General features: G+C 43.1%; 4 protein-coding genes across 4 annotated transcripts; 2 read left to right on the top strand and 2 right to left on the bottom strand.

Moving 5' to 3' along the window:
• Nucleotides 1-3,967: 3,967 nt before the first annotated feature.
• Nucleotides 3,968-17,957, top strand: LOC311248441 (L-threonine ammonia-lyase-like; the record flags this gene model as incomplete). Its single annotated transcript, XM_084339318.1, has 7 exons — nt 3,968-4,056; nt 6,944-7,121; nt 12,038-12,219; nt 12,556-12,686; nt 14,816-14,964; nt 16,143-16,232; nt 17,716-17,957. Exons 2-7 carry the CDS (start codon nt 6,944-6,946, stop codon nt 17,955-17,957), a joined length of 972 nt encoding a protein of 323 aa, XP_084195444.1. The 5' UTR covers nt 3,968-4,056.
• A 2,316-nt stretch (nt 17,958-20,273) lies between these two features.
• On the bottom strand, nt 20,274-33,109 carry LOC311248443 (dehydrogenase/reductase SDR family member 11-like). The gene is made up of 7 exons (XM_084339320.1): nt 32,976-33,109; nt 25,437-25,646; nt 24,724-24,818; nt 23,041-23,170; nt 21,158-21,250; nt 20,991-21,056; nt 20,274-20,470 (listed from the first exon to the last, which is right to left on the bottom strand). Exons 1-7 carry the CDS (start codon nt 33,105-33,107, stop codon nt 20,429-20,431), a joined length of 768 nt encoding a protein of 255 aa, XP_084195446.1. The 5' UTR covers nt 33,108-33,109; the 3' UTR covers nt 20,274-20,428.
• Nucleotides 33,110-41,649: 8,540 nt separating this feature from the next.
• On the bottom strand, nt 41,650-45,925 carry tprkb (Tp53rk binding protein). Its single transcript, XM_084339315.1, has 4 exons — nt 45,674-45,925; nt 44,696-44,818; nt 44,068-44,244; nt 41,650-42,674 (listed from the first exon to the last, which is right to left on the bottom strand). Exons 1-4 carry the CDS (start codon nt 45,812-45,814, stop codon nt 42,588-42,590), a joined length of 528 nt encoding a protein of 175 aa, XP_084195441.1. The 5' UTR covers nt 45,815-45,925; the 3' UTR covers nt 41,650-42,587.
• Nucleotides 45,926-46,932: 1,007 nt separating this feature from the next.
• On the top strand, nt 46,933-50,828 carry alg10 (ALG10 alpha-1,2-mannosyltransferase). Its single transcript, XM_084339319.1, has 3 exons — nt 46,933-47,262; nt 48,615-48,812; nt 49,668-50,828. Exons 1-3 carry the CDS (start codon nt 47,092-47,094, stop codon nt 50,742-50,744), a joined length of 1,446 nt encoding a protein of 481 aa, XP_084195445.1. The 5' UTR covers nt 46,933-47,091; the 3' UTR covers nt 50,745-50,828.
• The last annotated feature ends 21,261 nt before the right edge of the window (nt 50,829-72,089 follow it).

Here is a 72,089-nt window from a genome sequence, read left to right as displayed (position 1 = left end):
AGCAATAGGTGGCGATGTACAAACATGAAGGCCATTTTCAACCAATGAGAAGACATTTATTTTCAGTGAGAAACAAACAAAGTGCAATAAAAAAAAAGGATACATTCACTGTGTTCTGCCTCATTTATTGATGAGACGAAACCAACTAGCTAGCTACCATAGCATAGTACAGCTAGTTGAATGGATAAACGTTATTTAACATTGCAGAATGGGTACAATACAATACGGCTCAATACAAACAGTTGTTAAGGGGCCCAGGGGGTGCAGAGTCATCAACACAATGTACCACCAAGAGCGGAGTTTAGTCTCACAAAAAGCGAGAGACTAAAGGTAACGCTGTTGTTGTTAGCTTACATGCTAACGTGATGGGATCTGCCATAGCAATGCGGCTAGGCTAGCTACCATAGCATAGTACAGCTAGTTGAATGGATAAACGTTATTTAACATTGCAGAATGGGTACAAGACAATACGGTTCAATACTGCTTTGCACTATATAGTATATTGTAATTAGTATATTGTATAGTATATTGTATGGTAACTCAGTTACTTCTAATTTTTTAACAACTAGTCCTATTAAGAATCCTGCATTGAACATTGTACATACACATACTGAACACTTGTGTCTACGTATGTGACTTCTATTTTATACTTGCTATACTTATTTTATTTTATACTTATCCTTTTGTCTAGCACAGTCTCTGAAGCGTAACAGAAAGAAGCATTTTGTATAAAAGTATTCTGTACTTCTGTATGACAACTAATAAAGAAACTTGAATACAAACAGTTGTTTACGGGGCCCAGGGGGTGCAGACTATTGTAGTTTGGTCAAATCAAGCTAATTTACATCATGCTCCAAAAAATTTCTGCTGAGCGGGCTGTGGAGCGGGGAGCGCTTGATGCGCAAATGAAGGTGAGCGGTGAGCGAGCGGAGAGCGACTTGGGGGGGGGGGCAACATGAGCGAATGAGAGCGGAACCAGACGTCTAGAGCGAAGAGCGGATTTCTCGAGTAATTAGGGCTGACCCCTATTAGTCGAATAGTCGACTAGTCGGTCGAAAGGAGCCGTAGTCGACTGCCAACCTCTTAGAAGCGTGGCTAACGCTAATGGCACGCACACCAGAGGCCAACTGCCTAAGAAAACAGGCACAGAGGCACTGAAAGAGGATTTCACCCATCTAATGAACACACTAGACTAGACAAATATCAAGATGTATCCATCAGTGGACCAATTGCATGCGTTTGCAGAGGACAAGAAGCCTTCAGTCGACTCCTTCAGACATTAAGCACCCCCCACAGCCCAAATGGAATGATACAAAAATATATTATACTTTTTTATTTTTTTTATAGTCGACTAATAGTCGACTAATGGCAAGTTTTGGCCAATCATAGTCGACTATCCAAATCCTTAGTCGGGGACAGCCCTAGTAGTAATATATTTTCACTGTAGAAGTATAGGGTCTTAGCACAGTAGAAGTATAGTATCTTTTTACAGTAGAAGTACAGTATAGTATCTGTTTACAGTAGAAGTACAGTATAGTATCTGTTTACAGTAGAAGTGCAGTATAGTATATTTTTACAGTAGAAGTACAGTATAGTATCTGTTTACAGTAGAAGTACAGTATAGTATCGGTTTACAGTAGAAGTACAGTATCTGTTTACAGTAGAAGTACACTATAGTATCTGTTTACAGTAAAAGTACAGTATGGTATCTGTTTACTAACCAAGCTAACCTGAACCAAGCTAACCTGAACCAAGCTAAACTTACCTGAAATAGTCACTGCAGTCACACAGGAGGGCCTTGTGGGCATTCAACTCAGTGCTGTTGACTTTAATAACCACATCACAGAACCTTCCCTCCAGAGGCCGCTCATTAAGGATTGTAGAGGACATTGTTTCCTTTTCCATGTGGGGATTTTAAATTGTATCTACAGAATATATTCAAGCTTACAAACAAGTAGCCGGAACCAACAAGTGATATCTTCACTTGTCTTGTGAGATCTGAGAACTTCTGAGAGAATTGTTGAATATATATACTGTACACAAATGTTCTAGAATGTTCTATTATGACATCATACTGTGACATCACAAATGTTCTAGAATGTTCTATTATGACATCATACTGTGACATCACAAATGTTCTAGAATGTTTGATTATGACATCATACTGTGACATCACAAATGTTCTAGAATGTTTGATTATGACATCATACTGTGACATCACAAATGTTCTAGAATGTTTGATTCATACTGTGACATCACAAATGTTCTAGAATGTTTGATTATGACATCATACTGTGACATCACAAATGTTCTAGAATGTTTGATTATGACATCATACTGTGACATCACAAATGTTCTAGAATGTTTGATTATCATACTGACATCACAAATGTTCTAGAATGTTTGATTATGACATCATACTGTGACATCACAAATGTTCTAGAATGTTTGATTATCATACTGTGACATCACAAATGTTCTAGAATGTTTGATTATGACATCATACTGTGACATCACAAATGTTCTAGAATGTTTGATTATGATATCATACTGTGACATCACAAATGTTCTAGAATGTTTGATTATGACATCATACTGTGACATCACAAATGTTCTAGAATGTTTGATTATGACATCATACTGTGACATCACACATGTTCTAGAATGTTTGATTATGACATCATACTGTGACATCACAAATGTTCTAGAATGTTTGATTATGATATCATACAAAAAAAACTACATAAAACAATGATATAAATTATAATAAAATATGTAAGTAAAATGTATAGAAATAAAGAAAAATAAGACAATGAAATAAAGATAATAATTAATTTAAAAGCTATTTTAAAAAGGTAAGTTTTGAGCAGTGCCAACCGAGTCTGCTGTCCTAACAGACTTGGGGTCTGTAGGGTAAGCACTTATTCCCTCCCCCCTGAACATTTATGGAGATGTATGGGCCTTTTAAGTCAGTAATAAAAGTGTCTTTCAAGGTTAAGTGAGCTCCTGCACTGATTATTATAGTTCAATATTCAATATTTGATCACCAAAACCCTCCAAAAAGCATAAAAAGGTGGCCCCCCCGCCCCGAAAAGGGCCCTTAAAAATCGGGCTTGTGCGCTACGCGCGCTCAGTTAAAACACACACAGGTATAGTGCCCTTTTCAGCCTTTGAGCACCTGCCCCTCTAAAGTCCTGTGCACGTCCCTGCGTGTGAACGTTGACATGAAAAGAAAAAAGGTAAAAAATAAATAAAAAATAAATAAAAATTATTATTATTATTATTTTTTTTTTTTTTTTTTCTCACTTGATTCGATACTCGGTAGTACCGACGTGTTTCGGTTCGGTACCTCAAAAGTACCGAATTCGGTACCCATCCCTAATTATCGCGATAGCGCCCCTAAGAGGATCTGGCCGGTATTGCACTTTCTCGAATTCAAAGAGTAGGGTACATCTGCAGTGCCGCTCCGCGACCTTGAATAGGTTATTAAAATGGAATAAAAGCAAAAACAACTTGCCACGGATATATCCGTGCTTCTGTCCACAACGGGTGGAATCGAAACACGGAGATCTCCGTGGTCGGGCGCCATTGTGTTAAGTGAGCGTGTGTTATTGGATTGATTTATTGATTGATTGAACATTTTATTAATGTCCACCTTGTTTCAAACTGGTTATGCTTAGACCCCCTTTCGAAGTCGGCCTCTTTCGAAGTGGGTTATGCTTAGAGTGTGGAATCAGGGCTGGTGGTCTATCGCCCTGCTCTAAAGACAAACTCTAAGCATAACCGACTTCGAAAGGGGCCCTAAGCATAACCAGTTCGAAACAAGGCGGACATTAATAAAATGTTCAATCAATCAATAAATCAATCCAATAACACACGCTCACTTAAAACATCGCAGGTTCGTGGCTGCCACAGGCTTGCCCCTTGAGAGGATTCTCCGGCGCTGCAGCTGGACCCTATTGCAACTTGACCAGTTGCGACATCACGGGGCCGTCATCTGCACTCTGCACCTAAAACTAAACTAAAACACATTCTGGGACAATCCTCACAAATAAGGTTAGTGCGAAATTAATAATTAAAACGATCTGAAACATGCCTGTTTTATTTATTTAACAGTCCATATAGAAAATGTAGTTAGTTAGCAACATACTTTTAGTGGACTTTTCTGTCATTTGACTGCCGACGTCTGGACTGGTCTAAGGTCCAGCTGTAGCATATTATTATACCAGCAGCATGTAAACATTAAGATATATTTAGAATATTTAGATATCACGGAAGCGTATTGCTGTACACCAGAAACAGAAACATCTGTTCACGTTATAACATGTTTTAACATAAAACATTTCACGTTATAACGTGATAACTTCTTGTTTTTAACATAAAACGTTTGATTGATTGATTTATTGATTGAAAAGTTTATTAACAGATTGCAGAATGGGTAGCCTACAGTACAGTACGGCTCAATACATACAATTGTTAAGGGGATGCAGACCAGAGAAAGACTTTCGTCTTGTTTACATCAGGGTCCCCCATTTTCAATTCATAGTGATGAGACTGTGGTTTTACGCACGGTTTACGCACATTTCGTACGTTTTAGGGAGATGCGCCCTGTTACGCACGGTGTCAGTGTATCTATCCGCCTCTCTCTCACAGCGTACCACCGAGTACCAATTTCCTACTTGTCTCGCGCCAGTTTACTACATTTCCCACAATTGTTTCGCGCTGTTTACATTTCTGTCATGGCGTCATCATCCGAGGATGAAGAAGAAGAGATGCTCTGTTTAATGGCTCTGCGGGGGCGAAAGCAGAGAAGGTGGTATAATGTGAGGCCACTGATTGAAAAAAGGGACGAGGAAGGGGAGTGATTGATTGATTGATTGATTGATTGAAAACTTTATTAACAGATTGCAGAATGGGTACAGACTCAGTACAGTACAGCTCAATACATACAATTGTTAAGGGGATGTTCAGCCTGTTGGTGGGGGACACGTGAAGTCTCGATACAGAAAAACATTTGCTCCTCGTTAGGATGAGTGTGGTGTGTGGGGCAATGACCTGAGAGACCAACTTATCACGTTATAACGTGAAACGTTTTAATTATGTTAAAACAAGAAGTTATCACGTTATACTGATTTTTTCTTCTGTTTCTGGTGTGCATTGCTACTACTCTTATCAAATCCTAAAGACGAAACAAGATGGTGTGTTCACATCAACTGAAAACACAGACTGTCTCTAATATAGATCCATAACGTTGTTATACATGAGTACAATCTATATGAATTGAAAATGGGGGACCCTGATGTAAACAAGACGAAAGTCTTTCTCTGGTCTGCATTCCCTTAACAATTGTGTGTATTGTACCCATTCTGCAATCTGTTAAATAAAGTTTTCATTCATTCATTAATTCATTCATACAGCAACTAGTTGCCGTTTCCATGAGGTCAATCCAGGTGAAATTACACAAATTGGAATATCTAATTAGTTAGAAACAGTAAAGATAAAGACTTATTTCTAACTGAACATTCTAATGATGTGTGGAATAATATATAATTCTGAGGGGGAAAAATCCAAAACGTGTACCTGAAAGTGTAAGCAAAGAGTGTATATATTCTCTCCCCACCGCATGTATATTTTTCTCTGTTAGGATCTATGGGTAACAGTACTGTATATTTGCATATCGTATATGTCACAAATGTAACAGTACTATATACCTGTATGTCATGTATGTCCCTATGCCATAAATGTCATGATGTCATGTATGTCATAAATGTCACTATGAATTGAAAATGGGGGACCCTGATGTAAACAAGGCAAACGTCTTTCTCTGGTCTGCATCCCCTTAACAATTGTGTGTATTGAGCCGTACTGTATTGTACCCATTAAGCAATCTGTTCATTCATTCATTCTGTCAGGAGCTGTCTAACAGACAATGACATCATTGATAGACAGGAAGTAGCCCTAATCAGACAGTTCAGAAGTTCTTCTGAAACCCGTCCGATCCGAACTTCTAAAGTCCAGGGAATCTTTCATAGAACTGAAAGCTTGGAGGCCGGCCAAAAAGGGCAGCGGAGTAATACACAAGAAATAGCATTTGCTATCAGTGTTTCCCACAGGATTTTTTTTTTGTACATTTGAAAGTTAAATGCATCAATCTGGTGCACTTTGAGAGCTGAATGAATGAATGAATGAATGAATGAATGAATGAATGAATGAATGAATGAATGAATGAATGAATGAATGAATGAATGAATGAATGAATGAATGAATGAATGATGAATGAATGAAAACTTTATTTAACAGATTGCAGAATGGGTACAATACAGTACGGCTCAATACACACAATTGTTAAGGGGATGCATTGCAGACCTGAGAAAGACGTTAGTAAATAAATAAATAAATAAAGAGGCTAGATCTATGATGAACTTTGTGCTCAAAACACAACATCGACTAGACTAGTGCTTCCCAATCCTCTCCTCGAAGCACCCCAGCCGTTCAATGTATCTGTTAAATTCCACCACCAGCACACCTGATTCAACTTAACAAGCCCTTTATTAGTTGAATCAAGGTGTGCTGGTGGTGGAATTTACCAAATGCATGGAACGGCTGGGGTGTCTCGAGGAGAGGATTGGGAACCACTGGACTAGAGCAGACATTTGAGCCATTAAAGAAATTAAGCAAAAGTGGTTACCTGTGTTGAACTGGTTTATTTTTTAGAAAGTAAAAAAATATATAGTGGATTACTATTACGACTACTACCACTGCCAATACTACTGATACATCCCTATTGGCAAACTTTATATATTAAAAAAAAATAGCTGTCTTGAGTATCTAGAAAAGCACTATAGACAATGACGCATTCAGACTCCCCAAGGTTACATAATATATTGCATTATAATAATATTTAATACATCTTGAACCTAACCTTCCCCGACTCTGCCCGCAGATGGGGGAGGTGTCTACAGACGCGGTGACCCTGGAGCTGCTGAGAGAGGCCCGGGAGACGGTGATGAGCAGCCCCCTGGGGGTCATCAACACTCCCATGATCCTCTGGGGCCAGACCACCCTGCCGCTCAGCGTCTCCTGTGACGTCCACATCAAGCTGGAGAACATGCAGCGCACCGGTCCGTCATACAGAGTGTTAACATGTTTACAGGAGTTCTGATACAGGGCGACGCACATGATCTCATACAGAGTGTTAACATGTTTACAGGAGTTCTGATACAGGGCGACACACATGATCTCATACAGAGTGTTAACATGTTTACAGGAGTTCTTATACAGGGCGACATACATGATCTCATACAGAGTGTTAACATGTTTACAGGAGTTCTTATACAGGGCGACACACATGATCTCATACAGAGTGTTAACGTGTTTACAGGAGTTCTGATACAGGGCGACGCACATGATCTCATACAGAGTGTTCACATGTTTACACGAGTTCTGATACAGGGCGACACACATGATCTCATACAGAGTGTTAACATGTTTACAGGAGTTCTGATACAGGGCGACGCACATGATCTCATACAGAGTGTTAACATGTTTACAGGAGTTCTGATACAGGGCGACACACATGATCTCATACAGAGTGTTAACATGTTTACAGGAGTTCTGATACAGGGCGACATACATGATCTCATACAGAGTGTTAACATGTTTACAGGAGTTCTGATACAGGGCGACATACATGATCTCATACAGAGTGTTAACATGTTTACAGGAGTTCTGATACAGGGCGACACACATGATCTCATACAGAGTGTTAACATGTTTACAGGAGTTCTGATACAGGGCGACATACATGATCTCATACAGAGTGTTAACATGTTTACAGGAGTTCTGATACAGGGCGACACACATGATCTCATACAGAGTGTTAACATGTTTACAGGAGTTCTGATACAGGGCGACATACATGATCTCATACAGAGTGTTAACATGTTTACAGGAGTTCTTATACAGGGCGACATACATGATCTCATACAGAGTGTTAACATGTTTACAGGAGTTCTTATACAGGGCGACATACATGATCTCATACAGAGTGTTAACATGTTTACAGGAGTTCTTATACAGGGCGACATACATGATCTCATACAGAGTGTTAACATGTTTACAGGAGTTCTGATACAGGGCGACATACATGATCTCATACAGAGTGTTAACATGTTTACAGGAGTTCTGATACAGGGCGACATACATGATCTCATACAGAGTGTTAACATGTTTACAGGAGTTCTGATACAGGGCGACATACATGATCTCATACAGAGTGTTAACATGTTTACAGGAGTTCTGATACAGGGCGACACACATGATCTCATACAGAGTGTTAACATGTTTACAGGAGTTCTGATACAGGGCGACACACATGATCTCATACAGAGTGTTAACATGTTTACAGGAGTTCTGATACAGGGCGACATACATGATCTCATACAGAGTGTTAACATGTTTACAGTAGTTCTTATACAGGGCGACACATGATCTCATACAGAGTGTTAACATGTTTACAGGAGTTCTTATACAGGGCGACACATGATCTCATACAGAGTGTTAACATGTTTACAGGAGTTCTTATACAGGGCGACACACATGATCTCATACAGAGTGTTAACATGTTTACAGGAGTTCTTATACAGGGCGACATACATGATCTTATACAGAGTGTTAACATGTTTACAGGAGTTCTTATACAGGGCGACATACATGATCTCATACAGAGTGTTAACATGTTTACAGGAGTTCTGATACAGGGCGACATACATGATCTCATACAGAGTGTTAACATGTTTACAGGAGTTCTGATACAGGGCGACACACATGATCTCATACAGAGTGTTAACATGTTTACAGGAGTTCTGATACAGGGCGACACACATGATCTCATACAGAGTGTTAACATGTTTACAGGAGTTCTTATACAGGGCGACATACATGATCTCATACAGAGTGTTAACATGTTTACAGGAGTTCTGATACAGGGCGACATACATGATCTCATACAGAGTGTTAACATGTTTACAGGAGTTCTTATACAGGGCGACATACATGATCTCATACAGAGTGTTAACATGTTTACAGGAGTTCTTATACAGGGCGACATACATGATCTCATACAGAGTGTTAACATGTTTACAGGAGTTCTTATACAGGGCGACATACATGATCTCATACAGAGTGTTAACATGTTTACAGGAGTTCTGATACAGGGCGACATACATGATCTCATACAGAGTGTTAACATGTTTACAGGAGTTCTTATACAGGGCGACACACATGATCTCATACAGAGTGTTAACATGTTTACAGGAGTTCTGATACAGGGCGACACACATGATCTCATACAGAGTGTTAACATGTTTACAGGAGTTCTGATACAGGGCGACACACATGATCTCATACAGAGTGTTAACATGTTTACAGGAGTTCTGATACAGGGCGACACACATGATCTCATACAGAGTGTTAACATGTTTACAGGAGTTCTGATACAGGGCGACATACATGATCTCATACAGAGTGTTAACATGTTTACAGGAGTTCTGATACAGGGCGACACACATGATCTCATACAGAGTGTTAACATGTTTACAGGAGTTCTGATACAGGGCGACACACATGATCTCATACAGAGTGTTAACATGTTTACAGGAGTTCTGATACAGGGCGACACACATGATCTCATACAGAGTGTTAACATGTTTACAGGAGTTCTTATACAGGGCGACATACATGATCTCATACAGAGTGTTAACATGTTTACAGGAGTTCTGATACAGGGCGACATACATGATCTCATACAGAGTGTTAACATGTTTACAGGAGTTCTGATACAGGGCGACACACATGATCTCATACAGAGTGTTAACATGTTTACAGGAGTTCTGATACAGGGCGACACACATGATCTCATACAGAGTGTTAACATGTTTACAGGAGTTCTGATACAGGGCGACACACATGATCTCATACAGAGTGTTAACATGTTTACAGGAGTTCTGATACAGGGCGACACACATGATCTCATACAGAGTGTTAACATGTTTACAGGAGTTCTGATACAGGGCGACATACATGATCTCATACAGAGTGTTAACATGTTTACAGGAGTTCTTATACAGGGCGACACACATGATCTCATACAGAGTGTTAACATGTTTACAGGAGTTCTGATACAGGGCGACATACATGATCTCATACAGAGTGTTAACATGTTTACAGGAGTTCTGATACAGGGCGACACACATGATCTCATACAGAGTGTTAACATGTTTACAGGAGTTCTGATACAGGGCGACATACATGATCTCATACAGAGTGTTAACATGTTTACAGGAGTTCTGATACAGGGCGACATACATGATCTCATACAGAGTGTTAACATGTTTACAGGAGTTCTGATACAGGGCGACACACATGATCTCATACAGAGTGTTAACATGTTTACAGGAGTTCTGATACAGGGCGACATACATGATCTCATACAGAGTGTTAACATGTTTACAGGAGTTCTGATACAGGGCGACATACATGATCTCATACAGAGTGTTAACATGTTTACAGGAGTTCTGATACAGGGCGACATACATGATCTCATACAGAGTGTTAACATGTTTACAGGAGTTCTTATACAGGGCGACATACAACGACAAAACATATGTTTTCAAGTTCCCCAAAGAAGCCTGGAACAAGAAGAAGGAGCTAGAATAACTGGTTAATAAAAGATAAGGGAAAACATATTGTGTAATATTTCTATTTTAGAGGTTAGAGAAAGATACTTAGTAATATACTATAATAATATCTAAATACGGGCGGCTGGGTGGCGCAGCGGAGATTGCGCTCGTCACCAATGCAAGAGACTCCGGTCTCGAATCCGGGTGTCAGCGTTGCCTCCGGCTTGGGCGGGCCGTCATACTGACTCAATTGGCAGAGTCAGCGGGTGGGAAGTCGATGGGTGGTAATCTGGACGTTATGGACAGCGACTCCTACAGGTCGGTTGGGGGACGCCTGCACAGCAGAGACAGGAAATGGCGGGGGTAGTGTGAGCCTCCCACACGTTACACCTCGCCAATGAGAGTCCGCGCTGGCAGGTGAAAAGATGTGACAGGGTGCCTCCTCGTGTACCGGAGGGGACACGTGATGCAAGGCTTCTATCCTCCCTCCCTACAGCCGACCAGTGGGAGGCATAGTATAGCAACGTTCAAGACAGGGGAGGGGAGAATTGGAATCACGAAATTGGGATGGGAGAAAAATAAGGAGAAAAAGTGGATAAAAAAAGAATATCTAAATACCTATTCATCAAAATAAGATAAGATACAATAAGATATTCCTTTATTGATGGGGGGAGGGGAGGTACAGGTATGGGCAGGGTAATATTTATTTTTATTAAATTTTACTCCACCACTTTATTGTATTATCCGTTTGTTAATGTCTGTCCGCTAATGTCGCACCAGTAACGGCCAAAGCAAATTCCTTGTATGTGAAAAGTATACTTGGCAATAAAGACCTTTCTGATAGAAGACATAAAATAAAATCTTAATAAAAAATATGAGACAAATAAACAAAGGTGCAGATGAAGGTCTGTATGCCCTATCATTTATATATATATATTATAATATACGTTACAATAAATGTAGGCAATACCATTTTGTTTTTCTGAATATATACTATGAGTCAAAGTAAACATTATACACAAGGTGAAGGTTTGCACCCTAACTGGCATGATATACTGTACATCATACATTGTAGTCCATGCAGGTTTTGGTGGGTAAGACACACTCACTGTAGGGGTCAGACGTTCCTAATAGTTCCTAAGTTCTGCAGCTGTTAGTTCTCCAGCTGCTGGCAGCAGTCCATGCCCACGGTTGTATAACTAATAATAAATATTATAAATATATTTATATAGCTTATATTGGGAGTCTCTATATCAATAGTATTTCCTTTAATATAATTCATTGTTTGTTTAGTAGAATTCTAGCGGTTGAACATTGCTGATAATGCTCTCCTTCTGTCTCATTCATTCGATTGACAGGATCATTTAAGATCAGAGGGGTGGCCAATCAGTTTGCCAGGAGGCCGAAGGGCGGCCATTTTGTCACCATGTCGGCAGGGAACTATGGGAAGTCGTTTGCATACGCCTCCAAGCACTACGGGTCAAAGGGCAAGGTGGTAATGCCAGAGACGGCCCCAGCATCCAGATCTACTCTCATACAGGTCAGAGTTCACACGCCGACGGTGTATATACTGTAATGATGCTACTGTACACAACAACCACACGGCTATTATTTTGTACTTCCAAAGTGGATACCGCAGAACTTGATTGAATAGAATACCCGTTCCTTTAGAGTTTCTTGGTACTAAGTATAGTATAATAGCATTTGTCTGGTACATTGTAAAATGGCTGCCATAGAGTGTTTGATAATGGCATCATGGAAATCAATGTTGGATTGGCGCGCCGTGGGAGTCAAGTGGCGCAAGTGGACCCGTTACCGCGGCGATGACATAAATGTCACGGCTGTCACTTTACAATCAAACACACGTGTTCCACAGAGCTTCGGGGTGGAGGTGGAGCGCGTGCCGAGCGCCGGCCTGATGGAGGTGGTGAACCGCTGCGTCGAGGAAGACCACATGACCTTCCTCCACTCCTACGACGACCTGGACCTCATAGCAGGACACGCCAGGTAGCGGGGGGCGGGGTGGACCACGACACAATCAGAAGGAGGCACGAACAAGTGGTACACGACTCAAGATCATGTCGGACGCCACGCCACGTGTGTAAAAAAAGAAATATCAATGTAGTTCGATGGTCGTTTCAGTTTTACCATCATGGTACCGGCCGTTGTATAAATGATTCACCGTGTTAACGCCATGTTAAAAATCATGTATCACCGTGGTACCACTTTTGTATAATCCATAAGTTAAAACATTATACAGATGGTAATACGTGTTTCTTGGGGGGGAAGTGGTGGAAATATCATGAGACCTCTTTGTGAAGGATGTAGAAAAGTTTGTGTCGCTTTACCAAAGAGTAGGCCGGGGTCATTATTAAGGCCAACACAATAGTCTAATGTTACTGTATGAAGAAAAAGGCCACACACTGACAAAAATCTATAAAAAGACTCATAGTGTCGGGGTGTGATTCACGCTGTCAGCGGTACCTCCGGCTTGGTCATTTGTCCCTACCGACACAATTGGCAGTGTTTACGGGTGGGAAGCCGGTGGGGTACGAGTCCTGGTTGGTACAATAGTGACTCATACTGATTGGTCGGGGCGCCTGCTCAGCGGGGAGGTGACATGGGGGGGGGGGGGGGGGGGGTGAACTCCTAGCCGTCAAGGTTAAAAGAAGCAGCTGGTGACGCCACATGTTTCCACCCTCCCCAGACCGACAGTAGGACAGCGCAACAACCAGGAACAGAATTGGCATAACAACTAAATAGAGAAAGGATAGAAACATATATATATATATATATATATATATAAAAAAAAAGACTAGATTATTTATTTACATGGGGAGAAAAGTGACATGAAGTGGAAAAACGTTTCGCCTCTCGGACCATTAGCACCATCATCATCAAATCAAAATTACCTACCTGGGTTCCATCCTAGAGGCTAATCTCTCCTGTGACAAAATGGCATCCAATGTAATAAAAAAAGTCAACCAACGAACTCGATTCTTGTACCGGATCTCCTCTCTGGTAAACAAGAATACCCTGAAGACTCTGGCAGGAGCACTCATTCAAGGGTACTACGACCTGCACCTCATGGTACCAAAGCACCTCAAAGGCGCTAAAAACAAAATTACAAACATCTCAAAACAAACTGGTCAGACTACTGCTTGACCTTACTCCTAGAACCCACCTCACCCCTGCCCACTTTGACAACCTAGGATGGCTTAGAGTAGACGACAGAGTACAGCAACTTGCAATGGGCCTGGTCTACAAGATACACTACACGACCAAGGTACCCATGTACATGTCAAAATACTTCCCAAAGGTCAGTGAATACCACGATCACAACACCAGCGGGAGCTCCACAAATCATGTTAAACCCAGATTCGGCTCAAATAAGGGACACGTTTCGCAATTATGCCACATCAATGTGGAACGCCCTACCCAAAGCTGTAAAGGAATGTGGATCACTACCCACTTTCAAAACCTCTCTCAAGGGACACCTACGGGAGACTGCAATTCAACACTGGCCCCTGTAAATGTCCTAACCCAACCCCCTCCAATGTACAGTCATTTACCAAGTATGGTTTTGTCAATAGTCCAATGTACAATTTTGTTTGTTTGTAGAGTGTCTCCCCCCCCCCCCCTCAATGTACAGTTTTGCTTGTATATACAGTGTGCCCCCCCCCCCCCCCCACCCCCCCCAACCACCTCCAATGTAGATTACCCAGTATGGTTGTCAATATCCCAGTGTACCCAACCCCCCCCACCCAACCTCCTCCAATGTACAGTTTCTACGTCAAATGTATATACTCCCTTTTCCTGACTCCTTCTGTATCACAAACAGTACTGTATTTGCAAATCTGGTATGTCATAAATGTATAGATGTAGCAGTACTGACTATCTGTATGTCATGTATGTCATATATGTCCTGATGAATTGAAAATGGGGGACCCTGATGTAAACAAGACGAAAGTCTTTCTCTGGTCTGCATCCCCTTAACAATTGTGTGTATTGAGCTGTACTGTATTGTACCCATTCTGCAATCTGTTAATAAAGTTTTCAATCAATCAATCAATCAATCAATCAATCAAAACGACCAAGTGGATTTCTGTCAGTAAACTGCACGTGTGTGTCCACAGTCTGGGTCTGGAGGTGCTGGAGGTGGTGCCGGAGCCCGACGTGGTGGTGGTGTGCTGCGGGGGAGGAGGCCTGCTGGCCGGGGTGGCTGCTGCCATCAAGCTCTCCGGCTGCAGCAACACCAGGATCTACGGCGTGGAACCAGAAGGAGGTACCGTCGGTTCACGCAGCCAGTAAACAGCATCTTTACTAGGGGGAGGGGGGGGGCATCTTAACCATAGATATATATAGAACACTAGATAGCTTACCCGCGCTGCCGGCCAATGGAGAGCGACGTCACTGAACCGCCGCCATCTTGCCCAGGTCAGCCTTGAGTGACAGTGAGTGAGCTGCACAGACAAAAATACTCATAACTCGCTGAAATATTGACGGATTTACAAACGGTTTGGTTTATTACAAGCATTATTAACGTGGCTATGATTCAAGCGGTTTGTAAAAAAAAACATCTTTACATTTTTTTTATAAGTATGCAGTATCATAACTACACCTTTGATGTTTATAGCAAACCAACCCGTTTGTAAATCCGTCAATATGTCAGCGAGTTATGAGTATTTTTGTCTGTGCAGCTCACTCACTCTCACTCAAGGCTGACTGGAGCAAGATGGCGGCGGTTCAGTGACGCTGGTGACTCCGCCTTAAGCTATCTAGTGTTCTATAGATATCTATGATCTTAACCCTTACTTAGGTCATCGAGGAGCTCCCGTCGGTTTGATGTATCTCCCGAACGCAAAAGGCCTTTTTTTTGGTGTGGTCGATTTGATTGACGAGTGACATTTACACTTTTTATAAAGATTGGGGAAGGGTTGGGTACTCGAAGCCGAAAGTGTATTGGACATTTCTTTTGGTGTTGTTCGCCCTCAAGTGCAAACACAACTCAACCCCCCCCCCCCCCGGAAGACAATAGATGTCTTTAATGGATATTTGCAAGCCCACCACCCCTACGATCAACAATAAAGTCTATATTGATATAATCTAATATAATTGATATAATAGATAGAAACTTTATTGCCATTTCAACACTGTTGATTGGGATTTGTCTTGGTGCCACGTACAGTACAGACAATGTTAAAAACATACAATATAAAAACACAAGAGTACAATATAAAAACACAAGAGTACAATCCCCACAATAAAGAGTTTTACACAAACAATTAAAAAGAAAAAAATGCTACAGTACCTAAAATAAATTGCTCAGTGTTCCAGTTTTATAATAATCACCTGATCTCTATTGATGTTTAGATGCAGCATTAGTTACGTTACCGTTCTCCTACATAAATGACTTGTTTATGGTTCTATCTTCTGGGTTCCCTGTGGTGCCCGTGGGCACAGCCTGCACCATGTACAGGAGCTTCATCGAGAAGAGGCCGGTGGGCATGGAGACCAAGAGCATCGCCTCAGGACTAGCACCACCGTTTGCAGGTATCCTGTCTCTGTAATCCTGGGTGATACGGACAGATTATTATTATTATTATTATTATACAGTTGGGTCCATAAGTATTTGGACATCAACACAATTTCCATCATTTTGCCTGTGTGTACCACAATTGGATTTCGCTGCTGTCGGGACAAAACCTCATAACTCCATTTTTTTTTTTTTTTTTTTTTATTATATAAATCAACTCCGTAGATCATCCTCCATATGTGTGTGTGGGTTTTACAAAGTTTAAACAATGGGAAAGCATTAAACCGATCATCTGTCTAAACCTCCTAACTCTATTCACCCTCAAATCTGTGTTAGTTTTTTTCATCTGCTGAAAAGTTGGGTTCTTGGAGTTATGAGGTTTTGTCCCGACAGCAGCGATTTGCTCCTTGTGAATGAAATGGGAACAATGGAATAACACACACCTGGCCGTGGAACAGTTACCTTTGGGGGTACACATGTAGAAACGGTTCCTTTGGGGGTACACATGTAGAAACGGTTCCTTCGGGGGTACACATGTAGAAACGGTTCCTTTGGGGGTACACATGTAGAAACGGTTCCTTTGGGGGTACACATGTAGAAACGGTTACCTTTGGGGGTACACATGTAGAAACGGTTACCTTTGGGGGTACACATGTAGAAACGGTTACCTTTGGGGGTACACATGTAGAAACGGTTACCTTTGGGGGTACACATGTAGAAACGGTTCCTTTGGGGGTACACATGTAGAAACGGTTCCTTTGGGGGTACACATGTAGAAACGGTTCCTTTGGGGGTACACATGTAGAAACGGTTCCTTTGGGGGTACACATGTAGAAACGGTTCCTTCGGGGGTACACATGTAGAAACGGTTCCTTTGGGGGTACACATGTAGAAACGGTTCCTTTGGGGGTACACATGTAGAAACGGTTCCTTTGGGGGTACACATGTAGAAACGGTTCCTTTGGGGGTACACATGTAGAAACGGTTCCTTCGGGGGTACACATGTAGAAACGGTTCTATAATTCCTAGAAGACCATTCACCTGATTTGGATGTAAATACCCTCAAGTTAAAAGCTGGAAGTCTGCACTTGAAACACATCTTGATCGTTACATTTCAAGTCCATTGTGGTGGTGTATGTAAATGGGTGTCAATGTCCAAATATTTATGAGACGACTGTATCACATATTTCCATTATAATATTTTACAGTATTTAGTTTTAACATACTTTGTGTTCACACACAGACTCTGCCTCCATTCAGTTTTGGTCGGTGTTCATATTGTTGCTTAAAACTTTAGATACTGTAGAAAAATAAAGAATTTAACAGTGGCAATAATTTCCTGTTTTATAATAGTGCCACTGTGTGCAATTTCGTTTTTGATTTAATGGCACAAAATAGCATACTTTTCTGTCTTTCTACAGTCGTCAAGTGATTCCAGAAGAATTCCTATAATCACATTAGGAATGTGAACCCCTCCCTGTGTTTGTGTTTCTGTGCCAGGTGCCCTGCCCTATCAGCTGTGCCAGCGCTACGTGGACGAGATCATCCTGGTCAGCGACGAGGAAATCAAGACGGCGGTGAGCGCCCTCTACAGGTCGGGACTGGTGGTGGAGCCCTCTGGGTCGGCCGCCTTCGCTGCCATCGCCAACGACAAGATACCCAACGTGGCGGGAAAGAAGGTTGTCTGCGTCCTCAGTGGAGGGAACATCGGCAAAGACGAGCTCAGCGACTTCCCCGACTGACTGGGGGGGGGGGGGGGGGGGGGAGCGAGGACTGTGCCACCTGGGGGGGGGGGGGGGTGGCGAGGACTGTGCCACAATCTACACCTGGGGTCAAATAGTTTTTGCAAATTAAATTTTAGTGTTTGTTTTTAATCTTTACGTTTACATTTTAAATTGAGTGTATGAATGAATGAATGAAAACTTTATTTAACAGATTGCAGAATGGGTACAATACAGTACGGCTCAATACATACAATTGTTAAGGGGATGCAGACCAGAGAAAGACGTTTGTCTTGTTTCCATCAGGGTCGACTCCAGAGTCATTTAGCCGACGCGTATTTTGTCCAAAGCGAAGTGCTGCGCAGCAAGTCAGCAGGAAGGGTACAACTCTGGCAGCTAGGTGGGTAGGGTACAGTAAGTGGGGAGGGTACAGTAAGTGGGCAGGGTACAGTAAGTGGGTACTGGGTACAGTAAGTGGGCAGGGTACAGTAAGTGGGTAGGGTACAGTAAGTGGGTAGGGTACAGTAAGTGGGTACTGGGTACAGTAAGTGGGTACTGGGTACAGTAAGTGGGTAGGGTACAGTAAGTGGGTACTGGGTACAGTAAGTGGGTACTGGGTACAGTAAGTGGGTAGGGTACAGTAAGTGGGTAGGGTACAGTAAGTGGGTACTGGGTACAGTAAGTGGGTAGGGTACAGTAAGTGGGTACTGGGTACAGTAAGTGGGTAGGGTACAGTAAGTGGGTACTGGGTACAGTAAGTGGGTAGGGTACAGTAAGTGGGTAGGGTACAGTAAGTGGGTACTGGGTACAGTAAGTGGGTAGGGTACAGTAAGTGGGTAGGGTACAGTAAGTGGGTACTGGGTACAGTAAGTGGGTACTGGGTACAGTAAGTGGGTAGGGTACAGTAAGTGGGTAGGGTACAGTAAGTGGGTATAGGGTACAGTAGGTGGGTACTGGGTACAGTAAGTGGGTAGGGTACAGTAAGTGGGTATAGGGTACAGTAGGTGGGTACTGGGTACAGTAAGTGGGTAGGGTACAGTAAGTGTTGTTCGTCAGTGTTGAACTTGAGCGCTACAGTCTCGAGTGCATAGTTGTAGAGACATATGATCATAGTAGCAGCAGTGTTTCCCACAGGATTTTGTGAGACTATGGGGGGTGAACCTCGGACCCCCCCCCCCCACCCCCCGAAATCTTTTTTGTGTGTACATTTTAAAGTTAAATGCATCAATCTGGTGCACTTTGAGAGCAAAATAAAGAGGCTAGATCTATGATGAACTTTGTGCTCAAAACACAAAATCGACTAGACTAGTGCCTCCCAATCCTCTCCTCAACTTAACTAGCCTTTTATTATTAGTTGAATCAAGGTGTGCTGGTGGTGGAATTTAAACAAATACATGGACCGGCTGGGGCGTCTCGAGGAGTTCTCCTCGCTAACGGAGATAATTACAATCATACCATCTAGCAAGAATTAAACGTATTTACAAGTCGTATTAGGTTTAGCAAGTAAGGAGACGTATACATTACATGTCAAAGCACTAGAAATTGTCATTTTTCTATTTTTATCGATTTCTGAAAATATGTACTTTTTGAGCATTTAGAAGACATTCTAATTCTTTTGTTCTCCGCCCACGGGTGCAATAAGCCCCGTTGACTCCTAAGGGTTGAGGAGCCACATTTAGGCCCTTGGCCCTCAACAGTTTTGGGCACCCTTGCTTTAAGGTATCCAATTGACCATATTCACACAGCAGCCATTTTTCTGTTGTACCATGCTCAGGTTGGGATTCCTTTTAGTTTTTTCCTCCACAAGTGTGAACATGGTGGAAAGGAATCCCAACCTGAGCATGACATAAGAGCAAGATGGCCACTGTGTGAATATAGTCAATTTCCAGGAAACATTTGAATGAAGTTGTACATGATTTGATATCCTTACTTTTGTCTTGCCGTGTGGTTATGATTTTATATATATATTATATTTTTTGTGTGCTTATTTCTGTATGTACACTCAACATGACTGTAAACGAGGGAAACCTCAGTTGCCTTTTGAGTTTAAATAAAGGTTTTGACCACGTGTCTCAGTTTGTTGCCTGTTGCTTTGTGACGCGCCACCTTTTACACTGGTCCTTAACATTATTGTGACCACTGACTGGAGTTCATAGTTGATCCACTTTTCATTTTTACCACTGCTTGCATTTCGGTCAATAATTAAACCAGCACAGATTAGAGAAAGAGGAGTCGAAAACTAACTTTGAAATCTTTATTAGGATTCAAGTGAAATGTATAGAAATGTCAGTCATCAATCATCCGCAAAAAGGTCTAGGAAATAGTAAACCATAACACTGTGCACATCTCGTCAATATGATCAGATAAAAAAGAAGAAAAAGAGAATCAGTTAAAAAAATAAACTGTTTGCTAGAAATAAATCTCAAACCGATGAGGCGTAATTGCATTAATTCAATCATTTCCAGTTGCGTAGCGTGAATCACTTCTTTCCGTTAGAACACCTGCTCCACAGGTCGCATTTGAACATCTCCAATCTGCACAAAGAAAGTTCAATTAATAAATGGTTAACATTAATATTCAGGTAAAACTAGAGATGCTCGATATTGGCTTTTTTACCGATACCGATATTCCGATATTGTCCAACTCTTAATTTCCGATACCGATATCAACCGATACCGATATATGCAGGGTTGTACCTGTGTATACTGTATACTTTACTTACTCACAGTATATATTTAGATTCTAGTGTTTATTGTAACCATATTTAATGTATAATACAACTGATACAGACCATCATCTGCACCTTTGATCACACTGCCTACTTGCTCTGATGCGTATATTCAGAGTTAATTATATTGTTTACGCTGCCTATTTTAACCTTACTGTACTATAATTTTATTGCCTGTATTTATGTCTTCTACTATTACCTGTACCACCCCCCCCCCCCCCTCCCACATGCTGCTACAATGCCTGCATTTCCCCAAGGGGATCAATAAAGGAATATCTTATCTTATCTTGTGTTAACTCATTACAGAAGGCAAGACGGCTGCTTACATGCACATGTGGAGGGGCACTCAACACATATACGACGGCGCTTGCGATGTCTTCTGCTTGCAAACTCTGAAAAAGAAGACAGGGGATGGATTTTTCCTTTTTCGGGTTGGTGTCTAGAATTTACTAGATTCCCGTGTAGACCACAGCAGAAGCATTACATAGGTTACCTTTATTGTAGTAAATACATGGGCAGCTTTCTCCGGGTTCCGACTGTACATCCGATTGACAAATTCCGTTTCCACCAGACCCGGAGATACACACTGCAACAGGAGTGGAACAAAATACAACCACGCTTACAATGTGCACACTTCATTGTCATTGTCTTCAGTGTACTTGTGTTAACAGGTAGCCTAACACTGCCACGACAGTGCCATTTTACAAATCCATTTAAGGCTAATCTTTCCTGTGACAAAATGGCATCCAATGTAATAAAAAAAGTCAACCAACGAACTCGATTCTTGTACCGGATCTCCTCTCTGGTAAACAAGAATACCCTGAAGACTCTGGCAGGAGCACTCATTCAAGGGTACTACGACCTGCACCTCATGGTACCAAAGCACCTCAAAGGCGCTAAAAACAAAATTACAAACATCTCAAAACAAACTGGTCAGACTACTGCTTGACCTTACTCCTAGAACCCACCTCACCCCTGCCCACTTTGACAACCTAGGATGGCTTAGAGTAGACGACAGAGTACAGCAACTTGCAATGGGCCTGGTCTACAAGATACACTACACGACCAAGGTACCCATGTACATGTCAAAATACTTCCCAAAGGTCAGTGAATACCACGATCACAACACCAGAGGGAGCTCCACAAATCATGTTAAACCCAGATTCGGCTCAAACAAGGGACTAAACACGTTTCGCAATTATGCCACATCAATGTGGAACGCCCTACCCAAAGCTGTAAAGGAATGTGAATCACTACCCACTTTCAAAAACACTCTCAAAGAACACCTACGGGAGACTGCAATTCGAAACTAGCCCCTGTAAATGTCGTAACCCAACCCCCTCCAATGTACAGTAAATGACCAAGTTGGTTGTCAATATTCCAATGTACAGCTTTGCGTGTACAGTTGTACAGTGTTCCCCACCCACCCCTCCTACCCAACCCCACCCACCCAACCACCTCCAATGTACAGCCCCCCCCCCCCCCCCCCCCCCCCCCCCCACCCAACCAACCTCCTCCAATGTACAGTTTTTACGTCAAATGTATATACTCTCTTTCTGGACTCTTTTTGTATCACAACAGTACTGTATTTGCAAATCTGGTATGTCATAAATGTATAGATGTAGCAGTACTGTATGTCATGTATGTCATATATGTCCTGGTGAATTGAAAATGGGGGACCCTGATGTAAACAAGACGAAAGTCTTTCTCTGGTCTGCATCCCCTTAACAATTGTGTGTATTGAGTTGTACTGTATTGTACCCATTCTGCAATCTGTTAATAAAGTTTTCAATCAATCAATCAATCAATCAAAACGGTGGTGTAGTGGTTAACACTGTCGCCTCACAGCAAGAAAGTCATGGGTTTCCGATGGGTTCCCGCTTGGGGACCAGGTTGCCGGGTACCCAGGTGGGGTATCTCCCGGGCCTTTCTGTGTGGAGTTTGCATGTTCTCCCCCCCCCCCCCCCCACCTGCAAGGGTTTCCCCTCCAGAAAAAAATATCAAAATGCAGAACAGATCACCAGTGCTGCCACGTCCCTGACGAAGACGGGACAGGAGCACTTGGATTGGTGCCCGGGGTGCGGTGCACGCCGCAGCCCATGCCGCAGCCCATGCCGCAGCCCATGTCTGCTCCCGGATGCCCTTGGGGGGAAGGACGACGGGATGGGTCAAGCGCAGAGAGGCATTTCAGTGACGACCCAATGCATGTGTTCCTGTGTGTCACCCATGTTGCACGTGTGTGTTGCTGCATGACTAATAACGACTTCTTCATTCTCTTATGCTTCGATTGGACAATATTTTGAGTGGGGACGGTAAGTCTTTATTATTCTTTTTACTTTTTATAAACAAAGACGGGGAATTAATAACAATTCTTACCGTGACTCTAATATGGGTCTTAGCCTCGCGTAACTCTTGTCTCAGGCCCTCCGCCAGGGCTGTCACGGCGTATTTGGTCGCACAGTAGAAATGCACATCGGCACTGGTATGTACGTGATGTCCAAACATGCTACAACAGAGAGAGAGAGAGAGAGAGAGAGAGAGAGAGAGAGAGATTATGACCGACAGAACAGGGACAGCAGTATTATTGTCAAATAACAGTCTACCATCTATCCTTGACACCTAGGATAATAAGCATAAAGATAATTATAAGAATACAAATATTGGTAATATATAGAATGGTATGTTGGCGCTCCCGCTGCAATAACAAACAAACACATGCCACATGCTTGAGAAACGACATGGTTATAATTATATGGTTCTAGTTACTCTTTACACTTACTGTGTGGCAACGGTGTAACAGTGACTTTATAGTGACACCCACAGATATTTTCAGCTCTAACAGAATTATGAATTGTGCCATGAATTTAAATATTTTAAAATAAATTTGTTGTGAAAATCAACATCAGATTTCAGCTCAATTATCAGAGCATCTTGTCACCCCAGTTTTTATTTGGAAGCAAGATTCTATGCAAGCAAGGACGTGAGCGAGGAAGTCAACAGAGTGTGTAATCTTGCTCCCAGAACGTTAGTCTTAGTACTTTATCCAAAAACCCTGTTTTGGTTGAGCCCCCGATCACCGGTGGTCTATTAATATTAAGACATGACTGTAAGTAAGTTTGAGACTAGTGAGATTTGAAATCGACATGCATTCTTTGGAAGCAGAGGTGGAGTGCGGGTAAAGTTGACAATTATTCAGCGGTCCTCAACAGGGACGTGCACAGGACTTTAGAGGGGCAGGTGCTCAAAGGCTGAAAAGGGCACAACACTTGTGTGTCTATATTAAGCGAGCGCGCGTAAGGGCCCTTTTCAGGGCGGGGGGGCCCCCTTTTTATGCTTTTTGGGGGGTTTTGGTGATCAAATATTGAATATTGAACTATAATAATCAGTGCAGGAGCTCACTTATCCTTGAAAGACACTTTTATCACTGACTTAAAAGGCCCATACATCTCCATAAATGTTCAGGGGGGAGGGAATAAGTGCTTACCCTACAGACCCCAAGAAGTGCTGTATATTCTGTATTGTTTAATATAAATGCATTTTTTATTCCAATCCCGATTTGTATTTGAGATTCCCAAATCCCATCGGACTTGACTTCTTCGTGTCCCTCAGTGAGTGTAATACCAGCATTCAACAGTGGTTTCTATCATGATCATCATCACCACCCACGCTATGCATAAAATATATACAGTAGGTCCGCGGAGAGGCACGCTGAGGAGGCCGTGCAAACTGCAATGGAATATGGGGCATCTCTCTCTCTTTACCTAATATTTTTATTCTATCCTGACATTTTTCAGTTGGAAGGGCAGTCTATATGCGTAACAGTAAAAAAAAAAAAAAAAAAAAAAAATGTTATTTTTTTTTCAAAAAGGGCACTTTTTTGATGAGGCTCAAAAAGGCAGGTGCTCAGGCACCCCTTGGCCTCTATGTGTGCACGTGCCTGAGGGGCAGGTGCTCAGGCACCCCTTGGCCTCTATGTGTGCACGTGCCTGGCCCTCAAGGCCGGAGGGGAACCCAGAATAAGATAACTCTCTCGGTTAGGTAAGAGTTGTGGCATTGTACCTGTTCATGTGTATGATGTGTCCATCGTCGACCTTTCTATCTTTCATTGACTGGTATGCTTCCCGTGTGCATATGGACAATGCGATGACGTTCACCTGCAAGATGCAATGCACTTATCCAAAGACATCCAGCTTAGAAACAACACTGTGCAATAGATTACCTTCAGGGAAATGCATTATAGTATTAATAATACTAATAAACTTTATTTGTAGAGCACCTTTCATACAAGAATTGCAGCTCAAAGTGCTTCACAACAGAACAAAATGAGCACATAAAGTGCAGACATATAAAATCAGTTTTTTCACATTAGGATCCAACATCCCTTGTTGGCCACCTTGTCTGTGGTTTGATTATATTGCAGTTTAAAAATAGACAATAAAAAGAGTAAAATAGAGTAGACTGAGTAAAATAGTGCAATAAAAATTGTTCTGGATGACTGTTTAACAGTTTAAAACCGCCTTTACCTTCCCCGTTTTGATTATCCACACAGTTTAAAACCTGACAGTCTTCCTTCCCGTTCGATACCCACTTTGCCCCTTCGAACCTCGAGAATAACCTCTCAGGGCAAACCTCCCTCTCAGCCTTATGGGCAAGTGACGACTCCCATCACAGAGACTTCCATCCAGTGTTGCAGTTCCCCATTGCAAGTATTGCAAGCGACACTTAAAAATGTCCTTGTTATTTAAAAAAAAAAAAATTAAATCCACACTTACATCCATCATGTTCCGCCAGCCGCTGGTGTTGCCGCTCAACAGTGGTTCTGGGTGAGCCAGGCCAGCGTTGTTGATGCAGACATCCACACCCTGGTGCTGGGCCTTGATGGCAGAGAACATGGACAGGATCTCCTCTTCGTTGGAGAGGTCACATTTAAAGGGAACCAGGGTGCCACTGTGCCCGGCACTTTGACACTCTGCTGCCAGTTTCTGAAATCAAGTTTAATTTGTCACATATAAGGTACATGTACATTATAGTGAAATGCTTTGGTTCTGTGTGACCCTCCTGAGATTGTGCTTCACAAAACAGCAAAAGACCAGAAACAATATATGTACAACATATATAATATATACAAAACTGAAATGCACAAAATGCTCAAATTAGGTAGGAGAGGTATTCACAAATGTATTCAGAATAAAGTAAAGTTTTAAGGCATAACGTGGATGCAGCCAAGTGCCTTAAAACGTACATCTACAAGTTGATTCTTTCTGTTTATGCCATGGTCATTTGCCAACAATATAAAATAAAAGCATTTGTACATTTTTGGTGAAAGTTTTGCACTTGCCATTGTGCGTTTTCCTTCCTGGTTGTTAGTTTATCAAGCTGTGCTTCGCCGTAGTTGAAAACAAGTAGGCGTTGACAGCTGTGCTCTTCACATTGGCGAATATGGTTCTGGACGACCAGGGTTTGTCAACAAACTGATGTACTTTCTAACAGCTATATATATACTTTATAGTATTGCTATCTGTCCATTCTCATTGTCACTTGAGTGCATAAACCGTGCCTTCATAATGGCTTAAAGAAAATAAAAATCCATCGGTTGGTTGTCATTTTATAGCGGCGTGAATATAAGCTTTATCGCAGTTTTCGTCTCATCTTTTTTCTGGGAAGCTAGATATGAGGCTAAAGGCTAGTCACGTTATATCAAACGCCATTTCTGTTGTATATATACGAATGAAATAAAACAAACTGCTTAGCATCCGGACTATTACAGAGCATCTATGGATGAAATGGGGGTGGCGGGGGACGCCGATTAATATTATTGATTAGCAATACAGTGTGCGTTCAAGTAGCCACATTCAACTGATCGATCGCTTGCGTGTTACAACAATGTCCAATCCGGCTGTAATTTGGGTGAATAGTATCCTACCGTCAGCCCATGTGATCGCCGGCAGCATTTCGTCATTATTCATCGGAATCTGGTAGATCGATATGTCCATTGGCTGATCATAAATCCCATTATTCCAGGCTGAAATCTGCGTTCGGTAACGTGATCAAAGATGGAGGATGTTCGGCTGGGATCCAGGCTCATATGAAACGCCCCTAGACAATAAAAAAAAAATTCCCCATTCGGCCTCAATGATACTGCAGTGGAGCGATGGCGCCCCTAAGAGGATCTGGCCGGTATTGCATGTTTCGGAAATCAAATATGCGGGTAGATCCTGCAAGTCGATCGGGGACGTTAATACCGTTATTAATATGGAATAAAACAATAACAACTTGCCACGAGTTAAGGTCCTCAACGGGTGGAATCAAAACACGAGTTAACTCGTGGTTGGGCGGCAAAGTGTTAATGTTGCTATGGTTGCAGGTTGGGTAGCAGGTGAATTTAGATGATAAGCTTGAGCCAAACTATGTGTACATTAAACAGTTTTAATGCACACCTGCCGGCCATTCAGAAAGGAGTATTCACCCAGACCATGTTTTTTTCCCTTTTCCTTCCATCAAGAGGTTAATTGACATACTGCATCTGTCTTCTTGATCCTATAATATAAGGCCAAACATCTTCCTTTTATTTCACTCCAGATGTTTTGGCTTGCCAAGATTGTAAAAGCCTTATAGGAAACATGTATCACCCCTAAAGATACATTATTATCCACATATAATTTCAAAAATCTAAATCATCCAATGAAAATAATTTGAAAAATGATGCAATAGGCATAGGATCAGCAGCTAAATAAAAGAGGCTATTGGGTGATCAATCTTTCACAATAGCAATGGCAGGCAGTTCCATTGCTTGGAGGAGTTATAGGTTATTGTATCATATGATTGAGTTACTTATTCCTTCTGCACTTTGGCACAGTCCAGTAACACTTGAAGTAGGCTTATATCTGCTTAGAAGATTACACCTGCTACCTGCTAGTTCTCCACGCTGTACCTCAAATATGAGAAAACGGAATTTGCAGCATTACTCTTCCAAATGGGATTAAGCATGTTTTCTTGCATCTCTAAACAATATCTTACTTTGTATGTATTTGTTACTATCTGAAGTGAATTACATGAAAAGTGAATAATGTTACGGCCCCCAGGTGGACCAGGGTATCAGTACCGTATAGTTGTATATCTTGTTGTGTATGTCATAAATGTCTTGATGACTTGAAAATGGAGGACCCTTATGATAAGTTATGTAAACAAGATGAAAGTATTTTTCTGGTCTGCAATCTGCATCCTCTTACTGGCTAGTTGTTTGTATTGAGCTGTAGTCACTGTATTGTACCCATTCTGCAATTGATTGATTGATTGAAAATTGTATTAACAGATTGTAGAATGGGTAAAATACAGTACAGCTCAATACACACAATTGTTGCAGACCAGAGAAAGACTTTCGTCTTGTTTACATCAGGGTCCCCCATTTTCAACGTTTTTCAATCAATTCAAGGGTGCAACATAAAACAGAATGCTTAGCATATAATGTAGCCAAAATGAGGCGCAGTAAAACACTGCGGTCAAGTGAGCCGTCTTTTGCTTTTGCGTGGTCAAACCAGCCGCTCTTGTTTTTCGAGTGCGCGATTAGTTCCAGGTTTACGGTAATGCATTAAACAAGTAGATCTTACAGAAATACTTAATATGACATTGAATGCGCATCGAATCAATAGGACGTTTAGTCTAATCAATAGGACGTTTCGTATGTGCAGTATTATTGAACATCGAATCAATAGGACGCGCAGTATATTCGACCACTAAAGCTAAAGACAATTCCACAGAGGAACACTTCCGGTGAGGATTTCAAAGTAAAGGATGGCATGTGGTTCATTTCTATTATTTCATAAGTAGTTTATTACACTGCCATGTTTGTACTTAATACTTCTCAAGACTACTTGCACAAATAATATTAACTACTTTTACTGTGTACTTTGAGTAATTTGAGTTTCAAAGTCCTTTTTATAGAACAATGAGTATTTTCGACTAACTTTGATGTGGGATAAAAACCATTTCTCCCATAAGCAGTTTATGAAACTGCCATGGTTGTACTTAGTACCTCTTAGACTACCTGTACAAATTATATGAAATATTTTTACTGTGTACTTTTTGAGTAATTTCAGTTTCAAAGTCCTCAGAATCAGCATTTTCGACTAACTTTGATGTTGGATAAAAAGAAAATTTCCCATAAGCAGTTTATGAAACTTCCATGGTTGTACTTAGTACTTCTTAGACTACTTGTACAAATGATATGAAATATTTTTACTGTGTACTTTTTGAGTAATTTGAGTTTCAAAGTCCTCAGAATCAGCATTTTCGACTAACTTTGATGTTGGATAAAAAAAGATTTTCCCATAAGCAGTTTATGAAACTGCCATGCTTGTACTTAGTACCTCTTAGACTACTTGTACAAATTATATGAAATATTTTTACTGTGTGCTTTTTGAGTAATTTCAGTTTCAAAGTCTACTAAGTACAACCATGGAAGTTTCATAAACTGCTTATGGGAAAATATTTTTTTATCCCACATCAAAGTTAGTCGAAAATGCTGATTCTGGGGACTTTGAAACTGAAATTACTCAAAAAGTACACAGTAAAAATATTTCATATAATTTGTACAAGTAGTCTAAGAGGTACTAAGTACAACCATGGCAGTTTCATAAACTGCTTATGGGAGAATATTTTTTTATCCCACATCAAAGTTAGTCGAAAATGCTGATTCTGGGGACTTTGAAACTGAAATTACTCAAAAAGTACACAGTAAAAATATTGCATATAATTTGTTCAGGTAGTCTAAGAAGTACTAAGTACAACCATGGCAGTTTCATAAACTGCTTATGGGAGAATATTTTTTTATCCCACATCAAAGTTAGTCGAAAATGCTGATTCTGGGGACTTTGAAACTAAAATTACTGAAAAAGTACACAGTAAAAATATTTCATATAATTTGTACAAGTAGTCTAAGAGGTACTAAGTACAACCATGGCAGTTTCATAAACTGCTTATGGGAGAATATTTTTTTTATCCCACATCAAAGTTAGTCGAAAATGCTGATTCTGGGGACTTTGAAACTGAAATTACTCAAAAAGTACACAGTAAAGATATTTCATATAATTTGTACAAGTAGTCTAAGAGGTACTAAGTACAACCATGGCAGTTTCATAAACTGCTTATGGGAAAAATTGTTTTTATCCAGTTCAAGTTCAAGTTCAAGTTCTTTAATAGTTGTCATACAGAAGTACAGAATACTTTCATACAAAATGCTTCTTACTGTTACGCTCCAGAGACTGTGCTAGACAAGATAGTATCAAATAACATAATAACATAATATAGCATGAATTTAGAAGAAGAGAAGAAAATGAGGTCACAGTTGTTCGGTATAGACATATGTACAATGTTCTGAGTTACCATATAATATACAATACACAATACTATGCAGTGTACTAATGTACAGTACTATCTAGTGCAAAGCAGAAATGGGATGAGGTACAATTTTAGGTACAATTTACAGTAAGGTGTACGAGTTGTAGTGCAATCCTTCATCCATAAATATAAAGTGTGGGGAGTGGGTGCTACAGTGTGTTTGTTTAAAGTGGGTGTGTGCTATAAAGTGTGTGTAGTGGGTGCTACAGTGTGTTTGTTTAAAGTGAGTGTGTGCGTGTGGATGTGTGTGCTATGTGTGTTTGGTGGTTGTTGTTGTGTAGTGTTCATTCATTGTTCGTTTAGCAGCCTGATGGCCTGGGGATAGAAGCTACTTCTGAGTCTTTCTGTGCTCGCCTTGAGACTCCTGTATCGCTTGCCTGACGGCAGCAGTTCAAAGAGGCAGTTGTTCGGGTGGCTCGAGTCCTTAATAATTCTCTTAGCCTTCCCCTTGCAACGCTTGTAGTAAATGTTCTGGAGGGTGGGGAGCCCCCCTCCAATTGTGCGTTCGGCTGAACGTGTCACTCTTTGTAGTCTGCTTTGGTCTTTTGCAGTGCTATTCCCAAACCAGGAGGTGATGTTGCCGGTCAAGATGCTCTCTATTGTACATGAGTAGAAGTTCTTAAGGATCTTCTGGCTGACTTGGAACTTCCTTAGGCGCCTGAGGAAGTAGAGGCGTTGTCGTGCCTTCTTCACCACACTGTTAATGTGTGTGGTCCATGTCAAGTCCTCGGATATGTAGGCTCCGAGGTACTTGAAGCTGTTGACTCTCTCAACCGGTGCCCCGTCGATGCTGAGGGGGCTGTAGTCCTTGACCCCCGACCTCCTGAAGTCCACAATCATCTCCTTTGTTTTGCTGACGTTCAGGGAGAGGCTGTTTTCCTGGCACCATCCCGCCAGGACCTTGACCTCTTCCAGGTAGGCCCTCTCGTCGTTGGCAGAGATCAGGCCCACCACCACTGTGTCGTCAGCAAATTTGACGATTGTATTGCTACTCCGCTGAGCCACACAGTCGTGTGTGTACAGGGAGTAGAGGAGGGGACTCAGAACACAGCCCTGGGGGGCCCCTATGTTGAGGGTGATGGATGAGGAGGTGCAGTTGCCTGCTCTCACCACCTGGGGTCTGCCAGTCAGGAAGTCCAAGACCCACTGGCAGAGGTCATAGCCCAAGCCCAGGTCCCTGAGCTTGGCTATGAGTATGGAGGGGACTATGGTATTGAATGCCGAGCTGTAGTCGATGAATAGCATTCTCACATAGTTCCCCTGCCTCTTGTCCAGGTGTGATGCTGCTGTGTGCAGCACATGGGATATGGCGTCCTCCGTGGACCTGTTGGGGCGGTATGCAAATTGCAGGGGGTCCATGTTGATGGGGAGGGAGGAGCAGATGTAGCCCTTTACTAGCTTCTCAAAGCACTTCATGGCTATGGAGGTGAGAGCTACAGGGCGGTAGTCGTTGAGGCAAGCAGGCTTGGATTTTTTGGGTACAGGGATAATAGTGGACTTCTTCAGGCAGGTGGGGATGACAGCCTGTTCTAAGGACAGGTTAAATATGTCAGTGAATACTGGGGCCAGTTGGTCGGCACAGACTTTTAGGACGCGGCCGGGGATGCCGTCCGGACCTGCTGCCTTCCTGATATTCACTTTTTTAAAGGTCCGCCTCACCTCATGCTCTGTTACCCTGAACACTGCGCCTCCATCAGCAGCCGACCCCCCCCCCCCCATTGCCGAGGCTTGTGAGCTGGTGTTGTTATTACCAGCATCAAACCTCGCATAGAAGGTATTGAGGTCGTTTGCTAAGGAGATGTCACTGTTCAGTTTGAGGGAGGCGCCTTTGTAGTCTGTCATCGTTTTGAGCCCCTGCCACATAGCTCTAGAGTCAGCTTGTTCAAACTGGAGTTCAATTTTATCCCTGTAGCGCCGTTTGGCCTCTGACACTGTCCTCCTTACGTTGTGTCGCGCCACCTTGTGGTCATTCATGTTGCCTGCCACTAGGCCGTCATTGTATGCTTTGGTGCGCTCTCTCAGAGCTTCACGGACGGATTTGTCTACCCAGGGTTTTTGATTTGGGTAAACTTTCATTTTGGTAGTGGGGATTGTTTCTTTCACCCTAGTACAGACATAGTCCAGCACTGTCTCCGTGTAGGCATTAATGTTATCTGTGTCGCGGAACACAATCCAGTCTGTCCAACATCAAAGTTAGTCGAAAATGCTGATTCTGGGGACTTTGAAACTGAAATTACTCAAAAAGTACACAGTAAAAATATTTCATATAATTTGTACAGGTAGTCTAAGAAGTACTAAGTACAACCATGGAAGTTTCATAAACTGCTTATGGGAGAAATGGTTTTTATCCCACATCAAATTTAGTCGAAAATGCTCATTGTTCTATAAAAAAGACTTTGAAACTCAAATTACTCAAAGTACACAGTAAAAGTAGTTCATATTATTTGTGCAAGTAGTCTTGAGAAGTATTAAGTACAAACATGGCAGTGTCATAAACTACTTATGAAATAATAGAAATTAACCACATGCCATCCTTTACTTTGAAATCCTCACCGGAAGTGTAGCTCTGTGGAATTGTCTTTAGTTTATTGGTCGAATATACTGCACGTCCTTGATTCGATGTTCAATAATACTGCACATACGAAACGTCCTATTGATTCGACTAAACGTCCCATTGATTCGATGCGCATTCAATGTCATATTAAGTATTTCTGTAAGATCTACTTGTGAGACTGTGTTCAAAAGTCACGTCGGTTCATTACAACAGCGTCCCAGGCTTGTTTTAATGCATTACCGTAAACCTGGAACTAATCGCGCACTCGAAAAACAAGAGCGGCTGGTTTGACCACGCAATCAAAAACATTCAACAGCCTACATTATGTCAAAAATCCATGGAATTGAATAGAATCACGCACCTCTATTTTCTCCACGTTCCGCGCGCAGCCCACGACTGTCATGCCGTGTTGAACGAGTGTCTTGGCAACAGTCGCCCCGATCCCGACCGACGCGCCGGTCACCAGAGCCACTCGACCCTTCCAGCGATCCATGATGTCAGCCAAAGTCGAGCGAGGTGGGAATCTTTGATTGATTGATTGATTGAAAACTTTATTAACAGATTGCAGAATGGGTACAATACAGTACAGCTCAATACACACAATTGTTAAGGGGATGCAGACCAGAGAAAGACTTTCGTCTTGTTTACATCAGGGTCCCCCATTTTCAATTCATCAGGACATATATGACATACATGACATGCAGATAGTCAGTACTGCTACATCTATACATTTATGACATACCAGATTTGCAAATACAGTACTGTTTGTGATACAGAAGGAGTCAAGAAAAGGGAGTATATACATTTGACGTAGAAACTGTACATTGGAGGAGGTTGGGTGGGGGGGGGGGTTGGGTACATTGGGATATTGACAACCATACTGGGTAATTTACATTGGAGGTGGTTGGGGGGGGGGGGGGGGGGGCACACTGTATAAACAAGTAAAACTGTACATTGAGGGGGGGGGGGGAGGAGACACTGTACAAACAAACAAAATTGTACATTGGACTATTGACAAAACCATACTAGGTAAATGACTGTACATTGGAGGGGGTTGGGTTAGGATATTTACAGGGGCCAGTGTTGAATTGCAGTCTCCCGTAGGTGTCCCTTGAGAGAGGTTTTGAAAGTGGGTAGTGATCCACATTCCTTTACAGCTTTGGGTAGGGCGTTCCACATTGATGTGGCATAATTGCGAAACGTGTTTAGTCCCTTATTTGAGCCGAATCTGGGTTTGACATGATTTGTGGAGCTCCCTCTGGTGTTGTGATCGTGGTATTCACTGACCTTTGGGAAGTATTTTGACATGTACATGGGTACCTTGGTCGTGTAGTGTATCTTGTAGACCAGGCCCATTGCAAGTTGCTGTACTCTGTCGTCTACTCTAAGCCATCCTAGGTTGTCAAAGTGGGCAGGGGTGAGGTGGGTTCTAGGAGTAAGGTCAAGCAGTAGTCTGACCAGTTTGTTTTGAGATGTTTGTAATTTTGTTTTTAGCGCCTTTGAGGTGCTTTGGTACCATGAGGTGCAAGCATAGTCGTAGTACCCCTGAATGAGTGCTCCTGCCAGAGTCTTCAGGGTATTCTTGTTTACCAGAGAGGAGATCCGGTACAAGAATCGAGTTCGTTGGTTGACTTTTTTTATTACATTGGATGCCATTTTGTCACAGGAGAGATTAGCCTCTAGGATGGAACCCAGGTAGGTAATTTCATCTTTCCTTGTGACAATATTGTCACCCACTGTAACTGAGAAGCCGTCGGTCTTGCTGAGTTTGTTATTTGAACCGAAGAGAATGGACTCTGTTTTGCCCATGTGTAATGATAGTTTGTTATCAGCGAGCCATATGCAGATTCTGCCTAGTTCCGAGCTGAGGGTTTTTTCAACCTGTAACTTGTTCTTGTCAGAGACCAGCAGGGCTGAGTCGTCCGCAAACAGGAACAAGTTGCAGTCACAAGCTGACGACATGTCATTTGCATAAATTAGGAACAGTAGCGGTCCTAGTATGCTTCCTTGTGGAACACCACAGCTCACTGTGAGGGGGGGGGATAGGGTACCGTTTACCTCCACCATCTGTTCCCTCCCCTCAAGGTAGGATTGCATCCAGCTCACTGATAGACTATCAAAACCAATTGCTTTTAGCTTGTCAATCAGAATGGAGTGATTGACCGTGTCAAAGGCCTTTTGTAGGTCCAGCATGACCATGCCGCAGTATTTGCCTGCGTCCACCTCTTGTTTGATGTGGTCATTCAAATAGAAGATGTTTCTTATCGATTAGTCTACTAACTAAATACACTTAACATGTGACACTGACACCTGGATAGTGTGGACTTCCGGTCCGAAGTTTTCAAACTAAAAGCTGAATGAATGAAAACTTTATTTAACAGATTGCAGAATGGGTACAATACAGTACGGCTCAAATTCATAACACACAATTGTTAAGGGGATGCAGATCAGAGAAAGACGTTTGTCTTGTTTACATCAGGGTCCCCCATTTTCAATGCATAGTGATATTTATGACATACACAACATACATGACATCATGACATTTATGACATACAGGTATATAGTACTGTTACATTTGTGACGTATATGATATGCAAATATACAGTACTGTTACCCAGAGATCCTAACAGAAAATATATACAGTACATATGATGGGGAGGAGACTGTTTAGGGCTGGGTGATATGGCCTCTAAATGATATCACGATACAGACTCACACACTGGCCCACACACCGGCCCACATTAGTGGCCCACACACCGACTCACACACTGGCCTACACACTGGCCCACACACTGGCCCACACACTGGCCCACACACCGGCCCACATTAGTGGCCCACACACTGGCCCACACACCGGCCTACACACCGGCCCACACACCGACTCACACACCGGCCCACACACTGGCCCACATACTGGCCCACACACCGACTCACACACTGGCCCACATACTGGCCCACACACCGACTCACACACCGGCCCACATTAGTGGCCCACACACCGACTCACACACTGGCCTACACACTGGCCCACACACTGGCCCACACACCGGCCCACATTAGTGGCCCACACACTGGCCCACATACTGGCCCACACACCGACTCACACACCGGCCCACACACTGGCCCACATACTGGCCCACACACCGACTCACACACCGGCCCACACACTGGCCCACATACTGGCCCACACACCGACTCACACACTGGCCCACACACTGGCCCACATACTGGCCCACACACCGACTCACACACTGGCCCACACACTGGCCCACACACCGACTCACACACTGGCCCACATACTGGCCCACACACCGACTCACACACTGGCCCACACACTGGCCCACATTAGTGGCCCACACACTGGCCCACATACTGGCCCACACACCGGCCCACACACCGGCCCACACACCGACTCACACACCGACTCACACACTGGCCCACACACCGGCCCACACACTGGCCCACATACTGGCCCACACACCGGCCCACACACTGGCCCACACACCGGCCCACACACCGGCCCACACACCGGCCCACACACCGACTCACACACTGGCCCACACACTGGCCCACACACTGGCCCACATACTGGCCCACACACCGACTCACACACTGGCCCACACACTGGCCCACACACCGGCCCACATTAGTGGCCCACACACTGGCCCACATACTGGCCCACACACCGGCCCACACACCGGCCCACACACTGGCCCACATTACTGTGCCCACACACTGGCCCACATACTGGCCCACACACCGGCCCACACACCGGCCCACACACTGGCCCACATTACTGTGCCCACACACCGACTCACACACTGGCCCACACACCGGCCCACACACTGGCCCACACACCGACTCACACACTGGCCCACACACCGACTCACACACTGGCCCACACACTGGCCCACATACTGGCCCACACACCGGCCCACACACTGGCCCACACACCGGCCCACACACCGGCCCACACACCGGCCCACACACCGACTCACACACTGGCCCACACACTGGCCCACACACCGGCCCACACACTGGCCCACACACCGGCCCACACACTGGCCCACACACCGACTCACACACTGGCCCACACACTGGCCCACACACCGGCCCACATTAGTGGCCCACACACCGGCCCACACACTGGCCCACACACCGACTCACACACTGGCCCACACACCGACTCACACACTGGCCCACACACTGGCCCACACACTGGCCCACACACCGGCCCACATTAGTGGCCCACACACTGGCCCACACACTGGCCCACACACCGGCCCACATTAGTGGCCCACACACTGGCCCACACACCGGCCCACATACTGGCCCACACACTGGCCCACACACCGGCCCACATACTGGCCCACACACCGGCCCACATTACTGTGCCCACACACCGACTCACACACTGGCCCACACACCGGCCCACATTAGTGGCCCACACACTGGCCCAAAAAAAAAATTTAAAAAAAAGTTAATTTTTTTTTTTTTTGACCAGCCCACTTTGGTTCCGGCCCATCGGGATTCGTCCCGAACGTCCCGATGGCCAGTCCGCCACTGTGTGTGTGTCTGACAGCTTGAAGTTTATCATGATGATAACGCATAACATAATAAAGTTTTCAATCAAACGTCTCATAACTCCTTGGCTGTCACGTGGCTGGTGACTGACAACTTTTCTGAGCCAATAGGCGCTTTGCGCGACCGTAGCAAGTCGCTTCCCAGCCGGGAGCAGCCAGGTGAGAGGTACTGTGGCGCCTCGCTCTGAAGGCTGTGCGTGGCTCGCTCCCGCGAGAGTACCGCACTTCGTCTCGTCAGATTTTCAGAGCAAGTCGGACAACATTCTAACCGTCATGCAACGCGCTTGGCGAGGCCGTAGTAAAACCTGCGCAGATCTGCGTCCGCCTATCCCATCTCGAACACGCCTGATCGACACGCCCGTCTTTATAGACTCACGTGATCCTCGACTGTCGAGGAGGCGGAAGGAGCTGGCAACAGTGCACAGAGCGCAGGTAAGATACAGTACACGGCACTAAATTCACGTTGGCTGGCCAACTTACTTATTATTACTTACTTAAAATGTACCTTGCTAAATCTAGTACTAGCTAGCTATCAAGCACATGCAAACATCTGTTCTAGCTAGTTAACAAATGTTAGCTTAAAAAGCAGGCTATCAATCAATGTATGGCTATATATAGCCATTATCAAGAGTTCAAGTTCAAGAGTTTTATTCATCACATACATACCAGGGCATACAGTGAAATGCGGTGCATTTATCAGTTATCAATACTGATACAAGTATCAACACGGCATGATAGTTTTGCTAATCCAGAAAGTTTGACTTTCTGACCGGGGGGGGGGGGCATTTGCCAAAAATAGATGATAACACTTTAATAGCAAGCGAGAATACATGGCCTGCACGAACATTCTATTGTGCTAGTCCAATGGTCTATTCTGTACAATTAAGATGCCAAAAACAGTACCGTGTGTCCATAGGTTGCGCTACAGTGTCCGTTTGTAAACAGGATTATATAAATTATAGATACCAGATTTTAAATGATATAAAAACAGATTTTCATAAAGTTCAGTGGAATTTCACCATCGCCCATGCATGATTAGACCTGTTGCTCTATGCTTCTAGATTTCACATCCAATACTAATCTACTCTGCCACCTAGTGGTAACCTTTATATAGTCTAAGAAGCGACATAAGCACACACAGACATACAGTATTAAATGGCTCCATACAAACTTCAATGCCTTAGTTCAACATAATGCTACTGTAGAAACCATGTACATTTTATATGGTATTTGAACTTCAAGAAGGATTACACATTTGTTAATTAGGGATATCACGCTGTAGTATTATTACATTTCAAAGTAAACAAAAGCAATAACACGGTCTTCATCGGGTCATGGACAGCATCGGGTCATGGCAACACACAATTTACAGCCACAACTATGCTCTCTCTTTCGTGTACTGTGTCTACAAAATGTTTACAGTATGTCTGTCTTTATTTTTGTTCTGCATTAGACAAGAAGAAAGGCAGTGGAGGAGGCCACGATTGACCTGGAAGACTCATCAGAGTCATTCAGGGATTCCTCAGCCTCCTCATCATCTTCTTCCTCGTCCTCATCATCTGAGGATGAGAGGAAGAAACACAAGAAAAACAAGAGAAAGAAGAAGCAGAAGAGGAGGAAGGGGAAAAAAGATAAGACCAGGGCCCTGTTTCATGTACGTGGTTCAACTAAGTCGATCAACATGTCCATTATCCAGCTTCAGTTAACCCGATGTTCAAAGCCGGGATTTTCCTGTTTCACAAAGGAGGATTCAGTCTCGTTAACTCAAGCCAGACTTGAGAGTCAGGCTCAAGTCAGGCTAGATGCGCGCTCCCGTTTTAGGTGGAAAGCCAGCACGTATCGATGGCAGAGACCCTGATTCTCAACGGCATTGATTGATTAATTGATTTAAGACTTTATTGACAGATTGCAATAGGCTCAATCGCCTCGCCGACAAGTTAAATGCGTTATCTATAGGCTAATTCTAAGTCCCTCATTACCTCAATCAATCAGATTATATTTCTTTAAACTTGCCTGCTGGATTGAATAATCAAATGAGATCTTGCTAGCGAAAATAACTAGTTAACTGTTATACAGAATTACGAGACGGCTTTCTTGCCCATTGATTGATGTATAGTCAATATTTAACTTATCTCCAATGTGGTCCAACGGGTTGTTCTTTTGACTTCCACACGGACGACCCGGGTTCAAGACCGGGGTCCTTCTTTTTGCAATATAGGAATAATTCAATTTGGTGCACGTTGAGAGCTATATAAAGAATGACATCCTCAATGCATGTAGATTTATAATATTTTAACTTAAAACCAGGCTACTTTGGCGTATAATCATTAATATTATATTCAAAAAAATCATATTGGAAACACGGGGATTTGAACCCCGGTCGGTGGATTGGGAGGCTTGAGCACTACCGCTGGGCCACAGAGCCAGATGGGATAAATTCATTGTTTATACATTAATGAACGAGAGACCCGTGTTTAGAATATCCTTTGTTTTGAATGAAGTTTATCTCTTTATCCTCATTCATTAATGTGACGTCAACGGCTCATTCAATTTCTCAAATCCGTCAAACAGCGCATCTCATCAGACATCTTAATCCCAGTTACAATTAAAATAACCACATCATGTGTACATCGCACGAGCGAGCGCCACCGTCGCCACGGTATATATAACGTGCATTATTTAGGACAAAGTGAATTTAATATCAGCATTTTGGGTCTATTTTACATTTCAAAAGCCCCCTCTGGAAGAATGGAGCACAAAAACGTAATTCAGAATGGTATAATGCAGATCGTAGACTGTGGGAATAGTTTCAGGAAACGGGCTGTCACTTCTTTGCGGGGGCGTGGCGATAGTTCAGGCTAACTTGAACTTGAACTCTGCTTTCGACCAGGCTCAAACTTTTGGATATGTTGTCATGGTGATTTGGAAAATCCAGGTACATGAAATCGGAAAGTCAGGCTAACCCAGTTATCCAGCTAAAGTTATCCGGCTAACTCGGTTATCCCGGTACATGAAACGGGGCCCAGAGGGGAGGAAAAAAACTACAGACGCAGAGGTAAATATGGGCTGTGGAAATTATGTGTCTGGGAGCTGTGATTACAAAAACTGGGCTTGTATTACTGTTTAAAATGGTTCATTTGGAATGATGGACATAGATTCGTATTGCCTAATTATCCAGAATGTTGATTCATGGATATATCCATTTCAGTCAATCCATGCTGTTTTTGGTTTAGAACGTCCAGCTATTGCTAATGCTGTGTTGTAAACTCATCAAAAAAGTTTGGAGCTTTGTGTTTGGTCGATCATATCTCTGTTGTTACTGTATTAAATAGCATTGTACCTTATATAATTGGAAAGCCTGTTCATTTCCCTTTACAATGATGTTCCATCCGTACGGATCATGCATTTGTGGGAGGAGTAAGCACACACACACACACATCTCATCATTGTTAAGGGAAATTAACTGGCTTTCAAATTACGTAAAATGCAATGCTATTTAATACAGTGACAACAGAGATATGATTGACCCCTGCCAGCACATGTGCAACATATGAATGGAGACAGACAGGAAAGTGGAGTCAGAGATTGAAAGATGCTATCCTATGTTCCATCAATTGACATTCCAGTTAATTCTGGAAGAGTTATGGTCTGTTTAATCATATTGGCACAGCTTAGAATGCCTCTTGGCCAATCTCAATGTATGGTTGGAACTAGCTGTTCTATACTTCATTTATCTTTTTGTTTGTCTTTTCCATTGTAGCAGTACATCCAGACCAGGTGGTCAAGAGGTACCAGAAGGTCCTGCAGCACTACAGGAGAGGGACGAATCTCGCCATGTCCTATAACCATGTCGGGGTGGATAGAAACACAATAGTGACGAGTGCAGCAATACCAGAGCTGGCCATTGCCTCACCAGATAGATATGGTGAACTATTGAAGCGATATTCGAGGCAGCAAAAGTTGCAGACATTTGCATTGCACTGTGCGAATGTCATTAAAGATGACCCTGTGCTGTCGGCTGAGGTCGAAGAATTAAAAAAGGCAAGGAAACTTCTCCCTTTCCTGAAAAGGAAATAAAGTACAGGAGTGGGTGGAATTCTATGTTACAACGTTTGTAGTTTGAGTAGTTATGTTATGGCAATTAAAAGGAACACGCCAACATTTTGGGAAATTAGCTTATCGTCTTCTCCAGAGAGAGATAGATACCAGTTTCTCTTTGTGCGTTCAGTAGAAAGCTATCTGGCTGCACGTTAGCCTAGCTTAGCACAATGAATGGAAGCGGACATGGCCGGTTAGCCTAGGCATTGAACAACTAACACCTCTCCGAAGGATAACTGGTCATGTCCGCTTCCATTCATTGTGCTAAGCTAGGCTAATATGCAGCCGGATAGCTTTCTACTGAACGAACACACAGCGAGGAAACTGGTATCTATCTTCTTGTCTCTCTCTTCTTGTCTCTCTTCCCAAAATGTTGGTGTGTTCCTTTAAAGATCACCCAGTGCTGTCGGCTGAGGTCGAAGAATTAAAAAAGGCAAGGAAACTTCTCCCTTTCCTGTGCTGTTGGCTGAGGTCTTGAAGTCTTTTTCTTTTATTATAAACCATGTTTATTGGTTGTTGCATTGTTTGTTAATAAAATTGCATTTATCTATAGTCCTAATTCTGTCACTGTTTGATGTCACAAAGAAGGGTGGATCCGAAAGCTGTCTAGAACATTTATAACGTGATGAAAAAGTCAACAAATAATGTATTACACATTTGTTAATGATGAATAGTGTTCACTTCAGATTAGGGCACACAATAGCATATAGATGTTTCATAAATGTCTAACAAATCATTTGTTAAACATGAAAAGACAAGTCTGGTCTTTGCCTCGTGTCTGTATTCATAAAAGCCAGATTGTTCATAACAGGTGAGTTGAAAGTTAACAAATAATGAACAAACTGTATTACACATTTGTTAATGATGAAGTGTTCACTTCAGATTAGGGCACACAATAGCATCTGCAAATGATTTATAGATCTTTTATGAACGTTTGTTTTCTGACCTATGGTTTTTTTTCTGCTAAACTCCTACTATGCGGCTGAGCACAGTAGAGGTTGGATAGACCAGATAGTCTTCATTGCTGAAAGAAAGAAATCCTCTCCATTTAGTCCATTCTGTCATTCCTGACCCCTCTCTCAGGGACACGGGATAAGAGTCCACCGGAAACGTGGATTCAGCCCAGGTCTCGTCTCCCGGTGGGAAAGTAAAAACGCTCATTTTCTATTTCAAGTGAAGGAGCGCTGATCCGGTGTCAGTCGTCAGGAACATTAAGTCTTCATGACCTTATTCAAAATAATAAGATTGAAGCTGATCCTGGATCAGCACTCGTGGAGTCCGCACTGCTGCGGCTACATGACGTCTTTGGTCGCCATCCGGCAGACGACTGCGTCCAGCAACGTCCCGCACTTCTCCTCCTGAGGGGTCACCTTGTACATCTGAAACACAAGAACCAAGTTTGTCAACATGCAGCCCCAGTGTCTGAGGTCTTCACACCTCCTGCCTCGTTCAGTCTGGTTGAAGTGAAACCCTGGAGTGTTTTTACACCCCTTGGTGCAGTTCGCTTTGGGTCGGTGTGAACACCGGAATCGAACTCTGGTCCGCCAACCAGACAACCGCGCCCCTGGTGCGCCTGTTTTTTTTTACTTTATTTTTTAGCGTTTATCGCTTTTCTGGTCAAGCATGACCGACAGATACAGGGTGAAACGGGATATAGTTCAGGGGAAGACATTCTGGTAAATGACGGCGGGTCCGGGAATCGAACTCGAGTCCACCAGATCCGTGACGCAGCACGGTTTTCCCCGACGCAGAAATAGCGCCGAGATATGCGGTGAGCTACTGGAGCCCCCCAGGTGGTGGTGCGCCTGTTTTTAGGTGGTATTGATCCACTTCCAAGTGAACCCCGGAGCGGTTTGTTTGAGGCGTGAAAGCAAAAGCGGACCAAAAGCACAACTTGATTCATGTAATTTCTCTATGAATCAAGTTGTTAGAGGGTGTGTACAGAACTAATTGAGACCACGTCAACAGTCAACACACCGCTACGTTCAGGTCAGTGCTCTCGCCTCAAATGGTCCGGTGCGGTCGGCTTGGTCGGCCTTCTTCTCGTGACACCAGACGTAGGCCTAGAACGAACGGGACGCGATAGTTTCTTCGTACAGAATGTGGGGTACTTTTTGGAAAACAAATATGCAGCCACCTTGACCACCAAGAATAGTTGTCAAAGGCATCAATGCATGCATTGGACCAGGAAGATCAGCACTGTCCCTAAGCCATGGTATAGGGGAGCAGTGCCACCATGTGTTTAAAATGTTTTTTTTTTTTTTTTTTGCAGTAAAAACTTCGGGCCACCGTAGGAACAGACACATCGTTGTCTAATATGCGATTGCTCAGTCCTCTGCGTGTGTTTTCATGTTCAACGTTAAAATATTGTGCAACCTTATACATTGTACTTAAATAAATCACTTATTTGGAACTTACACTTGCCATTTTATTGAAATTATGTTTACAGCTAATGGCTTTCTTTATTGCTAATTATTTTGCCTCACGGATGGGGGGCACGGCCCCCCTCTGGACCACCCCCTACTAGTTGCAATTCAGCATCATCTTGTTTGAAAATCCTGGGGGAAGCCCTGAAGATGCTACAGAAAGCGGCAAGTTCATGAATAAGGAAGTACACACACAGAGAGAAACATGTTTTCTAAGAAGCAACCAATTTGTTACCAGGTTTCTTCTAGGTAATTCTATGTCCAGGAAAATGGTCGGGGATCATTATAATGTGCCCATATCTAGACCGGGATGGTCCTTCAAAGCGACATGAGGAACCCAACCAACCTTCTTGATCTTGGCAGGGTCCGTCAGTGTGGAGATCTGATCCACTGGGATCTGCTGTCCGTCCACCTTGGCTATGACATCTGCTAGAAGCTGTGGCTCATCTTTGGAGTGCACCAGGACTATGTGTACAGAGTTATCACCATCGGAGATCCCAAACCTCTTGAAGGCCTCTGAGATCTGAAGAACAAAGACATACAGGCCACAAGATATATCACAAGGTCAAAGAGGCTGAACCGTATGGGTGTAGGCATGGGCAGTATACCGAAATAATACATTTACATTATGACAGAATTATGAATCTCTTAGTGATCTAATTTTGCCCATGTCTGTATGTTATACTCTAATGCATTCCTCCAGTGCACACATGGTTGCCCCTTTAATTCAGCTGAATGTACAACAACCAATCACATGTTGACAGACAGACAAACATTACAAACATGTTGACAGAGACCCTAGACAATAGAGAATGTGGTATCTGCACTGGTGTTTAGAAAATGGCTGGTAACAAGTCTCTCAAATCTGCTAACTGAAAATTCAAACACAATGTAGAGATGAAGCGGACACTGTATATCTCTCGGTGTAAAAAATGTATAATACAGAAAAACAGTAACAGACTCAAGTTACTCACATTATTGGTAGGTGAGAGGTTGAAGATGATCTCGGAATATAAACTTCTTGTCTTCATTTTTTTGTTTTTTTGTAAATGGACTGCCTTGTTTGCAGCTACCAGCACTTGGAAAGGATGCACAATCTGAAAAGGAAGTAGGCCCATCAGTTTGTTTGTTTGTTTGTAGTAGAGGTAGTTCAGTTATGGATCTGGAGTGCATGCGCACACAAATCCACACAAACAAACCAGAAACAGCTTGGTGATCATTTCCCGTCCAGTTATTGATATTAGCAGGAAGTAAACGTGGGTCCATTTAGATCAGTGGATGCGAGCTTCCCTCCATCCAGGATATATAACGGTCGGTGTGTCAGCTAAGCCTGCAGGATTATCAAAGACCCCAACCATCCCAACCACAGATGGTACAGCAGCCTCAAGGCCCGACCAGCAGACTCCAGGACAGCTTTTTCCTCCAGGCTGTCAGACTCATGAACAATAACACTACAGTCTACTCTATAAATAACGACCTAATACCTGCATGTCCACTACTCAACACACACGCACAATCACATACACAATCATGCACACACAATGAATGTACTCACAATCACACACAAATGCACATCTATTCCACACACACTGCACTTTATCCACATTATCACTGGACTTTATTTTTGTATAATATTTAATTCATACAGCATTAAATATTGTATTATATGTTTGCTACTTCAAAGTCATCTTCTGCTGCCATTTTATACTACGTGCTTATGTTGCTTTTCCCGTAAACATTATTCCTCACCATGGTCGGTTTGATCAGGGCCCCCTGCATGTAAACATATGAATTGAAAATGGGGGACCCTGATGGAAACAAGACAAACGTCTTTCTCTGGTCTGCATCCCCTTAACAATTGTGTGTATTGAGCCGTACTGTATTGTACCCATTCTGCAATCTGTTAAATAAAGTTTTCATTAATTCATTCATTCAACAACATTATTCCTCACCATGGTCGGGTTGAGCAGGGCCCCCTGCATGCTGCCCTCCATGGCGCTGCGCCTCAGCTCTGCGGCGTTCAGGACGTCTCTGAACAGCACCTGAGTCACGCTGCGGTCGGGGAACAGCTCCAGCTCGTGTGTTAGATGCATGATGGTTGAACAAAATGTAGTAGAATATGTATAATAATAATCTTTAACTATATATGATCACAGAGCTAGACGTGAATCACCGTGGTGGGTATCGCTGAACAACACAGACCTAGGGGGACCAATAACACAGTGACGCAACTTCTTCTTCTTCTTTGGAATTAATGGCGGGTCGCAATCACAAAAGGAGCATACCGCCACCTACTGTACCCCGACGCAACTTCTCATGAACCTTCCGCTTTGACACTTTGTAGGAAAAAAAGCAAAGATATGTATTACAGTCCAGTGGAACTGACATTCTAAATATAATAAAACAAGACTATTGCCGTTTTTCTTAATGGTTTTATGATGGTTTCACGTTCATGGGTTTACATTTATTTTATTTTATTATAATGTCAAATATTGCAAGGAAGGGGCAGGGCTCGATAAGTTGTTTTACTTCCCCCTGTTCCTTCTCGAACACTTATTGTATGGAAATAGTCTTTGACTATTTACCTTTTTGTTTTTTAAACTTGTTTTATGTTTCTATGTTCGAGACAAATACAAATCAACTCAAATGGTTTCACGTAACAATAATAGTAATACAGCGTAGGAAAGGTTAGTTGGTGCAACAGCAGCTTCCGTGTCGGACTTGTTTTCACCGACGGACCAGGAAGCCGAGCTGTCAACAGCGCGTTATTTCTTTTCCTATCCGCATTTCTCGGTGACGCTCTCTGATTGGCCGACGCCTGTTTCTACACTGGTTAAGCTTAGGCACTCTTTCGAAGTTGGTTAAGGTTAGAGTTTGTCTTAATGACGATAGAACGCCAGGTAGTTTGCAGCATAGATATATATAGATATCTATGGTTTGCAGGCTGTTCGACGCGGAAATGGGCAAAGACACAGCTCGTCACGCGATTGGGCAAACATGTCACAGTGGCCAATCAGAGAGCGTCAGTCAGTGGCCAATCGGAGAGCGTCTCCGAGAAATGCGGCTAGAAAAAAAACCGTCTGACGCGTGATTTTCTTCCGTAGCCTATGTTTGCGAAGACGCTCTCTGATTGGCTAGCCGCGTACAGCGGAAGACCCTCTCTGATTGGTTTAGCGCCGAAGGGTCTCTTCCGCCTATTCAACAACAATTGATCCGCACATCTCTGTCTTCTGATCTCTCTATTGAATCAGTTTGACAATGCAACTATATATCGTTACGCTGTTTAGTACAAAATAATAACATCACGAAAACCTAACGACGAGAGAGTTGACGTTTCTTTTCGGATCGGAAGGAGTTGTCGTCGTCAAACATGATGATGGAGAAATACGAGGGTTACATGTTCACCGCGCTGTGCAGCAGCAACTTTCTGATCTCCTGCCTGGTCTTCTCGCAGATCACCCGGGAGCAGAGGGAGCCCTACATGGACGAGCTGTTCCACGTCCCGCAGGCGCAGAGATACTGCGACGGCAAATTCAACGAGGTAACAACGGTGACTTTTGATGGTCAGGATGATCAATTATGATGAATTGAAAATGGGGGACCCTGATGTAAACAAGACTAAAGTCTTTCTCTGGTCTGCATCCCCTTAACAATTGTGTGTATTGAGCCGTACTGTATTGTACCCATTCTGCAATCTGTTAATAAAGTTTTCAATCAATCAATCAATCAATCAATCAGGATTGCATTTGCTAGCTATTAAAGCGCCCATGTATGTGTTTGGTAACTGGCTTCACAGCTTGTCGGATTAAGAACAGAGTCTCATCTGATCTCCTGTCTTTTGAAATTGTGTGACAGATTGCGGGACATTTTAATCCATATAGGGTCATTAGTATTAATCTGTTCCTGAAAGTAGTGCGTTAGTTTATTGTCAAATGTCAAGCTCAGAATGTATCAAGCCTATATGAGTCCAATGGAAGCTTAATAATGACGCCCCATGAATAATATGCCTACTGTATGTTGTATTTTTAGCGAGTAAGCATACAATGGTTTTCATCTAGTGATGCTTTAAATCCCAGGGTGCATTGATTGATTGAATTGAATTGATTGAAAACTTTATTAACAGATTGCAGAATGGGTACAGTACAGTACAGCTCAATACATACAAGTGTTAAGGGGATGCAGACCAGAGAAAGACTTTCGTCTTGTTTACATCAGGGTCCCCCATTTTCAATTCATCGTAACATATATGACATACAGATAGACAGTACTGCTACATCTATACATTTATGACATATCAGATTTGCAAATACAGTACTGTTTGTGATACAAAAAGAGTCCAGAAAAGAAGTATATACATTTGACGTAGAAACTACATTGGAGGAGGTTGGGTAGGAGTGGGGGGGGAGGTTGGGTAGGAGGGGTGGGGGGGGGGGGGGGGGGGGGGGGGGGGGGGATAAGGGGGCATATATACGCAGATCTGTGTAAACTATTTTATAATTGAAAAAACAACTATCAATAACATTCTAGGGGGAAAGATTCACATGACCTAACCTAATGGCTTATGCTACGGCCATAGAGATACTGAATTTGCTATTACTCTAGTGTCTATACCTTAACCCTTTCACTGCCACACGACAGCCGGTTAACCCTTTCACTGTGACAATACAGAAGGCTAGCCCTTTACTATCACACAACCGCGGAGCTAATGATGCTAATGATGGAGCGTCGCCGTCGGTTGTGTGATAGTAAAGGGTTAACCTTCTGTCGTGTGAAAGTGTTAATGTGTAAAAAATAAAATAAAAAATAAAACGTGTACAAACCCTAGAATCAAACGGTCATACCCTCTGTGACCAACAACGTTCCCCGTCTGCTCCGTCTCCTCGTTGCCACTAGTGGGACCCCATGATCACCACGCTCCCGGGCCTGTATCTGGCCACCGTCGGGGTGATCAAGCCGGTGGTGTGGCTGGCCGACCTCTCCGGCAAGGTGGTGTGTTCCACGGCCATGCTGCGCTTCGTCAACCTGCTCTTCAACTGTGGCAACGTCTACCTGCTCTACCTCATCCTCTGCAAGCTGCACCTCCGGGAGAAGGTAACGTCATACCACCCACCGCTCACTCGGGGGGGGGGGGGGGGGGGGGGGGTCAACGCCGCCGCGCTCTACATCTTCGTCAGCAAGACCTTCCTCTGGGCCGACAGCAGCGACATGCTGCTGTCAAATTCAAATTTAACTTTTCATTCAGTTAAATTTGAATGATCCGATATTGATACTTCTTTTGTAAAGATATCCACCCTTACACACGCAGAAAAGACATGGATGAGATGGATTTGTCTCTAGGTGGGATATATTGAAATTAGGGATGCTCGATATTGGCTTTTTTACCGATACCGATATACCGATATTGTCCAACTCTTAATTTCCGATACCGATATCAACCGATACCGATATATGCAGGGTTTCCCCCCCCAAAAAATGGAATAATTTCAGGTAATTAACATTACATATCTCTTGTTGTGGAATTAACACAACATTATGCATACTTTTGACAATAAATAAAATCATAATTTGTTCTTACTTGCTTGCCTGGGTAGATAAAGGTTATAGAAATGTAAAAAAAAAATTGAAAACCGATACCGATATTTTCCGATATCACATTTTAATGCCGATATCCGCCGATAATATCAGACATCCCTAATTGAAATACACTACAAGCCTATAGAAATGTATTTTCAGTTGTAATTAAGGATCCATTGACCACAGATCATAATAACTTTTTTAGGGGGATTATAACAAAATGCATCTGCAATGTAAACTGACTCATCATAATACTGCTAGGCCAGCTGCTGTAACAAAACGAGCCTTTTAACCCTTTGTAGTGTGTGGTAGTGAAAGGGTTAATGGTTCAGCTCGTCTTACCGCCGGCTCTCTCTCTTTGTGTGTCTCCAGACTCGCACGGCCTCTCGCCGCGTCCTGTCGGCCCTCTCCCTGTCCACCTTCCCCCTGCTCTACTTCTTCAACTTCCTGTACTACACCGACGCCGGGTCCACCTTCTTCGTCCTCTTCACCTACCTGATGACGCTGTACGGCTGCCACAAGGCCTCGGCGCTGCTCGGCGTCTGCGCCGTGCTCTTCCGCCAGACCAACATCGTGTGGGTGGCCTTCTGCGCCGGCACGGTGGCCAGCGTCAAGATGGACGAAGTCTGGCGGACGGAGCAGACGAAGAAGAAGGACGAGAGGTCGCCCTCCTCCTCCTCCTCCTCCGCCCAGATCCCTTTCTCCATGGGCGGGGCCAGGAGACTGGTCCGTTTCCTGTGGGAGTTCGCCACGTCGCCCGCTCACGTGAAGGCGGTGCTGGCGGTGGTCTGGCCGTACGCGGCGGTGGCCGCGGGCTTCGTGGCGTTCGTGGCCCTGAACGGCGGCATCGTGATGGGGGACCGGACCAACCACGAGGCCTGTCTCCACTTCCCTCAGCTCCTCTACTTCTTCTCCTTCACCCTGTTCTTCTCGCTGCCCGTCACCCTCTGCTACTACCAGGTGGTCCGCTTCCTGCAGGCTCTCCGCAGACACCCGGTGTTCTTCCTCTCCGCCACGGGCCTCTGCCTGCTCCTGGTGTGGAAGTTCACCTTCGTCCACAAGTACCTCCTCGCCGACAACCGGCACTACCCCTTCTACGTGTGGCGGAAGGTGTTCCAGAGGCACCAGCTGGTGCGCTTCCTGCTGGTCCCCGCCTACGTCTTCGCCGCCTGGAGCTTCCTGGACGGCCTCAAGACGCGCTCGCTGTTCTGGATCCTGGCATTCGTCGTGTGCGTGCTGGCCGCCACGGTGCCCCAGAAGCTGCTGGAGTTCCGGTACTTCGTGGTGCCCTACCTGATGTACCGGGTCCACGTGCCCCTGCCCTCGCTGCCCCGGCTGCTGCTGGAGTTCTCCCTCTACACGCTGGTCAACGCCGCCGCACTCTACATCTTCGTCAGCAAGACCTTCCTCTGGGCCGACAGCGACGACACGCAGAGGTTCATGTGGTGATGGTGGTGGAGCTCATAGATATATATATAGAACACTAGATAGCTTGCCCGCGCTGCCGGCCAATGGAGAGCGACGTCACTGAACCGCCGCCATCTTGCCCCAGTCAGCCTTGAGTGAGAGTGAGTGAGCTGCACAGACAAAAATACTCATAACTCGCTGAAATATTGACGGATTTACAAACGGTTTGGTTTGTTACAAGCATTATTAACGTGGCTATGATTCAAGCGGTTTGTAAAAAAAAAAAAATCTTTAATTTTTTTTTATATAAGTATGCAGTATCATAACTACATCTTTGCTGTTTATAGCAAACCAACCCGTTTGTAAATCCGTCAATATTTCAGCGAGTTATGAGTATTTTTGTCTGTGCAGCTCACTCACTCTCACTCAAGGCTGACTGGAGCAAGATGGCGGCGGTTCAGTGACGCTGGTGACTCCGCCTTAAGCTATCTAGTGTTCTATAGATATCTATGGTGGAGCTGACGGGACTCTGAGGTGGCCACAGGGTTAGATCGGGGGCTGAATTTCTCCGGGTTGTTACACGGGGCTCCACAAATAATGTTGAAAAATACTGTTCTTATTATAAATGTATCATTAGAAAAATCTTTGGTCTAGGTCCAGGAAAAGAGCCACCACGGCCCCCCTCCTCGGGTTTGTACAGAAGTTCTTCAGGTTCTGGTCAGGGCGGCGAGGCCAGACACGTTGAGCTCTCTACAAGGAACAGCAGCTTGGATGGACAGCGGAGAGGAGCAGAACCCCCTCTGAGAGGAGCAGAACCCCCCTCTCAAGCTGGACTCAGACCGGCCGAGATCCACTGTTTATGTAGAAGAAGACTAGGTTGTTCTGAATGGGAGCCATAGGGTAACATATCTGCACTAGCCTAGGGGACTACCGTCTGATACCACGACTATCGGATATTGGGCCAATACCAGGCTAAAACAGGATATCGCTATCAGGAGATGTTCCCCCGATTATTCAAATACCAAGAACCACGTGTAAACATGTCAGAAACTAAGGCCCCGTTTAGACGGAAACGCTAGCAGGTGAATCCGCAATTTTTTTTTCTTCGGTTGTGCCTTTTCGTTTATACGGAAACGGCGTTTTTACGGGGTGAAACCGCAAAAAAGTGAGACTACCTTCCAGGGTGGAATTCCTAGAAACGCTAAACCTTTGCGCTCTCGTCTAAACTGTCAAACCGCATAAAACGATGACGAAAGGGTTGTCAAGGCTCTCGTCGCGCGTACTGCTTACATCACAGGCATGCGCCAGTAGCCTAGAAGCGTAAACAAAGCATGTCTGATTCTATCCATGGCGATCACCTGAAGGCTACAAGTACATTGGCAGTACTTTTAAATACACAAGAATCTGTCCCGCGGCTATCACAACTGTTAGTACTGGACCCAGTGTCTGTGAGTGACTCTGCTTTGGTCCAATCACATTCCCCCACCCACAGTCTGCGAATCAGAGGCAGAGTAGGGCGGGTCTTCACAGCACGTCATGTGACATATGCGACCAATCGTGTGACAGCGGGGCTCCGTTGTCTCGAGTTGTTACAGCCTCGTCTGCACGGAGAATTCCACCCCAAAACGCTAGTCTAAACGCAAAATTAAAAGTGAAACCGTAAGACGACTTTTGCCGTTTCTGTTCAGACTCTCTCCGTCTAAACGTAGCCTAAAGCAAAGCCACTTGAACACATAGAAAGATGTCGGGTGTCTCCAATGGAAGAAAATGAATCAATAATTTTTGTCCAGTGGCCTCATACTCGCGGTCTAAGTCTATACTATAATAGGTGGGATTGGTTTTCGGTAATGGGGGAACTTTAAAGGGGCACTTCACCAAAAAACAATGCCGATTTATTTGACACATAATCTCACACACATCCAAAAACTATTTTACACACATTAATTTAGTTTGACAGTAAATTAGTTTGAATATATGGTCATCAGGAAAATGTAATCCTTGTCTTGTGTTAATTAGAGGTCAAGTAAATAATAAGACCGCAGTCCCTATAAGACAAGGTATTGCTATTTTTTCATCTACATCATTCCATGGTGCTGTACTGTACATAACACAACACAAGGATTCAATGACATCACTGGTGGCCATATTCAAACTCATTTACTCTCTAACTGTCAAACTAAATTAATGTGTCGCAAAACTGTTCAGAGTTTCTAGATGTGTGTGAGATTATGTGCAAAATAAATCTGCATTGTTTTTTGACGAAGTGACCCTTTTTTTTAAATGTAGTTTTCAGAATCTGTATCGGCAGTGAAACTGTTCTGCGGCCCGATCTTTGCAGCACATGCAGTCTAGTATATTGGTATTAATTGACATTGTAAAATCAAATTCTGCTTCTGGATGTTTTCACGGTTTGGAGCATTTTCTACAAAATTCAGTCTTCTTATACCTGTGTCAAACGCTTCAGTCCTTGCTTTGTTAAATGAATTATGTTGAGCCTTTTGTACAGCAACCTGATGTAGGTTTATCCTAAGTGTGTGTGTGTGTGTGTGTGTGTGTGTGTGTGTGTGTGTGTGTGTGTGTGTGTGTGTGTGTGAATATGTATGTGCTAGGGATGGGTACCTTTCACATTTGAATCGATACCGGTACCTGTGAATCGATACCGGTACCCAACGGTACCTTTTTTCGGTACTTTAGTCTCAAGAAATTTAATTTACCTACCTCAGTCGTAAAAAAAAAAATCCAAACTTCAAATAACTACAATTTCGACAGTTTTCGGCTTGTCATTGCTCCGACTGCTTTGTTGTTGAATCAAGTCAAATCCTAGGTAAGCATATATTGTGCGTGTGAACGTTGACATGAAAAGAAAAAAAGTAAAAAAAACAATTTTTTTTTTTTTGGTATCTCACTTGAATCGATACTCGGTAGTACCGACGTGTTTCGGTTCGGTACCTCAAAAGTACCGAATTCGGTACCCATCCCTAGTATGTGCGTATGTATGTGTGACGCGTATGTATGTGTTGGTTTGAATTGAGAATCTTTTTCTACGCAACTGTAAATGTGACCATGCATTTTATTGTATACTACTACTATGGGGAATTGACAGTTTATTGACATCTAAACTGTAAATATAGACTTAAGAGTCGGGCTTCAGAATATTGGGGGAAACCATTGTGATTTTGTTAATTGCTTTGCTGCATATTGCTTTTGTGACACACATTTCAACAGGCCTACAAGGAGCCTAATTTAAATATAGCTATTATAGCATCATTTATTTAAAGGAACACGCCAACATTTTGGGAAATTCGCTTACCGTCTTCTCCAGAGAGAGACAAGAAGATGGATATACCACTCTGTGCGTTCAGTAGAAAGCTATCTGGCTACACGTTAGCCTAGCTTAGCACAATGAATGGAAGCGGACAGTGCCGGTTAGCCTTCGGGAGAGGTGTTAGTTGGACAATGATAATACACTTTATTTGTATAGGCATTATCATTGTCCAACTAACACCTCTCCCGAAGGCTAACCGGCACTGTCCGCTTACATTCATTGTGCTAAGCTAGGCTAACGTGTAGCCAGGTAGCTTTCTACTGAACGCACAGAGAGGAGACTGGTATCTATCTTCTTGTCTCTCTCTGGAGAAGACGATAAGCACATTTCCCGAAATGGGTGTAGGGTTCTGAAATAAGTCTGCTTAGTATTTGCCCAGTTTGTATATAATGAAGGATTTCCTCTCATGTCCTACTGATTCTACACTGGAAGAATGCCTTGTTTGGAGTTTATCAGCAAGACGTTGCTCACTGATGGAAAAATTAAAGGGTCTTGGGATATGGATAAATATACATAAATACAATTTAAAATACAATACAAAAATATATAATAAATAATACAAATAAAAAGATAACAAATTGAAGCTGCACTTTGTATAATGGTAAAGAAAGAAATGACCCTTTTTAACAATATATTTTTTAAATACTTAGAATGCATTTGTAATGTCAACACATAAGTGAATCGGCAGCAGTGAACCTGGTAGAGGACTCACAGCTGTTAAAGAGGCACTTCACCGAAAATTCATTTTGCACGTAATCTCACACCAGACTCTACAGTTTTGCACACGTTCATTTAGTTTAGTTATTGAGGGGTAATGAGTTTGAATATATCCTCCTGTGATGTCATCAGAGGACACGGAATCTTTGTGTTGTGGCACTAATTACCGGCTCAATGAAATCTAGACCATTTCACGGAACTGTAATTAATTAACACAAGGATTCAATGTCCCGTCAGCGTTGCCTCCGGCTTGGCCGGCCGTCATACTGGCTCAATTGGCAGAGTCAGCGGGGGTGAAGCCGTGGGTGGTAATCTGGTCGTTGTAAACAGCGACTCCTATAGGTCGGTCAGGGCGCCTGCATGGCGAGGAAGGGAGATGGTGAGGGTAGTGTGAGCCTCCCACACGTTACACCTCGCCAATGAGAGTCCGCGCTCGCAGGTGAAAAGAAGTGGCTGGCTGACTCCGCATGTATCGGAGGGGACACGCGATAGTATCTATCAACCCTCTCTAGACCGACCAGTGGGGGGCACATGCGAGCAATGACCAGGAAGGGGAGGGGGGAATTGGCACGACTAAATTGGGATGGGAGAAAATCACAGAAAAGCAGGAGGGGAAAAAGTGGATAAAAAAAAAAAAAAAGGATTCAATGTCCCAATGACAAACTAATTGACTCTAATTTAATTTAAACTAATTTAACTGTCAAACTAAATGAATGTCTGCAAAACTGCTTGTAGAGTTTTGGGATGTGTTTGATTTTAAAGCCATCTCAGACCAAATACTGTATCGTGAATAATATTGCCATGGATACGCATTACGCACACAGTGACGCCCTTTTATCCAGACCGTTGCCTTCCAACACTGCACTGTGTGGTTGTTACAGGGTTACGTTCCCTGTCCCGACACTGCACTGTGTGGTTGTTACATGGTTACGTTCCCTGTCCCAACACTGCACTGTGTGGTTGTTACATGGTTACGTTCCCTGTCCCGACACTGCACTGTGTGGTTGTTACATGGTTACGTTCCCTGTCCCAACACTGCACTGTGTGGTTGTTACATGGTTACGTTCCCTGTCCCGACACTGCACTGTGTGGTTGTTACATGGTTACGTTCCCTGTCCCAACACTGCACTGTGTGGTTGTTACATGGTTACGTTCCCTGTCCCGACACTGCACTGTGTGGTTGTTACATGGTTACGTTCCCTGTCCCGACACTGCACTGTGTGGTTGTTACGTGGTTACGTTCCCTGTCCCAACACTGCACTGTGTGGTTGTTACATGGTTACGTTCCCTGTCCCAACACTGCACTGTGTGGTTGTTACATGGTTACGTTCCCTGTCCCGACACTGCACTGTGTGGTTGTTACATGGTTACGTTCCCTGTCCCGACACTGCACTGTGTGGTTGTTACATGGTTACGTTCCCTGTCCCAACACTGCACTGTGTGGTTGTTACATGGTTACGTTCCCTGTCCCGACACTGCACTGTGTGGTTGTTACATGGTTACGTTCCCTGTCCCAACACTGCACTGTGTGGTTGTTACATGGTTACGTTCCCTGTCCCGACACTGCACTGTGTGGTTGTTACATGGTTACGTTCCCTGTCCCGACACTGCACTGTGTGGTTGTTACGTGGTTACGTTCCCTGTCCCAACACTGCACTGTGTGGTTGTTACATGGTTACGTTCCCTGTCCCAACACTGCACTGTGTGGTTGTTACATGGTTACGTTCCCTGTCCCGACACTGCACTGTGTGGTTGTTACATGGTTACGTTCCCTGTCCCGACACTGCACTGTGTGGTTGTTACATGGTTACGTTCCCTGTCCCGACACTGCACTGTGTGGTTGTTACATGGTTACGTTCCCTGTCCCAACACTGCACTGTGTGGCTGTTACATGGTTACGTTCCCTGTCCCGACACTGCACTGTGTGGTTGTTACATGGTTACGTTCCCTGTCCCAACACTGCACTGTGTGGCTGTTACATGGTTACGTTCCCTGTCCCAACACTGCACTGTGTGGTTGTTACATGGTTACGTTCCCGACACAGAGACCAAAAATGATGGAGCCATATTGAGGGATCCTGTCTTCACTCAGACTCTGCACAGAGGATGTTTTTGTAATTATAGGAAGGTTTTTGTTTAGCTGGAGAAGAACATTTACAGCTATCTTTTTTCCCCTCTTCGGTTGAAAAAAGGTGTTCATTTTATGTAATTACTAATTAGAGAATGAGGGAAAGGTTAAATTATAGGTTGATTATATGACAATATACATGATGCCCGGTCTGGAAGCAGCATTACTTTTGACTGAGCTGTTGTTCATACTAAGTATACTAATACTAACTTAAGTATTAGCAGTATTTGTTTTTCCCCCAACATAAAGTAAATTGTGTATATTGGGGGGGGGGGGGGGGGGCTTCGTTATCCAATGATTAATTTAGTTAGCTGTGTTTTGATTGGTTTATGGGTAAAGTTGATCTCAATGAACTGGGTTTTATTTGACTGTTTCAAAATAGTCTAAATGTCTCTGCATTCCCCTTCTGTTTGCCCGCGCTTAATGCGTTATTGGTTGATTTCAGAGTCAGAATGTGATGAGATTATATGTCATCTCATCATCTTCATAAGTGGCTACATATGTTTTCCTAAATGCACTAAGAACCTTTTATATGTCATAATAACCCAGCTACAATAATCAAAGTGAAGCCTGATTTGTTCTGATGTTAAAGTCATGTAACTGTCAAATGTTACTCCGTTCACTATTGGTTTTTTCATCATGTTTTTTCAACCATGATTTGTGAATGAATAATCATATTAATATTGTATGTGTTAAAAGTAACCTATTGTTGCTCAGTCAAAGAGGGAGGGGCTAGCGGTCAGGTGTACACTTTTTTCAGGCAGATTTCTCTGTCGACAGGAGAATTCCGTTAATCGGTTTACGGTTTATTTGTGGAAACCGGGATGCTCAAACACACTTTATTGAAGGTACATATAAAGACCCTTTTTGTTGTCGTCTAGTTGAACTTGTCTTTTTGCATTTAGTGCACTTTTTGTTTGAGTTTTTGTATGTCTTTTGAAGATCACGAAAGAAAAACAAGTATACGACGCAGAGAAAAAAAGACCTTAACGGGATTATGGCCAATAGCTGGGTTAGAGTGTTTTATTCCCCTTGGATTGTTACATAATCATGATGCTTTACTATGGCTCCATTCCCGATTCTTATTTAGCACTAACACGTTCTTATTTGAATACGTTCTCATAATTAAAATATGTATTCTAAGCAATGGCCGGCCCTATACCTCCCTAATTAATCCCTTGAGTGAGACTATGTTATAATATTGTGTTTTTTGTGTTTGTTTTTTTGTATTTATTTTCTCAGTGGTGGTTATTTTATCTTCATGCCAATAAACGATTTATAAGACGCCCCTCCATTAAAAATTATGTTTATTTCTCCAGAAAGTTAACCTTTTTGAGAATAAAAATGTTATAGGAAGAGTATGGTGCCTGCTCACTTGAAATGCATAAGTTTTATGGCCACACCCCTGCCTCAGTTTTCAGAGAATGATTATCTTTTGGATATCTTGTTTTGGAATAAAACTCTTTATTCCATGAGGATCACCTTCAGATTGTCCATATTGTACCCCTGTGTAAATGTGGCTGCCTGCACCCACCTGCCTGCATTGCTTTCCTTCGTATACTTCAAACTGTTCCAACTCTGTACTGTATGTTGCCCCCCAGTCCTCTGACAACATGAAATAAAATGATTCCCGCAACAGTTTTTAAGTCTTCATTAACCAGACAAGTTGACTAAGAAATCTCTCACACTCACTCACTCTCTCTCAGTCTAGAGTATCTAATTAAGCACTAAAATGTCATATTATAAGTTGATGTCATGAACAGTGATGAATTGGTCATGGCATCTGATGAATATACCAAATGGTAGGAAGCCTGAAGTCTAATTCCCAATAGATGCTACAGTAAGTACTGTGTGGTTGAATTTGCAACCTTCTGAAATACATTCAGATACCTCACACTAACACTAGGTGGGGCTATATCACAACAAGGTATTCCTGTGAGCATGACGTCATGATGGAAATCCTTATTTTGACCAATGACAAGCAGGTACCATACACACAAAGAGAACTCTATTATGTCCCATATTTGATCTTTGCTGAATAAACATTTGTCTGAAGTCAGATTGAAGTTGTCCTGTGTGGATATATGACTGGGTAGACACTACTCACGATGCCCCAGTCTGATTGAATGCCTCAAACGAAGAACCATAGAAGTCTGTTTGACATTTTAGGTGGAATAAGGCTTTCAAACTTTATTATCTAAAGATGGTAAGTTAGAGTTTTGTGTTCGTTCATAGTTCAAGACAGTAGAGGCTGAGTACTTTATTATCTAAAAATGGTCAATTAGAGTGTTGTCTTCATTCATAGTTCAAGACAGTAGAGGGAGGGACAGTAGAAGGACAGTAGAGTACCTTCTGGCGATATATCACATTCACACTCCCAAGTGGTTTGTATTGATCTTACAACTGCAAATACATGGGCTGTCCGTCCAAAATCTTTTCTAATGGTTCTTCAGTGCAAGGGTACAATTGACTTATCTCAAACCCCGCCCTCTTTCCTTGATCCTCCAATCACAACAGACTGTCCGAGGGAAGAAACAATTGTGATGGGAGGATCAAGAAAAGAGGGCGGGGTTTGAGATAAGTCAATTGAACCCTTGCACTGAAGAACCATATAAGTCCATCCCAAACAAAATGGCATTGCAGTTAAACAAAGACACAGAAAGAAACCCAAGACCAACAAATGTGCTCTTAGCACTCTTATCTACTGTAACAAAATTGTGATTTTGTTGTTTCCCGCAGTAAATTGAAGTGCTTGTCATCATGAGATGATGCTCACTGAGAGAGTCTGAATGAGAAGTGACAACTGGCGGAAGCTAAGGTAGAGTGTAGAGTCAATGTGAATGTTCACAGCAAAATTGTGTGGCAATCGGGCCATAACGTTTGAGTTTGGCCTCATGGTGGTGCTAGAGGAAAGGTCATGGGGTCACCAAAATCAATTTGCTTCTTCCCCTCGGGGTCATGAACTTGCACAGCAAATTCCGTGGCAATCCGGCCGATACTTTCCGAGATATGGTGAGAATATATACACACACACTAGGGGGCGAACACATAGAATCTTTCAACAAAACAAACAACCCACCAAGATGACAGTAATTACCCTTGAGGCAGCAGGCTGGGCTGCCAGGAGGAAGGCTCGGGTAGAACGCTGCAGATGGCTTTCCAAGGGCTGGTGAGAGAGGCAAATATTTTAGCAACTGTTTTCCTAGTGTTAGGGAATCACACAGCCACAGAACCAGATCTAACTTAGCAAACCTGCATCCTCCAAGGTGCAGAACAAAGATGCGACAGTGTTCATTTGCTCACACAGGAGCACAGGAGTGGAATGAGTTGCCTTTGACCACCAAACAGGGCTTGAACCTGTATAGTTTCAAGGTGAACGTTAGGAAAGGGCTCCTAGAAAAGGTCCCAGAGTAACTCATGAGGCTTCCTGTTTTAGTGTATGTGAGATATACATTTTGTACATATTTTATTAATAATGTTGAAGTTTACTTTATAATAAAAGAAATTGCAATATACTGTAGGCTGATGATAATACTACTGTATGTGTAGTAAATGTTTATGTAAATACTACGTATCTGCTGCTGAGACCAAGGACCACAATAAATAAGTCTGTGACCTTTTTGTGCTATCCTTGATCATTTTAGGATGCATGACTTGTTGTAACATGTACTGTATCTTAATAATTATAAAATAAACTAAACTTAGGTTCTTCAGTACTCCAGCTCAAGGGAGTCATCATACCAAATCATTATCACATATTCTGGTCTTGTCCCTCGCTGATGCCTTTCTGGAGGGAGGTCCATACAATCTTTGAAAAAGTATTCCAGGTGGACATTCCATTTAAGATGGAGAGTCTATATGTAGCCGGTTCTAGGCCTACTCCTGCTACTCTGCGATGTCGGTTGTGTGTGTGTTGAAGGAAAGACAGGCCGTGATCCTTTTCAGCAGTGGCATGTTTATTTTTCCTGTCAAACAACAAGACAATCGTCCATTTACTTAGGTATGTATTTTTAGGCAGATTTTCAGAAAATAGGGCTAGGGCTCAAGAGGTTAATACAACTCTTTGGTACAGTCTCAATAATCAGAACACACCCCGGCTAGCTGAGCTGATTGAAACCTTACTTTTCCAGTACTTCAGTTGGAGAGTGGGCGTTTCCACCATCAGTACATTTTGTGTATTTCTATTTATAGTTTTGTTTTGTTTGTTTGTGTTTGTTTGTTAATTTATTTCTGTAGTCTAGTCCAATTAATGTGTATGAACATGAACAACTCTCTCCCAAAGCCACAAACCAGCACTAACTATGCATGATGTAATAAGCAATAAATCTGAATCTGCAGCAATTTCTTTTTAATAAAAATAAACTAAACTAAACTATCTGAGATTCAGAACTGAACTTCAACTCCCATATTAACAAAGTGACTAAACATTGTTCTTTCATCTCAGAAACATACTGTAGCAAAGGTTTCAACCATTTATAAATCAAAACGATGCTGAGAAGCTAATTCATGCATTCATATCTAGCCGGTTAGACTACTGTAATGCACCTTTCAGAGGTCTCCCTAAGAAAACCACAGAGAGGCTTCAGCTCATCCAAAATTCTGCAGCCCGACTCCTAACCAAAACCAAAAAGAGAGAGAGCACATTAGTCCAGTCTTAACTATTTTACACTGGCTTCCTGGCACATTTAGAATGTACGGTCCTTCTCCTCACATACAAAGCCCTAAATGGACAGGGACCCAGCTACATTGGCAACACTCTAATAAATGACATGCCAGCAAGAACACTGCGATCATCAGCTGCTGGGCTACTAGAGGCTCCCAGAAACAGTCAAAAGAAGATCGGTGATGCAGCCTTTATCAACTATGCCCCAAAACTATGAAACAAACTTCCCGAAAATATCAGGGAAGCCAACTCGCTAAATATCTTCAAAAGACAGCTTAAACCCTATCTCTTTGCTCAGGCATTTAAATGAGATATGATGAATTGAAAATACCCTGAGGTAAACAAGACGAAAGTCTTTCTCTGGTCTGCATCCCCTTAACAATTGTGTGTATTGAGCCGTACTGTATTGTACCCATTCTGCAATCTGTTAATACAAATTTCTAGTACTATTTTGGCTTATTCTGCCTATTTTTATGCATTTCCTGTCAAATTCACGTGTCAGTTTTATGCTAATTCTATCTTACTACCGCTTATGCACTGTGCCACCTCCTAGACTCATCAACACTGTGATTATTGTATTATAAATTAGGGCTATTTTATTTGATTGATTTATTGTACTGTAAACGACGAGAACAATTTCATTGCACCGCACTAAAATGTAGAATGGGTTTAGTATTTATTGTCACGATCCCCACTCCTGTCTACCCCTCATCTCCTCCACTCCTGTCTCGCCCTCATCATCTCCTCCACTCCTGTCTCTCCCTCATCATCTCCTCCACTCCTGTCTCGCCCTCATCATCTCCTCCACTCCTGTCTCGCCCTCATCATCTCCTCCACTCCTGTCTCTCCCTCATCATCTCCTCCACTCCTGTCTCGCCCTCATCATCTCCTCCACTCCTGTCTCGCCCTCATCATCTCCTCCACTCCTGTCTCGCCCTCATCATCTCCTCCACTCCTGTCTCGCCCTCATCATCTCCTCCACTCCTGTCTAACCCTCATCATCTCCTCCACTCCTGTCTCGCCCTCATCATCTCCTCCACTCCTGTCTCGCCCTCATCATCATCTCCTCCACTCCTGTCTCGCCCTCATCATCTCTACTCCTGTCTCGCCCTCATCATCCCCTCCACTCCTGTCTCGCCCTCATCATCTCCTCCACTCCTGTCTCGCCCTCATCATCATCTCCTCCACTCCTGTCTCGCCCTCATCATCTCCTCCACTCCTATCTCGCTCTCATCATCTCCTCCACTCCTGTCTCGCCCTCATCATCTCCTCCACTCCTGTCTCGCCCTCATCATCTCCTCCACTCCTGTCTAACCCTCATCATCTCCTCCACTCCTGTCTCTCCCTCATCATCTCCTCCACTCCTGTCTCGCTCTCATCATCTCCTCCACTCCTGTCTCGCCCTCATCATCTCCTCCACTCCTGTCTCGCCCTCATCATCCCCTCCACTCCTGTCTCGCCCTCATCATCTCCTCCACTCCTGTCTAGCCCTCATCATCTCCTCCACTCCTGTCTCGCCCTCATCATCTCCTCCACTCCTGTCTCTCCCTCATCATCTCCTCCACTCCTGTCTCGCCCTCATCATCTCCTCCACTCCTGTCTCGCCCTCATCATCTCCTCCACTCCTGTCTCGCCCTCATCATCTCCTCCACTCCTGTCTCGCCTTCATCATCTCCTCCACTCCTGTCTCACCCTCATCATCTCCTCCACTCCTGTCTAGCCCTCATCATCTCCTCCACTCCTGTCTCGCCCTCATCATCTCCTCCACTCCTGTCTCGCCCTCATCATCTCCTCCACTCCTGTCTAACCCTCATCATCTCCTCCACTCCTGTCTCGCCCTCATCATCTCCTCCACTCCTGTCTACCCCTCATCATCTCCTCCACTCAAGTTTCTTTAATAGTTGTCATACAGAAGTACAGAATACTTTCATACAAAATGCTTCTTACTGTTACGCTCCAGAGACTGTGCTAGACAAGATAGTATCAAATAACATAGTATAGCATGTAATTTAGAAGAAGAAAATGAGGTCACAGTGTTCGGTATAGACATATGTACAATGTTCTGAGTTACCATATAATATACAATACTATGCAGTGTACTACAAATGTTGTCCAGGAAATCACAAAGATCTATTTTGATTCCATGGGGCCTTTAATTAAGAGTTGCACATGCAGGTATTGTTATCATTCCCCAATAATCATAAAAAAAAAAAAAAACAGACATAAATGTCAGGACTAGTCTGGGAACCCAAGCGCAGATGGGGGGCAGGTCGGGGTAAAACCCAAACAATGCATTTATTGAAAGTCCAGCCTGACTTTCAATAAAGTGTACTAGATAGATAGTATATAGAAGTATAATACATTATATAAGTGTGTGTGTGTGGGGGTGTGTGTGTGTAAATGAATTAACCTAAATATGTAGTTTGACTGATAGATAGACAAAATGGGTTTATTTATGTTGATTTAATTTGGTTGTGTTGATGTTAAATTTTTATTTATTTTTTGCAAAATGGGTATATTCTGTTTGGTTTTACACAATATGTCTATCGGTGTGTTGTACGTGTGTAGGGGCAGGTATATATAAGATTTTTTCTTCTTCCTGTTCCTTTCGGCCATGGTATTTTTTGTGAATTATGTGAATATGTACTGTTGGACTGTGGTGATTCCATGTACGGATAAATAAAATGATGATGATGATGATGATTGTTCGTTTAGCAGCCTGATGGCCTGGGGATAGAAGCTTCTTCTGAGTCTTTCTGTGCTCGCCTTGAGACTCCGGTATCGCTTGCCTGACCGCAGCAGTTCAAAGAGGCAGTTGTTCGGGTGACTGGAGTCTTTAATGATTCTCTTAGCCTTGCCCTTGCAACGCTTGTTGTAAATGTTCTGGAGGGTGGGGAGCCCCCCTCCAATTGTGCGTTCGGCTGAACGTGTCACTCTTTGTAGTCTGCTTCGGTCTTGTGCAGTGCTATTCCCAAACCAGGAGGTGATGTTGCCAGTCAAGATGCTCTCTATTGTACATGAGTAGAAGTTCTTAAGGATCTTCTGACTGACTTGGAACTTCCTTAGGCGCCTGAGGAAGTAGAGGCGTTGTCGTGCCTTCTTCACAACACTGTCAATGTGTGTGGTCCATGTCAAGTCCTCGGATATGTAGGCTCCGAGGTACTTAAAGCTGTTGACTCTCTCAACCGGTGCCCCGTCGATGCTGAGGGGGCTGTAGTCCTTGACCCCCGACCTCCTGAAGTCCACAATCATCTCCTTTGTTTTGCTGACGTTCAGGGAGAGGTTGTTTTCCTGGCACCATCCCGCCAGGACCTTGACCTCTTCCAGGTAGGCCCTCTCGTCGTTGGCAGAGATCAGGCCCACCACCACTGTGTCGTCAGCAAATTTGATGATTGTATTGCTACTCCGCTGAGCCACACAGTCGTGTGTGTACAGGGAGTAGAGGAGGGGACTCAGAACACAGCCCTGGGGGGCCCCTATGTTGAGGGTGATGGATGAGGAGGTGCAGTTGCCTGCTCTCACCACCTGGGGTCTGCCAGTCAGGAAGTCCTGTCTCGCCCTCATCATCCCCTCCACTCCTGTCTCGCCCTCATCATCTCCTCCACTCCTGCCAAGCCTTCAGTTCCTTTCCCCCGCACTCTCTGCGCTCTCTCTCTTTCTCTCTCTAATCACAGCAGCTTCCTGTGACCATCCTCCTCATCATGGTTCATCCCATTAACCTGCTCAGTCTTCACACCTGCCTGCCATCAGTTCATCAACCCAACTGTATATCTATATACTCTGGTTTCCCATCGAGTCGTGGCCAGATCATAAACTCAGTTTGTACAGAGGTAGTGATTCTGAAGTATTTTCCTTGTAGCTGTTCTGTCACCTTTCTGCCATGTTTTTGTATCCTAGTAGCTGTTCTGTCACCTTTCTGCCATGTTTTTGTATCCTAGTAGCTGTTCTGTCACCTTTCTGCCATGTTTTTGTATCCTAGTAGCTGTTCTGTCACCTTTCTGCCATGTTTTTGTATCCTAGTAGCTGTTCTGTCACCTTTCTGCCATGTTTTTGTATCCTAGTAGCTGTTCTGTCACCTTTCTGCCATGTTTTTGTATCCTAGTAGCTGTTCTGTCACCTTTCTGCCATGTTTTTGTATCCTAGTAGCTGTTCCATCACCTTTCTGCCATGTTTTTGTATCCTATTAGCTGTTCTGTCACCTTTCTGCCATGTTTTTGTATCCTAGTAGCTGTTCTGTCACCTTTCTGCCATGTTTTTGTATCCTAGTAGCTGTTCCATCACCTTTCTGCCATGTTTTTGTATCCTAGTAGCTGTTCCATCACCTTTCTGTCATGTTTTTGTATCCTAGTAGCTGTTCTGTCACCTTTCTGCCATGTTTTTGTATCCTAGTAGCTGTTCTGTCACCTTTCTGTCATGTTTTTGTATCCTAGTAGCTGTTCCATCACCTTTCTGTCATGTTTTTGTATCCTAGTAGCTGTTCTGTCACCTTTCTGCCATGTTTTTGTATCCTAGTAGCTGTTCTGTCACCTTTCTGCCATGTTTTTGTATCCTAGTAGCTGTTCCGTCACCTTTCTGTCATGTTTTTGTATCCTAGTAGCTGTTCTGTCACCTTTCTGCCATGTTTTTGTATCCTAGTAGCTGTTCTGTCACCTTTCTGCCATGTTTTTGTATCCTAGTAGCTGTTCTGTCACCTTTCTGCCATGTTTTTGTATCCTAGTAGCTGTTCTGTCACCTTTCTGCCATGTTTTTGTATCCTAGTAGCTGTTCTGTCACCTTTCTGCCATGTTTTTGTATCCTAGTAGCTGTTCTGTCACCTTTCTGCCATGTTTTTGTATCCTAGTAGCTGTTCTGTCACCTTTCTGCCATGTTTTTGTATCCTAGTAGCTGTTCTGTCACCTTTCTGCCATGTTTTTGTATCCTAGTAGCTGTTCTGTCACCTTTCTGCCATGTTTTTGTATCCTAGTAGCTGTTCTGTCACCTTTCTGCCATGTTTTTGTATCCTAGTAGCTGTTCTGTCACCTTTCTGTCATGTTTTTGTATCCTAGTAGCTGTTCCATCACCTTTCTGCCATGTTTTTGTATCCTAGTAGCTGTTCCATCACCTTTCTGCCATGTTTTTGTATCCTAGTAACTGTTCTGTCACCTTTCTGCCATGTTTTTGTATCCTAGTAGCTGTTCTGTCACCTTTCTGCCATGTTTTTGTATCCTAGTAGCTGTTCTGTCACCTTTCTGCCATGTTTTTGTATCCTAGTAGCTGTTCTGTCACCTTTCTGCCATGTTTTTGTATCCTAGTAGCTGTTCTGTCACCTTTCTGCCATGTTTTTGTATCCTAGTAGCTGTTCTGTCACCTTTCTGCCATGTTTTTGTATCCTAGTAGCTGTTCTGTCACCTTTCTGTCATGTTTTTGTATCCTAGTAGCTGTTCCATCACCTTTCTGTCATGTTTTTGTATCCTAGTAGCTGTTCTGTCACCTTTCTGCCATGTTTTTGTATCCTAGTAGCTGTTCTGTCACCTTTCTGTCATGTTTTTGTATCCTAGTAGCTGTTCTGTCACCTTTCTGTCATGTTTTTGTATCCTAGTAGCTGTTCCATCACCTTTCTGCCATGTTTTTGTATCCTAGTAGCTGTTCTGTCACCTTTCTGTCATGTTTTTGTATCCTAGTAGCTGTTCCATCACCTTTCTGCCATGTTTTTGTATCCTAGTAGCTGTTCTGTCACCTTTCTGCCATGTTTTTGTATCCTAGTAGCTGTTCTGTCACCTTTCTGTCATGTTTTTGTATCCTAGTAGCTGTTCTGTCACCTTTCTGTCATGTTTTTGTATCCTAGTAGCTGTTCTGTCACCTTTCTGCCATGTTTTTGTATCCTAGTAGCTGTTCTGTCACCTTTCTGCCATGTTTTTGTATCCTAGTAGCTGTTCTGTCACCTTTCTGTCATGTTTTTGTATCCTAGTAGCTGTTCCATCACCTTTCTGCCATGTTTTTGTATCCTAGTAGCTGTTCTGTCACCTTTCTGCCATGTTTTTGTATCCTAGTAGCTGTTCTGTCACCTTTCTGCCATGTTTTTGTATCCTAGTAGCTGTTCTGTCACCTTTCTGTCATGTTTTTGTATCCTAGTAGCTGTTCCATCACCTTTCTGTCATGTTTTTGTATCCTAGTAGCTGTTCTGTCACCTTTCTGCCATGTTTTTGTATCCTAGTAGCTGTTCCATCACCTTTCTGCCATGTTTTTGTATCCTAGTAGCTGTTCTGTCACCTTTCTGCCATGTTTTTGTATCCTAGTAGCTGTTCTGTCACCTTTCTGTCATGTTTTTGTATCCTAGTAGCTGTTCCATCACCTTTCTGCCATGTTTTTGTATCCTAGTAGCTGTTCCGTCACCTTTCTGCCATGTTTTTGTATCCTAGTAGCTGTTCTGTCACCTTTCTGCCATGTTTTTGTATCCTAGTAGCTGTTCTGTCACCTTTCTGCCATGTTTTTGTATCCTAGTAGCTGTTCTGTCACCTTTCTGCCATGTTTTTGTATCCTAGTAGCTGTTCTGTCACCTTTCTGCCATGTTTTTGTATCCTAGTAGCTGTTCTGTCACCTTTCTGCCATGTTTTTGTATCCTAGTAGCTGTTCTGTCACCTTTCTGCCATGTTTTTGTATCCTAGTAGCTGTTCTGTCACCTTTCTGCCATGTTTTTGTATCCTAGTAGCTGTTCCGTCACCTTTCTGTCATGTTTTTGTATCCTAGTAGCTGTTCTGTCACCTTTCTGCCATGTTTTTGTATCCTAGTAGCTGTTCCGTCACCTTTCTGTCATGTTTTTGTATCCTAGTAGCTGTTCCGTCACCTTTCTGCCATGTTTTTGTATCCTAGTAGCTGTTCCATCACCTTTCTGCCATGTTTTTGTATCCTAGTAGCTGTTCCATCACCTTTATGTCATGTTTTTGTATCCTAGTAGCTGTTCTGTCACCTTTCTGTCATGTTTTTGTATCCTAGTAGCTGTTCCATCACCTTTCTGCCATGTTTTTGTATCCTAGTAGCTGTTCTGTCACCTTTCTGCCATGTTTTTGTATCCTAGTAGCTGTTCTGTCACCTTTCTGCCATGTTTTTGTATCCTAGTAGCTGTTCTGTCACCTTTCTGCCATGTTTTTGTATCCTAGTAGCTGTTCTGTCACCTTTCTGTCATGTTTTTGTATCCTAGTAGCTGTTCTGTCACCTTTCTGCCATGTTTTTGTATCCTAGTAGCTGTTCTGTCACCTTTCTGTCATGTTTTTGTATCCTAGTAGCTGTTCCATCACCTTTCTGTCATGTTTTTGTATCCTAGTAGCTGTTCTGTCACCTTTCTGCCATGTTTTTGTATCCTAGTAGCTGTTCTGTCACATTTCTGCCATGTTTTTGTATCCTAGTAGCTGTTCTGTCACCTTTCTGTCATGTTTTTGTATCCTAGTAGCTGTTCCATCACCTTTCTGCCATGTTTTTGTATCCTAGTAGCTGTTCCGTCACCTTTCTGCCATGTTTTTGTATCCTAGTAACTGTTCTGTCACCTTTCTGCCATGTTTTTGTATCCTAGTAACTGTTCTGTCACCTTTCTGCCATGTTTTTGTATCCTAGTAGCTGTTCTGTCACCTTTCTGCCATGTTTTTGTATCCTAGTAGCTGTTCTGTCACCTTTCTGCCATGTTTTTGTATCCTAGTAGCTGTTCTGTCACCTTTCTGCCATGTTTTTGTATCCTAGTAGCTGTTCTGTCACCTTTCTGCCATGTTTTTGTATCCTAGTAGCTGTTCTGTCACCTTTCTGCCATGTTTTTGTATCCTAGTAGCTGTTCTGTCACCTTTCTGCCATGTTTTTGTATCCTAGTAGCTGTTCTGTCACCTTTCTGCCATGTTTTTGTATCCTAGTAGCTGTTCTGTCACCTTTCTGTCATGTTTTTGTATCCTAGTAGCTGTTCCATCACCTTTCTGCCATGTTTTTGTATCCTAGTAGCTGTTCCATCACCTTTCTGCCATGTTTTTGTATCCTAGTAACTGTTCTGTCACCTTTCTGCCATGTTTTTGTATCCTAGTAGCTGTTCTGTCACCTTTCTGTCATGTTTTTGTATCCTAGTAGCTGTTCTGTCACCTTTCTGTCATGTTTTTGTATCCTAGTAGCTGTTCTGTCACCTTTCTGTCATGTTTTTGTATCCTAGTAGCTGTTCCATCACCTTTCTGCCATGTTTTTGTATCCTAGTAACTGTTCTGTCACCTTTCTGCCATGTTTTTGTATCCTAGTAGCTGTTCTGTCACCTTTCTGCCATGTTCTTGTATCCTAGTAGCTGTTCTGTCACCTTTCTGTCATGTTTTTGTATCCTAGTAGCTGTTCCATCACCTTTCTGTCATGTTTTTGTATCCTAGTAGCTGTTCTGTCACCTTTCTGCCATGTTTTTGTATCCTAGTAGCTGTTCTGTCACCTTTCTGTCATGTTTTTGTATCCTAGTAGCTGTTCTGTCACCTTTCTGCCATGTTTTTGTATCCTAGTAGCTGTTCTGTCACCTTTCTGTCATGTTTTTGTATCCTAGTAGCTGTTCTGTCACCTTTCTGCCATGTTTTTGTATCCTAGTAGCTGTTCCGTCACCTTTCTGCCATGTTTTTGTATCCTAGTAGCTGTTCCGTCACCTTTCTGTCATGTTTTTGTATCCTAGTAGCTGTTCCATCACCTTTCTGTCATGTTTTTGTATCCTAGTAGCTGTTCTGTCACCTTTCTGCCATGTTTTTGTATCCTAGTAGCTGTTCTGTCACCTTTCTGCCATGTTTTTGTATCCTAGTAGCTGTTCTGTCACCTTTCTGCCATGTTTTTGTATCCTAGTAGCTGTTCTGTCACCTTTCTGCCATGTTTTTGTATCCTAGTAGCTGTTCCATCACCTTTCTGCCATGTTTTTGTATCCTAGTAGCTGTTCTGTCACCTTTCTGCCATGTTTTTGTATCCTAGTAGCTGTTCTGTCACCTTTCTGCCATGTTTTTGTATCCTAGTAGCTGTTCCATCACCTTTCTGTCATGTTTTTGTATCCTAGTAGCTGTTCCGTCACCTTTCTGCCATGTTTTTGTATCCTAGTAGCTGTTCTGTCACCTTTCTGCCATGTTTTTGTATCCTAGTAGCTGTTCCATCACCTTTCTGCCATGTTTTTGTATCCTAGTAGCTGTTCTGTCACCTTTCTGTCATGTTTTTGTATCCTAGTAGCTGTTCTGTCACCTTTCTGCCATGTTTTTGTATCCTAGTAGCTGTTCTGTCACCTTTCTGCCATGTTTTTGTATCCTAGTAGCTGTTCCGTCACCTTTCTGCCATGTTTTTGTATCCTAGTAGCTGTTCCATCACCTTTCTGTCATGTTTTTGTATCCTAGTAGCTGTTCTGTCACCTTTCTGCCATGTTTTTGTATCCTAGTAGCTGTTCCATCACCTTTCTGCCATGTTTTTGTATCCTAGTAGCTGTTCTGTCACCTTTCTGCCATGTTTTTGTATCCTAGTAGCTGTTCTGTCACCTTTCTGCCATGTTTTTGTATCCTAGTAGCTGTTCTGTCACCTTTCTGTCATGTTTTTGTATCCTAGTAGGTGTTCTGTCACCTTTCTGTCATGTTTTTGTATCCTAGTAGCTGTTCCATCACCTTTCTGTCATGTTTTTGTATCCTAGTAGCTGTTCTGTCACCTTTCTGCCATGTTTTTGTATCCTAGTAGCTGTTCTGTCACCTTTCTGCCATGTTTTTGTATCCTAGTAGCTGTTCCATCACCTTTCTGCCATGTTTTTGTATCCTAGTAGCTGTTCCATCACCTTTCTGCGATGTTTTTGTATCCTAGTAGCTGTTCCATCACCTTTCTGCCATGTTTTTGTATCCTAGTAGCTGTTCTGTCACCTTTCTGTCATGTTTTTGTATCCTAGTAGCTGTTCCATCACCTTTCTGCCATGTTTTTGTATCCTAGTAGCTGTTCTGTCACCTTTCTGCCATGTTTTTGTATCCTAGTAACTGTTCTGTCACCTTTCTGCCATGTTTTTGTATCCTAGTAACTGTTCTGTCACCTTTCTGTCATGTTTTTGTATCCTAGTAGCTGTTCCATCACCTTTCTGCCATGTTTTTGTATCCTAGTAGCTGTTCTGTCACCTTTCTGCCATGTTTTTCTATCCTAGTAGCTGTTCCATCACCTTTCTGCCATGTTTTTGTATCCTAGTAGCTGTTCCATCACCTTTCTGCCATGTTTTTGTATCCTAGTAGCTGTTCTGTCACCTTTCTGCCATGTTTTTGTATCCTAGTAGCTGTTCTGTCACCTTTCTGCCATGTTTTTGTATCCTAGTAGCTGTTCTGTCACCTTTCTGCCATGTTTTTGTATCCTAGTAGCTGTTCTGTCACCTTTCTGTCATGTTTTTGTATCCTAGTAGCTGTTCCATCACCTTTCTGCCATGTTTTTGTATCCTAGTAGCTGTTCTGTCACCTTTCTGCCATGTTTTTGTATCCTAGTAGCTGTTCTGTCACCTTTCTGCCATGTTTTTGTATCCTAGTAGCTGTTCTGTCACCTTTCTGCCATGTTTTTGTATCCTAGTAGCTGTTCTGTCACC

The sequence above is a fragment of the Notolepis coatsorum genome (genome assembly GCF_963971535.1).
Source record: "Notolepis coatsorum genome assembly, contig: SCAFFOLD_269, whole genome shotgun sequence".
Taxonomy (NCBI): domain Eukaryota; kingdom Metazoa; phylum Chordata; class Actinopteri; order Aulopiformes; family Paralepididae; genus Notolepis; species Notolepis coatsorum.
Note: the sequence above shows the minus strand (reverse complement) of the source record. Positions and strands in the feature narration are given on the sequence as shown.

What these genes read in the sequence shown, in the direction of transcription:
- alg10 (XM_084339319.1), top strand. Translation starts at nt 47,092, where the DNA reads ATGATGATGGAGAAATACGAGGGTTACATGTTCACCGCGCTGTGCAGC. An exon ending in GCGACGGCAAATTCAACGAG is followed by an intron (nt 47,263 to 48,614) that starts GTAACAACGGTG and finishes CGTTGCCACTAG; the next exon opens with TGGGACCCCATGATCACCAC. An exon ending in AGCTGCACCTCCGGGAGAAG is followed by an intron (nt 48,813 to 49,667) that starts GTAACGTCATAC and finishes GTGTGTCTCCAG; the next exon opens with ACTCGCACGGCCTCTCGCCG.
- tprkb (XM_084339315.1), bottom strand. Translation starts at nt 45,814, where the DNA reads ATGCATCTAACACACGAGCTGGAGCTGTTCCCCGACCGCAGCGTGACT. An exon ending in CCCTGCTCAACCCGACCATG is followed by an intron (nt 44,819 to 45,673) that starts GTGAGGAATAAT and finishes CTTCCTTTTCAG; the next exon opens with ATTGTGCATCCTTTCCAAGT. An exon ending in ACCCTGCCAAGATCAAGAAG is followed by an intron (nt 42,675 to 44,067) that starts GTTGGTTGGGTT and finishes CTTGTGTTTCAG; the next exon opens with ATGTACAAGGTGACCCCTCA.
- LOC311248443 (XM_084339320.1), bottom strand. Translation starts at nt 33,107, where the DNA reads ATGGATCGCTGGAAGGGTCGAGTGGCTCTGGTGACCGGCGCGTCGGTC. An exon ending in ATGTATTTACTACAATAAAG is followed by an intron (nt 21,057 to 21,157) that starts GTAACCTATGTA and finishes CTTCTTTTTCAG; the next exon opens with AGTTTGCAAGCAGAAGACAT. An exon ending in GTGCCCCTCCACATGTGCAT is followed by an intron (nt 20,471 to 20,990) that starts GTAAGCAGCCGT and finishes TTCTTTGTGCAG; the next exon opens with ATTGGAGATGTTCAAATGCG.